Source organism: Zonotrichia leucophrys, chromosome 9, assembly GCF_028769735.1.
Source record: "Zonotrichia leucophrys gambelii isolate GWCS_2022_RI chromosome 9, RI_Zleu_2.0, whole genome shotgun sequence".
Taxonomy (NCBI): domain Eukaryota; kingdom Metazoa; phylum Chordata; class Aves; order Passeriformes; family Passerellidae; genus Zonotrichia; species Zonotrichia leucophrys.
The window spans coordinates 12,048,007-12,120,095 of NC_088179.1; the positions used below are offsets into that span (position 1 = coordinate 12,048,007).

General features: G+C 40.7%; 2 protein-coding genes across 11 annotated transcripts; both read right to left on the reverse strand.

Annotated features, from left to right (window-relative positions):
* Positions 1-2,377: 2,377 nt before the first annotated feature.
* LOC135451729 (phospholipid scramblase 1-like) lies at positions 2,378-13,808 on the reverse strand. The gene is made up of 10 exons (XM_064721184.1): positions 13,657-13,808; positions 11,799-11,917; positions 11,106-11,134; positions 10,238-10,306; positions 8,580-8,737; positions 7,526-7,568; positions 6,244-6,464; positions 5,298-5,459; positions 4,122-4,283; positions 2,378-2,913 (listed from the first exon to the last, which is right to left on the reverse strand). The coding sequence occupies exons 3-10, from the start codon at positions 11,110-11,112 to the stop codon at positions 2,881-2,883; spliced, it is 855 nt and encodes a 284-aa protein (XP_064577254.1). The 5' UTR covers positions 11,113-11,134; positions 11,799-11,917; positions 13,657-13,808; the 3' UTR covers positions 2,378-2,880.
* Positions 13,809-23,180: 9,372 nt separating this feature from the next.
* LOC135451698 (phospholipid scramblase family member 5-like) lies at positions 23,181-44,834 on the reverse strand. Of its 10 annotated transcripts, none has more exons than XR_010441410.1 (11): positions 41,757-41,813; positions 38,636-38,826; positions 37,727-37,931; positions 35,001-35,152; positions 30,946-30,991; positions 29,879-30,099; positions 28,717-28,878; positions 27,915-28,076; positions 26,946-27,024; positions 26,792-26,867; positions 23,181-25,653 (listed from the first exon to the last, which is right to left on the reverse strand). XR_010441410.1 is itself a non-coding variant. In XM_064721131.1 (11 exons), exons 4-10 carry the CDS (start codon positions 37,737-37,739, stop codon positions 26,986-26,988), a joined length of 795 nt encoding a protein of 264 aa, XP_064577201.1. In that variant the 5' UTR covers positions 37,740-37,931; positions 38,636-38,826; positions 40,300-40,439; positions 41,757-41,808; the 3' UTR covers positions 23,181-26,867; positions 26,946-26,985. The 10 variants fall into 10 exon arrangements, 7 of the variants coding, with proteins under 7 accessions (XP_064577201.1, XP_064577203.1, XP_064577205.1 ...); XR_010441409.1 differs by having other exon boundaries at positions 23,181-25,273; positions 26,115-26,867; XM_064721131.1 differs by adding an exon at positions 40,300-40,439 and having other exon boundaries at positions 23,181-26,867; positions 41,757-41,808.
* Positions 44,835-72,089: the final 27,255 nt, after the last annotated feature.

Genomic DNA, 72,089 nt, shown 5'->3' on the forward strand with positions numbered 1-72,089 from the left:
GGTTATGTCCTATGTCCTATTAGGCCAACCTCCTAACACCTCACTTAAATTTGCATACCCTCCCCAGCTTATTGTCAGCAGATGAATTTATAACACAAGATCCTTTTCACCAAAGGCAAAGGTATCCCTGCTTTGTCTACTTGCAAAATATTATTCCATCCATTCCTCAAACAGCCATGGACCTCACTCTAATGCAAATTGTAAATTTAAATTCTATGCAGCACCTGCCATGGAAGTAAATAGGTATTTTCAAATACTCCACACAATATTGATGAAAAGATTTGAATAACTGCTGAAGTGCAGGGGTCAAATATGCTTGAACCTGGGACTTCAGAGCTACAGACAGAAATGAAGCTGTGTGCCACCCCTTGCAGAACAAGTAATAATGATGGACTCAGCCAAGTGAATCCCTAGAGGACAGGTCTGGTTTCTAATACATGTACCTTCTACTCCCAACTCTAGTAACCAGAAACTTTTAGCAGATTTTAGCAAGATTGGATTTCCTCATCAACAGATGGTCAATAAAGCACAAAATATTTTTTCATTTATAACAATTAAGTTATAATATTAATTTAATTCCCTAAGAATAGTGCTGATGAATCAAAAATGCACCTCCAGCAACTCCATATACAAGGAAATTTAGCAGCAGAAGCTAATTTAAGAATGAATAATATACAACTTAAAGACTTTCAGAACAGTCTGGACTGTTGTCCCAAATTTGCACAATAATTCCAACACCGAAGAGAATCCAGGTACACAGTAACAATGGCATTTCCATTTTCTTTTGCTTTTTTACTGGCCAGAAGCAACCAATAAATTGAAAATACTGAACAGAAGGACTCTTCAGCAGGACTAGAATGCAACTGAAAATACTGGCAAGGACTTCTCCCCATAGCTGGATGCCCAGAACCATTTTGTACATGTGCTTGTGTGCAGGGGTAAGAAATTGCAACTTATCCATTGCTTAGGCTTTAAAAAAAATAAAAGTAAATGATTTAAATAAAGCTAAAAATGCTAAGAAGTTGACCTGCCACTCCATGTGACTGCTTTTGAAATGAAACTGCTCTGTTTATACAAAACACTTGTTCTGTTTACTCTGTGCCCTCAAAACAACAGACAGACTCACAATCTGTGAGAACCTTGGACTAAGTGAGGAGCAAAGAGGACTGGAGAAACTGAGAAGGAACTAACAGGTTTTTTCCTTGCCTTAGGCAACACTCCTGCACACGGCAATTATTAAAGGATTATGAAACAGAAGCAGGCACAGGCAGTTTTACTTCCTGTCACCCCTACACTTCTGTAATGAACATGCAAAGCTTAAGTTTCATAACAGCCCAAATAAGAAAACCAGGTCATGCTCAGGAGGAGTCATATTTGAGAACATATCCATCACTCAAGGTGATGGGTAGACCTTGGCTGGGTGCCAGGTGCCCACCAGGCCACTCCATGCCTTCCCAGAGGGACAGGGGAGATAAAATATGACACAAAACAAATTGTAGGTTAAGATGAAGCAGCTTACTAGAAGAAAAGTTTGTGTGTGCATAAACAAAGTAAAAAAAAATTGAAATTTTATTCTGTAGTTCCCATTGGAATGCCCAGCCACTTCCTGGGAAGAAGGGCCTCAGCATGGAAGTGATTGCTTGGGAGGGCAAACACTGTAAAACTGAATGCAACACTTTCCTCCTCCTTTTCTTATCTTTGATACCTGAGCTGATGTCATTGGTGTGGAATGTCCCTTTGGCCAATTTGTGCCAGCTGCCCTGGCTGTGTCCCCTGCCAGCACCTTGCCCATCCCCAGCCTACTCAAGGCAGGTGGGGTCACTGACATAGTTTATGAAAAATCCCTTTGCCAGGATCTTTTCTCCTGAGAAGCTGGGAAGCTTCAGCTTCTCCATGTTTTGCTACTTTGGAATGTGATTTGGAGAATTGCTTACCCAGCATGTGAATTGTTTTTACTTGGTGACCAATCACAGGTCCAGTTGTTTTGGGATTCTGATCAGTCACAGGTTTTTATTATTCATTCCTTTCTAGATTTCTGATGTCTCCTTTCTCTTTCTTTAGTATAGTTTTAATATATCATTTTCTTTTAATAAATATATATTGTAAAACAATAAATCAGCCTTCCGAAACATGGAGTCAAGATTCTCATCTCTTCCCTCATCCTGGGGACCCTCAAACACCATCACAAGGGGGAATGCTGGAGAGACAGAGCTGGGCCAGCCCTGCTCAGCTGCACCCAAGCACTGCTGGGCTCTCAGCAGAGCAAAGCACAGCCCCGTGAGGGCTGCTGGGGAAATGAGCTCCAGTTCACACACACCCAGGGCATCACAGTAATTACTTTTTACACTCATTTCAGATAGTTCTGTTCAAATGCATTACTTTGTTCAAATGTATATATTTAATAGATAGAAACAACAGAATGTGAACACCAAGGCAAAGCGACCAAAGAAGAATACCCAGGAAAATATCAGTGTCTCCTTATTAGGCTTAGGTTATTATTAATATTGAATATAAAAGTAGTCCTCTCTTTTAGGAATCAAAGTATTATTATAGTAGTTTTAAATAACTACTATAATTAGTTACTTTAAAATTACAGAGTTCTTGGGAAAAAAAAAAGTTGAAATATATTTCTCTAAATGATATTATTGATCTGTGCAGATAAAGAGCCCTTATTTGAATACTAAAAATTATTTCACCATATTAAAAAAATAATAGATAAGACCATAAAGCTTTTAGCTTACAGAAATATAACTGTAACATGTACATTTCTCATATTCTGACTGGAGATCAGCAATTCATTGGAAAGTTGGGAAATCCATGTTCTTCTTCCTTCCATAGAGAACATCTAGATTTCATTACCAAACTCCTGCTTTCTGAGGCTTAATGACCACTACGCTCAAAAAACATGAAGTCCTAAGGGGACAAAAAAAAAAAAAGGCAAACAAAACAAATAATTAGAATTCCTAAATGTGGTTCTTAGTTCTGAGATCCCCTGGCTATACTGCACCTGATGTACACCTTCCTCTAAGAAAGCTGAAAGGGTGAGAAGAAGGGGAGGCACATTTGCCATGCCCTCACCACTTGGGTCTTTCAGAATGGGACATCCAGAGAGACAGTGAGAGACCAACAAGGGAGCTTTTAATCTATCACTGGCCACAGCTGTGCTTCCTTTGCTAGGGATTTCTGCCCTTTGTTCAGCCTGACTTATTCCCTCTCATTTTCCCTCAGACTGGAGTCCATCACAATAATGGCTGTCTTTAGTTTACTGGTGGGGGCCCCCTTTCTGTGCCTGAAAGCCCAGGGTGCTCCCACTCCCCACTGCTGCCCTTGATGCACTTGGAAGCACAGGAACACACACAGCTAAACAAAACCCTGCTCATGCTCAGGGCTGTCAGAGGCTGGAGAGACCTTTCCAAACTCAAGGTGCCTCACATGCTCCTTTCCTGCCTCTTCACATGCCCATTTCCCAGCCAGCACAGAAGCAGTGCATGTTCTGAATGGTACCTGGATGCAGAATCTGTACTGTTAGGTGGAAACAGGGTCGTGTTCCACACTGTTTTCAGAAAGGACAGTGAGCTGCTCTGCACTATTGACCATTGCTGGGAAGTGTTCTGACAAGTTCAGTGAGCTGAGCCTCCACAGCAGTCCCTCCATTTGGAAATTGCTGCTCTGAGAGCATCAATCCTGCTCAGTTCAGTGCTTCACATGCTTCCAAAGAGAGCTGGGAGGCAGTGGGTGCAGCATTCACCTGTCCACCAGCCCAGTGGGCTGCTTGGGCTTTGGATGGGTCTTTTGGCTACTGCTAACCAGTATTTTTCTGGTTTCACCATCCATAAATTTGCTTTCCTCTGCTAATGAGTCTGGAAGAAGTCTTCCCTTTTCCTTTTTTCAGTCCCACCAAATGTGAAACTCTTCTTAAATACAATTAGCTCTGCATGTAGTCTAGAATAAACTTATTGTCTAAAATAATTCTGTGCTGCCTTTTGTGGTCAGTTTTACACACAGAAGTTCACAAGCTGTCACCCACTTGAAGGAGCTCAAATTTAATTCCTTTACCATCACAATTTAAACATGGAGATTAAAAAAGTTAGTTTATGTTCAAGTATTAGTGAATAACTTACGATCAGGAAGCAAGCACCAAGCATGACAGCTTTCATTTTCACATCGAGGTCCATTGGGAATGAGATTCCAAAATTATCTGTGTCTGTAAACATTTCCCGCACAATACCAGTCCACTGCTTGGAAATCCTCCCAACAGGACAAGTCTCATCCAGAGACATCACCTAGAGTGTAATATAAAATTTTAAAAAGAATCATCAAACCTGTCTGTCATAATATTCCCAACCCCATTTCAGAATAGATCCATTTAAAAGCTTCAGACTGTTATTTTAATGAATACAGTTACTGAGTGCAAGGGTTTGTACCAAAGGCAATCAGACTATCAGAAAGTTGGTCTAAAGTATCAGAGGCATGAACTTGATTCTGAATTTGACTGGGAAGTTCAGTTCCTTGATGGTGCTGGGATACACACTCTGCTGGAAGTGGTGTCTTTTAGCCAAGACAGTGAATTAGTTTCTCTTGCCATGCATCAGGAACTGCTCAAATGAAAATTAAACAAATTACATTCTTCTGCTCAAAAGCAGAGGTTAGCCCTCTGGCAACATTACATTTTCTAAAGTTAGAACCAGTCTTCTGGGTCATGTGAAAGATTAGCTTCTAAAATAAAATTACATAAATTTGCTATAGTTGCAACATCATTTTAAACATTAAATTGTAGCCTTGTATATCTTTTATTTAATGTCTACAAAAACAATGTTGTATTAACCAATATTATTTTAAAAGGAAAGATGTAAGTCCTCACTTATTCAGCTCTGTATTTCAAGTCTAAATTAACTTACTAGTTCATTGAATGATTATTAGATGATTAAATAAGGGGTTGAAGGAAGTCATTTTAATAAATACCTGATACAGCTTACTATATTTTCCTTAGAGCCTGACATAACAGATTCAAATGATTTTGCTGCTAAATATATCAATTAAGGGATTTGTGTGCAGCCACGGGAATTCTCAGTGATCACTGATGAGTGGCTTTAACATGTAATTTCTGGAAGTTTGTCTGGTTTTTCTAGAGTAATTTAGGTATATAGAGAAGTCATTTGATTATACCAGCATTAAAAGATGATGTAGAAATTATTTAATATATACAATTCAATTGATAGGTAGTAAGTTGAGCAACAAACCAATACCAAACTACTATCTGAAAACAGACACATGGAAACAATTTTTACATTGCATACCTCAAAATGAACGTCCTCACAACACCGGCACATAACACAGGGGCCATTAATTTTCAGAATATCCTTTCTTTTCTCATCCTGAATGGTAAACTTTGGCAGGCAGATGTGCCAGTTCTGGACAACATAACCAACTGTTGTTCCTGGAGGTGCCTGGACTTCCAGCTTCACAGGGAAGAGAAAACCTCCAAGTGAATGATCATGCTTTCATACGCTAGTGAGACAAAACCCACACCAACACACAGATGTAAAACAACCTATTTTTCCAAAACAATCTGGCCTTACAAAGCATTTTGCTGTGAGTGTTTTCAGAAGACCACTCAGATTGCTGACCTCTTATTCAGCTTTTGCCTTCAAGAAAAAAGTAAGAGACTCCTCAGGCTCCGGAGCACACAAACTATGCATCTACAATATAAAGACCAAAGTCCAGTGAAAGGAAGGCAGTGAATATCCCAAAAGCATTCAGTGAAGGCATTATAGGGTGCAGCTACTACAAATGCCTCAGCAGGAGCTCTGAGTAGGCTTAGATTTTGAGTTTCAGAAGTTGTATAATTCCAAAATTATGTTAATATTTAAAAAACCTCATGATCTCCTATGTTGAATGCCACTAGAGCTTTCAGAGATGTAAAATGAAAACCCTAGCTGTTAGTCTATGAAAGCTGTTGCCTTACTGTTCCATTCCAAGTGCAGATTTCAGCACCAGCCACAAGTTCCCCAACATGTTGCTTAGTCAGATTTTTCATTACCCCAATCAGAATTGCCCAGTGAGCCCAAGTGCCACAGCTCACTTCCCTCTTCCCAGACCAAGAACCCCGCGCACAAATCCTACACATCTCTCTTCCCTCACCTTACTGGTAAAACCCTGACTCATTTCATCTCACCTCCTGATTCAAGACAAGGTGGTGCCTGTCTGAGGAGGAGGAGGAGGGCAGGGAGAGGCAGGACTCACCTCCTGCAGGCAGCAGGGGCAGCAGCAGGAGTCGCAGCGGAGGGGTCTGTGCAGCCTTATCACCTCCCGGCCCAGGTTATCAATAATCTTCATGGTGAAGGGCCTGGCGGGCCCACAGCAGTTCCTGGTCATGCAGTCAGTGTCCTCTGCTGCAAAGTAAATCCTCTGCCCCAGGGCGTTCTTCAGCTCGTATTTGTTGTTTTCTTCAAAGTCAGTCACGACTGAAAAATGAGGAAAAACCTGCTAAATTCCTAGGAGGGTCTGGTCAGACAATCCCTGCTCTTTGGGAAGGCAAGACTCTCTCAGAGTCTGTCAGAGGGAAATGATGGAAAGGACCCTCAAGCAGTAAAGCCTGATGAAGAAGTTTAAGGGAAGGATGCACCATGAGCAAGGACATGTGGGAAAAAAACTGAGATTCCCATCTGTCCCCAGTGTCCCCCCTGGCCACAGGCACCCGAATAAGCACCACCATTACCAATAACACAGCAGGGAAGGTTCTCAGTGGAGAATTGCATGGATAAGAGTTAAAGAGAGATGTGCATCTGGGGGTGGGGTGAAGCCTGAAAAGGGTACAAATAAGTTCAGAATAAGAAAGCCACAAAAAACCCTCCCAGTCAAGAATTACAGCAGCACACATCAAAAACGACAAGAGCCAGGACAGAAATTTTAATTAATTTCTATAACAAATGAGAGCACTCTTATAAGTTTTAGAAAGAACCAGAAGGAAAAATGCAGCAGCAACATTAGGGGGTATCTGGGATGTATGGTTAATCTTATTCCTTCTATTTGACAGATATTGATAATACACCTTGGATATTCTTAAACCACAGAATGAGGGGAGCAGAGGGAAAGTCATTCAGTTTGCTAAAACAGCAGGATTGACTGTAAAAGGGATCAAAGCCACATGCCAGTCAATGGAATTAGATGGGAGATGACAAGACAGAATGCAAAATCTTTAACTAAGGAAGAGAATAGAAATCATCGTTAACAAGTAACATTGGAAATGTGTGGCTTCATCTATAATTAGCTATATATCAACTATAGCATTTATAACCCAGATTATTCAGTTGCATTGCTGTGTATCTTTTGAGATATGGAACCTGCTGAAAATCTTCTTCCCTCCTGTTTTTCCTTCTTCTCCTCCACTTCTTCAGGACTTCTGCAGGAATTGAGGCAGGTAATACAAGACAGACAAAGGTGGTAATCACCTTAAAAATAGTGCCAAAGAAAGCCTAAACTTCACTGTTCTTGGGATTATTAGATTTAAATACTTTGTACTTACGCTCAAGAACTTCAAGTAGCTGATGAATTAATATCTGGTCAATCTGGTCATGGTTGAAAAATTAAACAGAAGAAACAGTTAACAAGTTATAACTAAAAAAACTGTAGTTTCAAGAACTGCTGTTTCATTTTAGAATAAAAATGTATGGATCAATAGACTGTGCAGAGGCAGATTATCTCCGAGTTAAGCTCTGGAATAGCTCACTCCCCTCCTTGGCCTGTCCCCTGCCAGGTTAGCAGTGCTCCAGGGCACTGGAGCTGATGGGGGCAGCTGAACCCAAACTGGTTTGGTGACAGCACACAGGGCTGACACATCTGTGCTCCTGTCAGGGCTCAGAGCCTCAGAGAGCTCTCACATCATGTCCCACAGACTCCACACAGACAAAAGCAGGAAATGGGGGTATTGAGTAGAAGCCCAGCTACTGCTCAGCTCTAAGGAAAATTCAGGGGAAAATCAGCCTCTCCTCACCAGTGCTTTTTTTTTCCCCTTTTTTTTTTTAACACTTTGCAGAACTGGCTACAATACATCAGTATTAATCTTTTCAGTGCTGAGATGAACTGTATTTTACACTACAAAGATATATTCAGTAATGTGGAAACAATTCTTATTTTGCTATTAGCATTCTCTATGCTGTGAAGTCTGACTGGCAGCTCTACTAACAATATTAAGAGGTGTGAAGAAAGCATCACATAGAAAATTAAGTGCTTCTAATGTGCTAGAGTTTCCCATATAATAGGCATTTATTCTATGCACCTTTCCAAAAGACATTACATCTCCCAAAGAGTAACTTCAGAAATGGGAGGGATGTATGACAGCCCTCTGTCTCTCATCCTTTAGCACCCTACTTTCCAGAAAGATACTCCATGAATAAGTACTGCATCTCTAACAGGTATCTCTGCATTTAGACAATAGAAAAGGCTCCACTTAGCAGCCCACAGGCACCAGCCTATTCAGTTCCAACATAGCCAGATGCTTTATTTGCTATTTCATGGATGCAGGCTGCTTCCCAGAGCAGAATGCCTCATCTCTGGGCAAGGGGGAAGGGTGCAGGTACCTGTGTGAGGTACTCCAGTCCAGGAGGGCAGTTGGGAATAGAAGGAGGGATCGGCATCCAGATTGTCCCATCCATGGTGGGCTGGCTCTGGACAGGTGGGGGGACAAATCCTCCTGGGAACGCCATGGGCTGTGCCTGGAATCCATAGTTCCCTGCACCTGTGACATTTGGCATGGTAGGAGAGATATGGTCATGAAAGTTAAATGTTGGAAAATAATTGCCCTGTCCATCTTCAAAAGAGTAATTTATTCACTCTTTGGAACTATGGAGATCCTTATATCTTATTTATTTATGTTATGAATACAATAACTCTCATGAAGGGAGTTACACTGCCGTAGGAGGTTCTGATGCCTCACACAAAACCAAACCAAATAAATTTTAAAAAATGCATAGTTCTTGAATACAGAGAAATTTCATTCACACAGAGACAGTCAATTAAAAAAACAGAAATAAATAAATGAAGGTTATTTCTAATTAGAGAAGAAAGAATACTTTAAATTACATTAAAAGCATTGGCATTTATGCACTGTCAGTTGAGCAAATGAGGAATTTTAAAACAGAGTTTTCCTGGAACTATACCTTCTACTTTTGTGAAAGGAAATGTCCTTTTAGCAAAGTTCATCTACAGTTTTCAAGCAAATTGGCTTTTAGACTTTCAGCCCACACCTGCTCAGCACTAAATTCCACAATACATTACAACACACGGACCAGTGCACGTGAAAGTTCAGGCAGTGGCCATGGTGCCTCAGGTGATGTAAGGTGGCCACATCACCCACCCCAGGGAAGAATCCCTTGGGCATTCACAGTCACTTTTATGACTGAGCACAGGCTTTTCAAACCAACTACCTGCAGCTGTTGTGGGCAAGTGTGTGCACATAGAATTACTCAAAACAACAATGCCTCTGTGACATCCAGGCACAAGCAGTGAGTGCTTGCTCCCTGCTACAGCCAGCTGTACTTACAGACCCCAGAGTGCCTTGTCCCAGGATGCATAAGCTTTAACTTATGAACAGCACAGTAACTTTGGCCAAACATTTTGCTTTTTACCTCTGACTTATGCTCTGAGCCTGATTGTTAGATATTTACTGTGATTTGGTTCTTCAGAAAGAAATCACTGCCAGAATGAGAGAAGCTGTTCAGGAGAGCTGCATTTTGAAGCGGAGCAGAAAACGAGACAGAAGAGGAGAGAGCGAGTGAGGGAAAGCGTAAGGTGTAACCACCTGCAAAGTACAGCAACAGAGTAAGAAACAGGAACTGAATACATGCAGAACTGCAAGAGAAAAACAATTCTTCACTTCTCTATTTCCAGAGGAAAATAAAGTGAAATACTGAAGTAATATGGTAATTAAAAAGTCTGATTACCAGTAAGAACCTGCTGCACATGAATTGCAATCAGTAACATCCAGCAAACCTGCCTAGCAAACTCCCCACAGTGACCACTGAGGAATACCTGACATTTTTAACTCCTACCACTGCTTAGCACATACTAAAATGTAGAACCACAAAGGAAAGAAATGGCCTTTCAGCAAAACAGAAGTTAAAAGAAACTATAGAATTAATAGCAGAAAAATTAATTTGAGGTGATCACCCTTTTTCAACCCCATATTCCCCATGCTTATTTCCTAATGGTCTCACAGATCTGTAACCAAGCCACCCACCTTGGTAAGGCCCAGGGACCTGCTGAGGGGAGCCATAGGGCACTCCAGGTGCTGTGGCAGGTGGAGGTCCTGGAAGAATGAAATACACCCTGAGTATGGATCATATCCTCCTGCCCTGGGTGAAAGATCCCCAGCACTGACTCCTTTTCCAGAGTACACATTGAACAAAATCTAGGCAGCTGTTTTCTGTACAGCAAAAATACACATCAAGATCATATTTATGAGCAATACATGCATAAAAAAAAATTAATGGAGTTCTGGTCCTTAAAGCACAGAAAAAAGACAGGTACTGCACAGGATGTCAGGAAGACGTCACAGAATCAGAATTGTTCAGCTGGGAAGGGACCTCCTGAGATCATCTAATCCAAGCAGGGTCAGTTCACTCTGCCTGGAGCAAAGATGCTTTTGTTCATTGCTATTTAGAAAGAGGCTCGAATTCAAAGCATTGCCAGGAACTGACAGCCTGCCTTCCAGTACAGAACATGGCAGAGAGCCATTCCCCTCTGTGGAAAACCTTTTCTCCCAACTTCTTCAAGTTCAGATTACAGTAATGCCTCCATTACTGTAGATGAGGAGTGTTATGGATTTAAAAACATTTACCATCTTCAGTTTTTAATAATAAATAACTTGAATTTCAAGATTGTTAAATTATTTATTGTTTTTGCTTGACTTCAGAAATCAAGATCTAAAAATATATAAGCTCTACATTTTGTAAAATATTTCACTTTAAAATGTAAATAATTTCAGGTTAAAACATTAATACATATTTCATATAATTAGAAAGTAAGCTAATAGCTAAGCTAATATTGCTTGAAAGTGCTGTCTTTGATGTTAGCAAAAGCTGACATTTTGTTTATATTTTACTCACCTTGCATTGTTGTAGATCTGCTTGTAGCTCTGCAAAAGAACGTTTTTGTCTCATGATTTTTAAATATACTTTCACATAAGAGCTATTCAGAGTTCTCTATTATTGATAAAAGATATGTGTCTCTCTAAACTGTATGGGAAAATGAAATTACAAATACAAGTAAAAATAAACTTAATCTCAGCTTCCTTCTAGGCTATGTCCCAACTACGACTGAAGTCTGAGTTTTCTACGCCTACAGCCATGCTTTGAGTATCCTGAAATCATCCTCAACTCAGAAGAGCATTGGGATGTGCAAGACTGCACTGTGCAGCCATTCAGAAATATCCTGTAATTCATATGAACAATTTACTGCAGTAATTTAAGGGCAGCTGGCTCATTGTATTGACATTGCCCACACAACCTGCTCAGGTAAACCCTGGAGCAGCCATGCTGCCACCTATTCAGTTCTTCAAGCCATGCCCTTTCTCTAGTGGTAATACTAAATAACACATATCCAGTATTTGCCTTCACAGGATCACAAACTTTGGTTACCAAGAGAAATAAATTAAAAGAAACAAAAAACAACCAAACAACATAGCTCACAGCAAAAAAAAACAATCAAACAAACAAACAAAAAAAACCCCAAAAAACCCACTAAACAATCTAACCCAAACCTAACCAAAATAAAACTACACACAAAAAACCGCCACTTACTGATACCAGCTTAAACCTTGAGAGTTATCTCTTTCTCAGGGGTAATGAGTAAAGCAAGGCAACAGCAGCAACTGGTATTACAGACAGATCCAAGACAGTCAGGAGATCCAAGCATGGAACTGTAAAAAAGAATGGTACGGGCACTAATTGTTAATAGGATTGAAAGCTTTAAAATAAAAAATAAATCTAGTTGTTCTCTAAAAATAATCCATTTCAAGTTAAACCATGAATAAAATGTGTCTGTTAAAGATTCTTCTAACTACTTCATTTCAATGAGGATGGTTGGTCAAAGCCGGGAAGTGAAACTGAAAGCAATTCCTGTTTTTCATTCCCTGAGTAAAAGCAGCTCTCACGGGGCGATGTCTGATGCTTCTGGAATGTTATGCAGATTCAGTTGCTCTTAAACCATTCCTTTTTAATATACTTTTTCTTCTACTTTACTAACTCTACTAGCAAAACCACTGTCCTATTATGCATACTTTAATTGGGTTCTACTCATAGGGTAGATTGGATTGTAGTCACTGTATGAATGGAGGAATATCACAAAGTATAGAAGAATAAAACTAGCAAAAGATCAGTTTATGCAGTGAAATGTTCCAGCAACCTGAACTTCAATGAAATACTGAGAATTACAACTAAACCCCTTGGTAAAGGGAGAGTAGAGACAGAATCATGTGATTTATTTAAAAGAAAGGCTTTGTCCAGAAGACAGAATCTTTCATTGTCCCTACAACCACACACACCAGCCACTGTGCAATCTAGGATTTAGAAAAGGTTGATATGCTCTGTAGTAGGAAGCAATAAAGATTTTACAAAGCTCAGCCCTCTGAGCTTTATCTGATCACTTTCTCATTTTCAGAACTACATAACACAGCTACATGTCCCTAGCCTGAGGCATGTCACTAAATATGCTGCAAGTAATTCAGACGTGCCATAATTATGTTAATTATAGGCCTTCTACCCTTTATCAGAAAACCAGAATACTAGCACGACAAGTAGATTCATTTCTTTTCCAGCTCACTAAAATGTTGCAAAGAGCACGTTAATGTAATGTAAGCTCCCAAGCACAAACATGCTTAGTTATACAACAAGCCAAGCCCTTTCCAAGATTTCCAAGAAGTTGTAATATTCAAAAACCAGGAAACTGAATAGCAAGGAGGCATGCAATAGTTTTCCTTTTGAGGCTATTTTTTTTTACATTGCATTCTATTAGACTGTTCAGCCCCCGGATTTGAACCCTGCCGCTGGAGAAACAGTATGCTTAAAAAATCGTCTCGATGATTTAATTAAATTAGTTGGTTTTAATGTTAAGAAAATATTATTCAGAGAAGGAATTACTCTTTTTTTTTTTTGCTCGGCTGGAGTAGGATACCCTCTCCCTTACAGTGACTTTTGGAGCTGGGAGCGTCAGTTCCCGGCAGCACAGCCCGCTCCCGCGCGGGGCTCAGGCTCGCCGGGAAGAGTGATGTGCCCCATCCCCGGGCACAGAGACCAGCCGGGACCAGCGATGTACCCCATCCCCGGCACAGGGACCAGCGGTGTGCCCATCCCCGGGCACAGAGACCAGCCATGTGCCCCATCCCTGGGCACAGGGACCAGCGATGTGCCCCGACCCCGGCACAGGGACCAGCCCGGACCAGCCGCTGCTGCCTGGCCCGAGGGGCTCTCCGGGACAGCCCTGGCAGCAGCAGCCCCTCCCCGAGCGCAGTCCCTGCCAGCCCGATCCCTGCTCTACAGGGATCAGTTCTAACCCACCCGCGCTGCCCAGCCGGACACACGCGGGGCTCCCTCTCGGCGGGGCTTTCCTGCCCCAGCCCCGCGGATCGCTGCCCATCCCGTGAGGAAAGCCCCGGGATACCTGACGGGAGTGCCGGCAAGGAGCCCCGCTCGCTAAGGACGCTCCGGTGTGCCCGTGTTCCGCTGTGTCCCGCTGTGTCCCGCTGTCCCCGTGTCCGTCCCGCGCCGCTCGGGGGCTCGCAGCGCTGCGGGGCGGGGAGCGAGGGCAGGGCTGGCAGCAGTTTCCTGCCCGGGGCCCAGCCCTGCCGAGAAACTCTGGTATTTCAACAGCTTCGCTATTCGTGACAGTTACTCTTTCCATGTCCATGGGCAACAACGCTGATTCAGTCCTTTTACAATTAATTAATTAACTCAATTTCTGCCGTTTAGTCAGCAACATCACGTTGCATACACGAGGTAACGCCAAGTTCTATATCCACCCTGAAAAGAGAACAATTTTATCTTGCTTATAAGGCAGGATCTCAGGAGGAAAAACATACTTATGTGGACTTCATGGTTACAGGAAGAAGAATGTACAACAATGAATTGTTTGGGAAACAAAGGACTTGGGGAAAGTTGGCTCACGCCCTGATTAACAGCTCTGATGAACAGATCTTCTGCATCCTCTTTTGTACATTCATGTACATCAGATTGGAGCTGCTGGTGTCCACGTATCCCAAAGGAAAGTTTCTTCAAAGAAAACTGTATTTAATGTAAACCACATAAATCTGATCACAGTAATTGGTGCATGCATAAAACCCAAGACTGGGGATTCAATAAGTGAAGGTCACCTTGTACATACTCTGTAGTCTTTGTCTTCAACCTCCCACAATAAGGTTTCCATTTCAATATTGAACTTTCCATAAACAATATTAAATTTAAAAAATAAAAACCACCCCAAACTATTGTTCTAGCCTTGCACTGGATTTCACCTAAACTCCAGATTTGACAAGGATTTGAGGATTTTATTTTGCTTGTTTCCTCAGGTACAGAAGAATCTAATCTAAAGCTGACTAGCATTTTCCCACACATCTGCACTGAGTCCACTAAGAGGATTAATAGCAGATACCAAGAAATTGGTTTTACACATCTCTTAAGAAGTAGGTATAGAATTATTTTGACAGGGTTGGAAAATTATAAATACATGGAAGCTTTTGATACTACCCTTCTTTCTTACAGGAACATAGCATAGTTATATGCTTGGTTCAGACTTATACACTGAAATTCAAATTGTATTGCCCAAGCAAACATGAGTTTTTGACACAGAGATGAACAACATTTCTTTGATGAGAATATCATCGTCCTACCAGAGAGAACAAAGGTAGCAGCATATCTCTTCCTTTCACATGTCTATAAGTAGGGAAAAAACTTATTCACCTGTAGTGGCAGAAAAACGATGCCATGATTCACAAAATACAAAGTAATTTATCAGTCTTTCCCAGATCAAATAATGTCTTTTCTTATCTAGCTAGGGTCATTGATGTAACTGACAGTCAGTGCTTTTCTCTTAGATCAGGGGGTAGAAATGTTCAGTACCTTTCATTTTTGTCCAGTGTGCAGATTTAATCAGCAGGAAAATGCCTAAAACATTAAGAAAGAAAGTTGGAATTGTTTCAGGAGAAATAAGAAAATGACCATGCTCCTAGTAATTTAGTCTTTTAGGTTTAAGCATGTTCACCTGAAAAGAAACATTCTTTGTAGATTCTTGACCCTGATTTCTAGGATTTCTATGTTGCTTATGGTCCGGATATTTCTACTGCTTTAAGTTCTGATGCTCCTGATGTTGGCTCCTCATCTGGTCCTGTGGTGCCCAGCACCAGAAGTGGGACCAGTTCCCGCACCAGCTTCTCATGCAGAGGTCTCCAGTAACCTGGAGTTGGGGTGATGGACGCAGCTCTCATCTCTCTTGCTCACATTCCCTCACCAGCTTCTTTTCTCTCAGTGCTCAGGCAGGACATCTCTGTGAGGGGACACAGGAGGAAGTTCATTTCACTCAGGGCCGTACATGACAGCAAACAGCCTTTGAGCAGCTCAAACGCTGTCTCACCTCATTTAACCTCAGGCATGGCATTGTTTGCACTGCTGAAGGAAATAAAAGTGGTTACCAGGGAGTTTGCCTTCCGTGCCTGTGGACACAACCCCAACAAAGGGCTCCCTTCTCCAGTGTTTATAATCTGGAAAGCAAACCTGGAACAGCAACAGGCATGGGAGATGAAGAGAAAGATAAGCTGAGAGTAGTTGTTGTCTTTATAGAAAAGACATAGGATGTGAGGTTTGAGGCACAAACTTGAGGGGGCTACCAGGAAATAAATTAAAAGAAAGAACAAAAGGAAAAGAAGGAATAGAGGAGAAAGAAAGAGGGAACAAAGGAAAAGAAGATTCCTCTCAGTGGCAGGCCAGGAAAAGCTCCTGAGCTGCACTGGCTGGAGCTCCAGCCATGGGGTGCAAATTTCTTTTTTCTGCTGTTTGCCATCCTTCACTTGTGCACATTTTGGGAAAAACTTTAACTGTAAAAATGATAATTCCTTTATCTTTAGCTTACAGTACTTAGGCTGCACTCACATGTGCAAGTGGTTATCTTATCCTTAGAAACTGGGCCTCAGCAATGCTGCTGGAAGGTGATTTAAACATGCAGAAGAACTGGCAGGAACGTTTAGCACGTCTGTATGAATTTGGGGAGATGAAATGAGTCTGAATCGTTTACACAGGTTTAAACTCTGTTTTCTAGCTATGGTGTGGGGGTTAGGCAGAGAGATCCCCCTCATGCCCCGTGCTGAAAATAAAAGTGATTCCACTTTCTGATGCTGAAATTACAGTGTTAGTTTTATTCCCAAATTTGATGACAAAGTGATAATGACCTGATACAATTTTCACAATATTTAGAACTTGCTTGGAAAATTTACATTTTAAAAGACTGCCTCCAAATAACTATTCACATTTAAGGAATCTTCTCCAGAACCAGTAAGTTATTTTCCTTTTTTCCATTTATACTATATTTAACATCCAAAGTAGTAGTGGTTCTGAAAGCAGGTAGGCAAATAATGCAATGTTCTAATAGGCAAAATCTACATTTTAACACTGCATGATGAATCTAGCATGAGCACACCACCAGTGTGACAGACAGGGTGTACAGGCAGTAAAAGGCAGTTTAAATCCAAGCATTTAAAAAAAGTACATAAATTGCTATTCTTGGCATTAGTGTCACTATTACTTTTAGTATTTCTTTGATGTGGAACTGGGGAAATGGATTCCACCCTGCTAACACTTGATAGGCATCTGACATCCCCTGAATCTCAGTGTAGCTCTCCTTTTGTCTTGGTAGTTAATAAAATATGCATTCATGAAGCCAGAAGAAGCAACTAACACATCATCTCTGTATTAAAGATTTGCAATTGAGAAATTGCAAACAGGCCTATTCACTTACTTGACTTCATTTAACAATGTCAAGTCAGTCATCAAGCCTGCAGTCTAACAAATGAGGGCTAGGTTTTCCTTTGAGAGTGAAACTGGGTGAAAATGGGTTTAGTATTGTAATGTTTTAGTTAATTCAGCATCCAGATAACATCAGTGGACAGTTATGACTTCCAAACCACATAAAGTAGCATCCCTTATATTTTTATATATCCTGGGGAGCAGCATCTCCCCCTGTGCTGTTTCCAACAATTGTAATGATCCCTCACAGAGGAAAAGCAATTCCCGCAGAGCTCTGTCAGCTTCACCATCAGTCCTTCCTCAAGATACTCCAACACGAGGGGAAAACAACAACTGAACAACAATGGAAGCAATACCACACACTTGGTTTTGCTACTGAATGTTTTTGCACCACAGCAATCTCCTTCTCAGCCTGAGAAGGGAGCTAAATAAAGTTTTACTGCTGCCAGTCATGCAAGGTTTTGAATGTCAGCGCTGCAGATGAACCACCATAAGCTGCTTTGCAGTTGGAAAATGGGATATTGAGAGGAAAAGAGCAACTCAACATAAAGAAATAGGCCATTACAGTTTATAGCATTTAGGATTAACTGTGGTACCAACAGTTTAAAATGCAGCTTGTGTAAATCCTGTTTTCTGCTAAAGGGATATTGCTACTGCAAACAGGTACTTACAGGGAACATTTTCCTAGGCATGAATTTGTTCCTAAAAAGTATAAATAATACCAGCCTAATTAATAAAATACTCCAAAAAATCAAGTCAGGACAATCCCATCCTGGGCAAACATCCAGCTCTCTATGTCAAGGCTGGCACTCTGAACTCCCAGGCTGCTCAGTTATCTTTGTGGTTTTGGGGCAGAAGTGCAGCCAAATTCTTTCATTTAAGCACTGATGCAGGCGAAACCGAATCACACAGCAGCAGTGAGACGTCAGTGGTCCTTGAACTCTCCCTCCCTCCAATGCCTTTTCTCACAAGCACATACCATGTCTGTGTGGGATTCACTGGCCAAAGTGCTCCAGGGCCAACATTCCTGCACAACTGTTACTGGAATCATAGAAAGCAGCTATGGCAGGACACCATAGCCTTGAGCTGACACTCCCCTTTGAAAATGAACATAAAACAAGGAAGCCTGTAAGCAGCAGCCCCCTGCCATGGTGCACAGGGTACCAGGAGTCCCCCTGCTCCCTTTGCCCATCCTGCTCACCAGTCACACCTCTCTGAGCACAGGAAAGAATGCAATGCAGCACTCAGCCCAAACACTTTTATCAACAAGAGGACAAATAGAGAGAGCAATGCTGATACACAGAACCAGGCTGAGGGGAGGATGTTTTTAAAACCAGTGAAGTCCAAGTTAATGTGTTTCATAACAGACTCATCTGATAGAAACATACTGGGACCTTGAGGCTTCTGTTAATTAAGAAGATAATTAAAAAGTTGTAAATGTAGGACCACTAGATCTGTAAGAGTTTATGAGGTGAATTTACAGCTCAATTAAGAATGAAAATTGAGGAAGCCCAGCACTAGGCACTGCTTCTTACAGAGACAGCTGGGGGATTTCAGAGAGAGGAGAAAAGATAGGAAAAGGAAAATGGAAAATATTTACATCAGATATAAATCCTGTTCAATATTAAGACTTAGTCACCCATGTCAGGTACTGTAAATTCTTTCCTCACACTGATTCCCTGGGATGTGGAATAATCACACATGAAGAAATTGCTCATCAAGGCAGTGAGCCCCATGCTCAGGCCAGAGCTACTTCCCAGAAATCCTGAGCAAAACTTTCAGGAGGTTCACATTTAGTCCTATTATTTCCTAAATCAAGTTTGCCAGATTTGTTACTCCCAGCCCAGAAGGTTTTTCTCCCTGGTTGCTGTATGATGCAGTATTATAAATTGTATTTGCCATCCAATCTCTGATTCAATTCTTTAGTGTAATTGAGCTGCTGGTTGTTAGTGATCAGGCTGTTACAGACGCCCTCTCCTCACTTCTCCTCTCCCTTTAACCATGTCCCTGCTGGCAGGGCAGCAGCAGCACATCCACACTGCCTGTGCTGATGGAGGGAGCTCCTGGCCAGGCTGGTGCCTCCCTTCCAGCTGTGCCAGCTGTGCTGTGTGCTGCCAGAGGGGACACACCTGCAGCCAGCCCTGCCCAGCTGCTCCTGCACTGCTGCAGGACCCAGAGTGCCCCTGGTTCTGAGAGGTCCCACACCCTGCACTTGCAGCTCCTGCCAGCTGGATGGGATAAGGGGGCCTACAAAGCCTGTGCAGGCAGGCTCTGTGAGTTTCTGGAGCCAGTATGTTCCTGAAGCAGGTTTTCAAAATTGAAGTAAAAGTCTTTTTCACACTGGTACTTACAATTATTCCACATGGTTCTCTTTCAGTGATCTTTCCCAGAATTTCAGAGCATGTGATTTCTGCCCAATTAGATCTATATTAGCATTAATCAGCGTTCTCTACGGCTTTACAAGAAATGTTTTACAGCATTTCTAGTTATTCTTTCTGAACTATTAATATAAAATACTTGCTGTTAGAGCTGTCTACAGTTGCATGGGACTCATCTGACAGAAGGCCTTATGACCTGATCCAAACCCTAACATTTATTTTATCAGGCTTTCATCAAAACCCTGTGGTTTTAATGCTTCACTGAGGTGCTGGAACTCTAAACCCTACAACATCAACCATGACTGCAGTTAAGATGATATATTTGCTTTATAAATCAGACACTGAACAAAGCTATTTAAAAAATTTACTTTCTGGGACATCATGGGAAAAGAGAGGAATCTGAAACTTTTTTTTTTTACTACCTCTGCAATTATTTAGCTGCTTCAGGAGTGGCTTTTATTTCAGTTTATTATAATGGTTTTAGACTAAAAAGTTCACCAAGAAAGCTACTACATATTTGTAGTAATAAATACATATAGTGCTCAGCACATCAATGCTCCATGAGGCATTTTGCAATTCTGCAGATTTTCTTAAGCATTTTTTCTGTTAATCATCTCTTATCAGTTACATTCCTGAAGTACAAGATAAAAGAACATTATAGGTTGAACAGATCAGCAATGCAGTAAAGAATTATGACTACACCAAGCAGGATCACCAAGCTTACTTTTAGCAAAAATCCATAACTCTTTTCCACTGAGAATGTATTTGTAAAGACCGTATTAGATTTCGCTTCTGATTGAAAACATTCATTTACTCTTAGAAATATCTTATTCTCCTTGTGTCCTCCCCCAGTCCCTGCTAATTTTTGTTCCTATACTCTTTCCTTAGCTCATGTTACCCTGATTTTGCAGGGATTTGTTTCCATCAGACTTCTCCTCCTCCCAAGCTCCACAACCATTTACCCTTCCCATCTGACAGGGCCGAGGGTCTTACCCAGGGTGGTGACAGCTCAGCTAAAACCTCATGTTCAATGGAACCACTCAAACACAGTCCTGGCAGGAGAGAACTGAAAAAGACCACAAGAGTCAAGATAAACCATTTTATGGAGCTGTTTCAAATAAGTGTATTAGTTGGGCCATGCATCTATCATTGTTATGCCCCGGCCATAAAACCACACCTCTTTATGACAACAGCAGGTTGTATGGAAGTCCAAAGCATAAACTTACTGGAGGAGGGAAGTTCATCTGTTGATAAAATACAAGTCTTGAACAGAACACCTGGTCCCACTGGCTCCAATCACTGCAGCTAAAAGCAAACAGTTTCACCTTACAGAAGTTTTTGTGGATCACATGCACGTACTTCATTTAGGTGCCACGCCTGCTGGCACAGATGATCTTGGCATATCAATTGCTGCTTCTGTGCCCTTACAGAACAAAGTATTTGCCAATGACACACCTGCCTGTTTGCACAAGGGCTTCTCTCCACTGCCCTGCCTAGATTTAATGTCTCTTGTCCTTATTTGATTGCTCTGAAACTTCCACATCATCTCCTCCCTCACTGTTTGCCATTATTGAGCAGAACAGGAGAAAATGTACCCATTAACCTTTTTCCTCAGCAGCAAGGACAGGGCCACCACACACCTCGTGCTTGTAACAGTGCAAGAATAGGCTTTGTATAACAATGATGAATACTGAATGAGCATCCACAGCAGACAAAAGACATATCATGACCAATCTTGCAAATCAGCAAAAGGAAAAAAAAACTTCTTTGATCTTCTCTTAGGCTCAATTAGGAAAGGGAAGTGATCAAACTGTGGGTCTGCAGACTTTGCAAGAGCAATATCCACCATGTCAAGGAGGGTGAAATACACTGTACACCCTAATTCTTGGTGGTATTTCACTCTTCTGAGTTTTTATTTCATTTTGTATCAGGCCCTTGAGAGTCTGAAAGCAATAAAACCAGAGATAAAACTCTTCCTAATAGGGAACCATTTAATTAATTTATTTATCAAATTGTTCATTTAAGTAATGACCCACTTGTCCTGGCTTCTGCTAAACTTGTTTTTATCTCAACTGTTGCATTTTCAGAGCATTGAAGTGATGCTGCTCTCATATGGTAGGCTTACTTAAGTGAAAACATTTCAGAATCAAAGATTTAAAACTGTCTAAACTCTAAGGAGTTTCTTGGTTTAAATACTAATATTTTTTAAAGTTCTTTGAATTTCAAACCACAACATTTTTTAATTAGTCTTATTTTAAAGGGTTCCAAACACAGTGTTTGGCAACCCAGACCTGGGCAATGCCAAAGGCTAAAGAATGCACCCCTTGTGGGTCTTTAGCCAGCTGTTCTGAGCCTTAATCTACAATTATTTGGAACTAGAGATAGAAGATTAAATAAACAAATTCTACAATGATTTGGTTTGCAATGGACTTAAAGCTCATCTTGTTCCAATCCCCTGCCATGGGCAAGGTCACCTTCCACTATCCCAGGTTGCTCAGAGCCCCATTGAGCCTGGCATTGGACACTTCCACAGATGGGGCAGCCAGAGCTTCTCTGGGCTACCTGTGACAGGGCTTTACCACCTCACAATAAAGAATTTCTTCCTTGTAGCTAACGCAAACCTGCTCTTTTTCCATTTAAAACCATCCCCCCTTGTCTTGTCACTACACACCATTGTCAAAAGTCCCTCTCCAACTTTCATATAGCAACTTTAGGTACTGAAAGGTGCTGTAAGGTCTCACTGGGCCCTTCTTTTCTGCAGATTGAACAGCCCCAGCTCTCTCAGCTTGTCATGGAAATTCCTCTGGATTATTAATTATTAAAAAAATTATTTAAAAAAATCTTTTCTTACTCTTATCCTATACACTCAACATGCTATCCTATACATAATAGCCAAAATATCTCCCCTGGATTTGCAAAGTAAATAGGACTTTTTAAAATAAAACAGTATTTTGACACTTTGGGTTCTTCAGGGAGCCCAGAAGAAATATTAAAAAAAAATGCTCAAAACTTTCTCTTGAATTCTAGAAAAGTGTGAAATATACAAGGTATTTATAGTAGTGATCCTTGTTCTGATCCCAGGCTGCATTTCTTTTCTCAGTTCTTGCTGGTATAAATGGACATTATTGTGACAGCTGCTTAAAAGACACATGGATAGAAAACTAATACAGTCATTATGTCCAACATTTACCCAAGGTCTGCAAACAATCCAGAGATGACTAAGAAAAGACTTTTGATGCAATACTGGACCTTGACACATGCACTGTGATATTTCCTTTAGGACCCTGGGCAACGTGGTACAGTGAAAAGTGTCCCTGCCCATGGCAGGGAGGTGGAACTCAGTGACCTTTCAGGTTTCTTCCATTCCAAACCATTCTGTGATTCTATGATCTGGAGGGGGCAGAAAGAGAAAATGCCCATGGTCATTTCTAGACAGAAACAGGTGTTCCTCACAAAGCACTGTCTGTAACAGAAGGTTGCAGGATGTTTCGTGGTTTGGTTGTTTCTATGTATGGGTTTTTAATACAAAACACCAGAAGTGTAAATAGAGCACTTACCTAATGTGACTGGAACAGAGGAAAACAAGTCCTTCAAATGAGTATCTTAAAGTGGAAAAGCACATCAAGTAAATAAGTCCTGATGAAATGACTTGCAGGTAATTTTTCCTTCAATACTCACCTTGAGTTGAATTAAACTAGGATTCATCACTCTAACACAGAACATACCATTCTAATTTAAAATAAACCAATACCACAACTGAGGGTCAGAAGGAGGAAATTTCTTTTATTTTTTTTTTTCCCCAAAACAGCTTCATTTAGACAACTCTATTAGAAAATGTGCATTTTGGATAATTTCCAGGTTTGTCTAATCCAACAAATAAACAAATTGACTCAAAAATATTTTTTTAATACAGACAGCAATGCCTATGAAGAGAAGTACTTTTGCATGCACCAAATTAGCAGACAACCAAAGAATCTCAGAACTTACAGTGACTCTGTGTCTTCACTCTCTGACAGGAAGTGCCTGGTCTTCCCATGGGCAAACCAACTTCTCCCCACGTGCTGGTGCCACCTGGGTTTGTGGCACTACAGGGATTTCCCCCACTCTGCCCCAGCACACAGGGACACGACTTTTTCCCCATAGAAACCTTTTCTAGGTACAGCACCACACAGCACTCTCCTTTACACATGGCACCTTCTGTTTCTGCAGATGGGAAGCGTCCTGGGGCTGGGGCTTCTCCCCTGCCCACCTGCAGAAGCTGGAGAGATGCTCCAGGTGCAAAAAACTAGGCTGGGTACTGACCAGAGGAGCTCACTTTGTGGTAGACTGTATTCTGCCCATGCCCTGATCAGATCTCATAAAATAACAATCAGTTCAGCTGTAAATGCAGGCAGTAAAGATAATCCAGTATTGTGTGGCAAAGGTTTAATAGCAGACAGAGAAAATAAAATCCTTCAGTTAAGAGTAGAATCTAATTGGAGGTTAAAGGTATGTTGAACTTCCATCAGCATCCTGGGTGAAAAAAGGATGATGTGTGAAAAGTTAAACACTGTCATAATGAGCTGTTGCTGCCATCTACTGAACACAAGGAGTGTGAACTACACAGATTTACAGTTTGGCTACTGATCAGAAATATTTGCTTTGCTGGATGAAGTAAAATTTCCGTTTCTTTAGAGCAATCACGTTTTTTTCTAGATGATATCCAGGACATGAGTTTGCTTTAGAAAAACTTTGTGACCCTTTGGGAGATTCTGGATTCTCCTTTGGGACCCACTCCTAGCCTATGGGGGAACTGTGAAAAGTGAGCATATAGCTCCAATAACATGAAACATACTGCTATTAATAAGAAAAAGTTATTATTTAGAGATACAGGTTGTTAAGATCTTAGAACACATTAGCTCTTCTTTAGCAACATCATGCAGAATCCATGCTGAGGATGGATCCCTGCCCTGTGTGACAGCTGTGGTCCAGATGAGTGATCTCCCAGCTGGAAAAGCACTGGCAATGGCACTGAATTTCCACCAGCATGCTGAAGGGTGGCACAGAGGGCAAGCAGCCTGCTGAGGGAGTTCTAAGCACCAAGAGCTGTCCCAGCCCCACTGCTTGTTTTATCCAGGGGATGAGCCTGTTCTTGCATGCCCCAAAAGCTGCCCCTGAGTGTAAACAGAGGCATTCAAACATATTCATATACATACACATTAACAGCAAAAATCCTTTGTATTAACACAAAAAACAGCAACAAAGTCACTGTGAGAAATCCCATGTTATCATCTGGTTGGAATTAATTGAAAATTATATGCACATATTGCTTACCTACAAAGTATATACATGGATGCTCACAGCCAAATTCAGCCCTGTGGGTAAGTAAAACCTTATTTTGTGCTGGCTTCAATGAGGCTGGACACATTTGCTTAGAGACATCTTTGGCTTGTAAAGGGCCACAAGAGGACTGGAAATTTCAGGGGAAAAGTGGAAGATGGGTGGGGATTCTGCTCAGCTTAAGGCAGTGAATTCAGTCGAGTGCTCAGCCACACACAGCTCAGTAACAGTGCACCACAGCCAAGATTATGGGCTACAACAGCAGTGACTTCTGTCTAAAATGGCAAAGGGATTTAAAGAGAAAAAACATAATCTGGTTCTTTTTCTCAGTCTACAGTCAGGCATGTGGGAGCTGCATTTGACAGAACAACATCAGTGTGAGAACAGCAAAAAGCATCCTGCATTCCTCTGCAAATCCTGTATTCCTCTGCAAATCCTGCATTCCTCTGCAAATCCCGGGATTTCCACACGAGGGAGCTTCTGGCCCACGAAGCTCGCAGGGCGCTTCCTCCCGGGAAAGGTGGCAGCAGAGATTCCCCGTGAGCTCCCAATTCCTGCAGCCTGATTGCACTGCCACGAGCCACAGCGAGAGCCAGCAGTGAAATGGTTAACAGATAATGATGATTGTCAGAGCTTGTTAACCACAATTATTTTCAAGACATATGTAAATCTGTATAAATACCTAAGTGTGGTATATAATCTAAAACATACTGTTTAAATCTATAAGCATTCCTGAGTTAATTTCACTATGGGAACGTTAGTTGCAACTTCCTGACTTCACTGTGTTTGAATTCATATCCATGAACATTAATTTAAAATTAGTCTAAATATTTGTTGAGAAGTAATCACCTGATAAATTTAGCTCTTTTTCATTTTTATGAATTATTCATTATCTCCTCTCTTTCCGTTGATGTGTTGCTTGTTTTCAAGAATTGAATTACTGGTTGCCACTAAAAAAAAAATTTAAAAAATTCCAGCATTTCTAGTGATTTGTAAAATGTTCCCCTTAGAAACTTGACTGGTGACTATGAGAGCAATTGTGTTTGCCACCAATATTTTATGGTACTGGTTTTCTTCTTGAAGGGAGTTTTTCAGAGGCATAAGCAAGTTCATACAGCAAATAATTTGCAACAACAGCAAAAAAATCTGTTTATGTCTTGCATATATACCATTCCTACAAAGGAAGCTTTTATTAAACAAAAGTTGGTGGAACTGTTTGGGAACACTGAGGTGTGGCTGCAGGAATGAACAACCATGTGAAACTGCTGAACTGTGAAAAGCTCCTTCTGCCCAGTCATCATAGAAAATACCTGAGCTTGCCAAAGGAAAAGAATAATTCTATTCCAGGATGGCCTCAGGCAAGTCCGAATGAGAAATTACCAGCCACCAGATATTACAAAGAGGAACAAACCTTTTCAGGAAAGCCTTGAGCAGATGGCAGGAAGGATCCTTAACCCTGGCTGGTACAAAGGGAAGGGATTTGTGAGCCTCTAGCACACAGAGGACCATCACCCAAACTTCATCTATGGCCTGCCTTCAGTGCAAATAGTGGAAGACCAGATTTTCAGAATAGAGCTTATATTCCCAAGTCTAGGGCTGGAAGTCCAATTTCTGGCTGCCACTCATTAAAACAATCTATGTCACAAAATTAATTTACTAGCAAACAAAACTTCCATTATTCCAACTCGCTGAAACAGATAACATCTTCAACTTCCCATCGGGAATGTCTTTATATTTGCTACTTTCAAATCAGTTTGCTACTATTAATTAAATAACAAATCAGAAAATTACTTCTAAAATTATAAAAAAGCAAAACCCCCAGAACACACCCTCATGTGGTTAGAAACTGGTACCAGCACTTGCAAAACATCAAAGGCTTCTCTAAACTTAGGCTTTCATCAGTGATGCTGCAAGCCTTCATCTAATCTTTCATGATTCCCCATGCAGGAACATCAAAAGAGAAAGAAGAGAATAGCACTGTTCCAAAGCAACAGTGCTCTGTGTGAAAAGTATGTGTTTAGCTATTACACATAAAAAATATAAGTGGGAAATTATTATTTACATGAGACATATTTTAATAAACATCACCATTAGCTCCCTGTCTTTTCCTATAAGGAACAAGGATTTTTGCAGTTCAAAATCATGTCCAAAGCTCAAGCGATTTCTGGAAGAAAATGAAAAAGAATTAGAAATGTATAAGCCTTCAAAGCAAGAAGATCAATTTATGTTCATTTTTACCTACTGAAACAGATTCTGCATATTTCATTGTTTCTGTCATCTTGTTATAATCGGTCCAAAGAGTTTTCAAAGAACATTAAGTCCTACAAATAAACAAACTATGCATTAGATATGGAAGGCACAAAAATGCAAAAATTACTATCAAAAGTCTTACTTGCAGGTTTTTGTTACATAAAGTATTTATATTAGTCAATCACTTTTTATCACTGCCACTGAGAAACAGTTTTGGAGGGGGGAATCTGAAAATCTTAACTGTCATTTCTATCCTGCTAAAAGCAAAATTTCTGAATTGTTGTTGGAATTTTAAAGCAAACACTTTTCAGTGAATAATTTAAGCAGTATTATAATTTTGGTTTGTAGTCTCTGATGTAAGTATCAGAGATTATTTTGAAACCATTTCATTTTAATACAAATATGTTGGCAAAAGAGCTACACAGCAAATATCAATTTCTAATTCTAGAAAACATGTATCTTAACTTCATATTTACCCCTAGCGCTGAGTATTCTCCTTCTCATATAGTTCTTATGGTTATCTTCACAAAAGAATTTTGTAGGAATTTTCCTATGACCTGAAGGTCTTACATACAACACTCAACAGAATTGTTGAATTGCTTTGAAATTACCATTAGAAACAACATAATCTTTTTTTTTTGGTGCATACACTTGTTCAAACACAATAAGGGGTTTGGGAGAGTTTGATAGGTTTGAAACGTATGCTGAGATTTGATTCTGCCATACAAAATATTGAACTGCATGTGTAATACTATTAAAAAAGTTTAATTAACAAAAATTTAGGAACATTAAAAAAAAAAGCCAACATAAAAATTAAAATGTTTTAGTTAATTTATGTTTTAGGCACTGGATTTGGTTTTCCAATGCATTTGCATTTTTGTAGTTCTCAGCTGACAGCAAGGGTCCCTCTGTGCCCGGTCTGCACATCTCTATAGCTCTGCCTGTCCACCTGCACACTTACAATGAGGAAACAAGCACCAATCATGACTGCCTTGATCCTCACGTCGAGATCCACAGGGACCTGGATCCCAAAGTTGGCGGTGTTGGTGAAGACGTTGTTGACAAATCCAGACCAATACTTGGAAATTTTGCCGATCGTTGTCATCTCATTGAGAGTTTTTACCTGCACAAAGGAAAAACAGGAACAGACATAAATGTAAACAAATCAAGTGCACACTGATGACATCTCCACAGAATTAATGACTGTGTCCTGACATGCTGAGTATGCTATAGTTGTCAGCTTCTCCTTTTATTGTTATTGCTACGATGTTCTATTAGTGTCAAATTTCTCTTTACGAGTGGCACGCAAGGAAGGGTCTCAAGTTTGGAAACATCAGCATCTTTAGAGAGGACAAAAAGTGGGAGAAAGCAGTCTTGAAAGTTTATGCCAGTTTTGCCTTTCTTTCACAGAGTTGTGGCGTTTTTTCCTCTCTCCTGTTTTCTACATTCTCCTAGGCCCACTGCTGTGGACCACTGTCCTCTCAGGGTCAGGCATGTTGTCAATTATGCAACCATTTGCATGTTTCTTACAGTATACTGAAATTTCAAACAATACTCACTGGAGTCTTCTAATTTAGCTAATGAGTTAGTAAGTTGATAAACCCAAAAATTCCTTTATGATTCTTAACTAAAGCAAAGCACTTTGTTCACATCAGAAAACTCTATTCAGGGTTTCTTCAAGTCTCTCCCATTCTCCCTCTCACCTGAGAAATTTATTCAAAGTAGTAAAACTTTTAAATTGTTGACACTTGTACAAAACATACCTCGAAATCAACATCTTCAAAACAGCCACAGGTTGCACATGGGCCAATTATTTTTAGCACATCTTCTTTGCTTTCATTCTGTATAGTGAACTTTGGCAGAAAAGGATCCCAGTTCTGTACAACGTACCCAGCTACTGTACCTGGTGGGGACTGAACTTCTAACTAGCAAACAAAGAAAACAACAAAAAATGGTTTTAGCTGATTTTATATTAATGTATTTTTCTGTGATAGTGTATTGTTTATAAAATGACAAGATAAATATCTACTCAATATAATAACCATTTAATATAATAACCATACTCAATATAATAATCATTTTACCAAACATGGAACTGGATATTGCAGAACTGTCTAAGGGTGTTATTAAATACTGTGGACAATATAAAACTCAAAAGCTGCAACAGAATCCAACACCTTACATACAATAAAAGGCTTTATAAAAGCTATAAACGGGGAAAAATTTATTGTATTCAGGCAGTATCCTACAAGCTTATTTTAAGTAGCTGTGCTACCAAAGGACCTTTTCTTTAAAAATCCTGACAAGGATAAGTGCTAAGAAGGTAAGTGGATGAGCTAACCTGTAAAACATTTTCATAACACAAGCAAGATGTCTGAATAAAGGAGAGCCAAAAAATACAAAGGAAAGACCTGATGCTCTACGGGATTCACATTTTTTACTCCAAGCAGCTTACTTCCATGTTCTGCCATTTCCCAGAGATATATGGCCCTGAAGAAACAGATCTTCAAGGGCTCAGCCTCCTCAGAGATCTGCTTCCAAGTCCCACCCCCGACGCCAGTGGGCTTCACAGAGTTTCCATCCTCCAACCTCCTGAGTTCAGTGGGTGATCTCTGCCTGTGTCAGTGCAAGAAGCGTCCTGGGGCGTCAGCTCACTGGAGAGACATCACCAGACACCAAAGCTTTGTGTGGGGTGTCAGCAAAGCCAGGTCCCACGGAAGGGAGGAGGCACAGCCAGGTCCCATGGAAGGGAGAAGGCACAGCCAGGTCCCACAGAAGGGAGGATGGAGGGAGGGAGGGAACAGAACTCGTTCATCAAGAGTTGTGTCCTCCCAAAGGGGGCTGTGAATTCCTGAGCTGCTCCCGGCCACCCTGGAGGAGCTGCCAGCGAGATGCTGGCACAGAGGGCGTTGGGGATGCCCTCACCTCCTGCAGGAAGCAGGGGAAGCAGCAGCTGGTGCACCGGAGGGGCCGGATGACGCGGATCACCTCGCGGCCCGCGTTGTCCGCAATGCTGATGGTGAAGGCCCGGAGGGGCGAGCACAGCTTGCGGTCAAAGCAGCCGTTCTCTTCCACTGCAAAGTAAACCCTCTGGCCCAGGCGGTTCTTTATCTCGTATTTGCTGGAGGTCTCTGTGCCAAGGATGGCTAATAAAGCAAAACAAGTAGAAGGTTAACATAATAAAATCTTTGTTATTACTTCAGTATAATGTTAGTGTGTATATATCTGAGCATTTATTCTAGTAGTCTATGACAAAGGTTTTTTTCAAAATTGTTTTGAAGTAGCAACACAAAGGAAATATGCAGGGAAATAATAGTGCCAGGTCTGTATTTTGAAGGAATTAATTCAGACTTTGATTTGCTGTACACTAAAGTACGTACCGCAACAGAGAATTCAGATCTTGAGTGTTTGGTCTGGGCTTTTTCTGGCATTATCATCTGCGAAAGGTAACATCCTGAGACCCCACCTCAGTGACAAAGCTTTCACCCAGCAGGTTGTTTGAGAGTCAGGCTAAAACCATTCTGAATGGGAGAAATACATTCTACAGTATTTTACTGGCAGTAAAATTTTACAGTATTTAATACTTGCTCATTACTTTGAAATTCTGAGAAACTAAATAATTATAAAATCTTTTGCTAAATTTTATGTTTTCTGACCTTTGTTTCTCTCTTTGCTTTGTTTCTCATGGTATGTTAATGATTGTGAGATAAATTTTTCCATTGAATGATGGTTAAGCTTTAATAACACTGAGAGGGAGGTGTCTGAGGGAGTGATTTTAGGACTGTTGTATAGACTACTCACCCCTCAGTGGTTTGCTGCAGAACAGGCAAACAACAAAGTGAGCCTTCCCCACCCTATCATCGCATAACAGCCTGACACAGGGCAGCAGGAGGGTTCACAGGGACTTCAGTGAGCTGGGGGCAAGCCTTGGATGGCTTTTGGGGACACCCCTGTACCAGCACTGTTAAAGGGTGACAAGGATTGCACCATACCTTCCAGAAGGTCCACTTGCTGATGAATAATTATCTGGTCCAGCTGCTTAAAAAAAATAAACAAGATGGTGGGTCTTGGATAGGTCTGGGGCTGCCAGTGGTCACATGTCTATTTTTATTATTCATCTACCTGTAATTAAAATCTCTTTCCTTACAGAGGTGTACAGGTTGGGTGCCTGAACGATATCTCAAGTCACACTTTAGACTTCACTCAAATTATGGCTGAGGAATGTGAGATTAGGTGCTGTGGCCATGTAATTCATCCACACACTCGAAGAAAACTAATCTTCACTGGGGGAATAAGGCAGACAACAGCAACAGGAAGCAGAATCCACTCTTGCTCCTGTTTCTCTCTGTGTCAGAGGGGAAGCTCCTCACCCCAAACCCAAATATATGGGCACCATGGCAGTGCAGGAGTAAATGAGCCTGGGCTCAAGCTCAGCATATGCAGTGGCCACATCCCAAAGGACGTTGCTGGAGCAGCCCAGCAGGGCAGGCAGGGGATGCCAACATGGGCGCAAACCAGCTTTAATGCTCTGATCTCAGGAACACGAGCCCTGCACCCTGAATCTGGCAAATGGTCATGCCAGAATACCAGAATGAGCAAAACAACAATGAAACACTCAGCTGGCTAAAAATGTCTTTTACAAATACCTTTGTAACCACGAGCTGTTTACAAATGCAGGAGAAAAACTGCTTGCCATCATACCTAGCTTTGCTGTGCTTATCATCCCTCCAACATTATTCTTTCTTGGAGAACAGTTGCTAGCACTATAAAACCAGCAAGACTTAATTCCAGTCTACCTTTCAGTTTTATGTGACTTTTTATGCCTGTTTTATGTGACAGTTTTAGGCTTTACCAATCTCTTTTCAGTATTTTTTCTGCAAATTCCTGATGAAGGAATGCTCTGCACAGGGTTTTGCTGTTACTCACAGCTGCAGACACAAAGCACACAGTGACCTTCTGAGACCAGCGTGGCACAGCTCTCCAGAGCCTGGATATTTTAAATTTGATAAATCTTGCCTGGTACATATTCAAACTGTTGCAGAGATTTGTCACTTCTAGTCAGCTCCTGCAGCTAGTTCAGGCTGCAAAGAGAAGCTGGTAAAAGGAGGAACCTCTTTATCCCTTTCATTAATCTTGGAAATGTGCATGCCAGTAATTAAAATAATAAAAAATATTTAGACATAAAAATATTCTCCCAAGAATCTTTGCTGTTTGTTGTTTGGGTCTCATGAGAGAGCTCTTGGAGCTCATGGGAAGGGCTCTGCTGATGGAAAGAGAATAAAAAAGTTAAAGATTGTAGAGATATTTTAATATTTTAGTATTTATTTTAACATGGATTTCTTTTTCCCATGTAGACTTTCACAGGGGAAAGAAAATTAATGACCCTGAATTGTTAAAAGCTTTGAGTGATTTTGGTCGATTGGTTTACTGTGCACAACGTATAAACAATGTTGAGACAACACAGCAGTACCACTTGTTATCCTTGTTTTGCCTTTCACTGGTTTCTGCAGGGCAGTTATTCTGATGCATTTTTATTGGGGCACTTGTGGATTGAGGGAATTCTGCACTTGCATTTGAAAGCACTCAGAGCCCTTTGGCTTAACAAGGGTCTGGTCCCCTTGAGCTCAGGTATGTTAAAATTCCTTATACACAGCTAATTTTCAGTATTCAGTTCTGTGGACATCAAATTTACATCTGATCAGTCTAACCAAGTCTAAACAAAGAAGCTTTCTACAAAAGTAGTTAAACCTGAGTGGTGGCACAACATGCAGTTGAAATACTCAGAAAATTCTTCTCCAAGGCTTCACCTGTCTATTCCTGCTGTCAGAAAAAGTTCATTTGATTTTTGTCATGGTGACTGAACTACTCTCTGAGCTATGGCTGTAATCTGGAAGACAGTAATGAAGTTTACGTAACTTTTTTATGTAGGAAGTTATTAAATAGTGATAGACTTAGAAAGCTGATGTGTTTGCTGAGGCAGAAGCAGTTTTTTGCCCTTCTCTGGTGCACCTCAAACAACTGATCAGAATGATTCCTACACCTGAACTCACTGCAGGGTGTGGATCTGCAGAGTGAAATGCTGCTGGCTGGCCTTTACCTACAGGACGCACATTTTCCTTTCCTCTCATCCAATCCTTGGGTTGCTATTTAGAACAAGACTGTAGGGATCTCTCTGAGACTGACTAAATTTGAATCCTTGTATCAGACATATCATGGTCTTATTGAGAAATACATTCAGCTTTCTCAAATCTATCCAGTTATCCTGCCCAATCCTGCTGAAGAATGTAATTCCTATTTGTTATTCTGTATTTATGCACAACCACACTCTATATAATCTTTCTTCTAGTAACGAAATTCTATAAATTAAATATGTCTCTTTCCCACAGTTTGTTTACTCTCCTAGGCACTCAGTATGGTTCCCTCTCCAGAACTGTTGTTTTTATTCTACAGATAAAATAGATGGAGTCTTGTTTTAAAGGAGGTTCTCTGTTCCCCGTGCACTTCCAGTAGCACCTCTCTGTGCCTGTTTCCAAGAGTTTGGACTCTCTTTTCCCCAGTGCTCACAGCACCAGAATGAAACACAGTCTTCTAGAAATTTTCCCATTAGCATAAATAATTTCCAAGTTCTGCTAGAAACATCTTCATTCAAGCATTTAATTCTGTGAAAATCTCTTAGTCCATAAGGATAAATCCAAAGGGATTATTACCCCTGCAGCTGTGAATCCCACTCGCATTCTGCAGGCAGCCCTCTCCCTGCAGGTGGGACCTCCTTTATGCTGCATCCATCCTGGAGCCCCTTTCACTACCTAATGAAATGGGCCAGGATGGCTCCAGCATCACACACCAAAAGGTTCTGCAGCACATGGAACTCGAGCTGGGGGAACATGCCAGCCAGCAGCACTGCACACACGCTTCCCACATTTCAGACTGCAGAGAAAACAGAGTCCTTAGCAAGGGCTGCAGCACAGGCCAAGAACAGGCATGAATGAGGTCTTCAGCTCCAGCTGCAGCTCTGAGAGTGACCTGCTCTTTTGTTTTAACGTCAGATGCAAAGCTTTTACAAAATGGAGTGATGGTATTTGCTTGCCTGCACTGTCTGGGTAAATCTGAGGTGTAATTTGTGTTCATACAGGAGCCTGAATATGTAACCTGCCAAGCACTGACTAGCACAATCACTTTTAGACTAAAAAATGTACCTTCCACGGTCTGTGAGCAAATGCTTGTGTAATTGACAACACACATCATTTTGTGCTCAGGCATCTTGAAATGAAACTCATCACTCCACATGAAAGACTGCTTCTGAAGAGTTTCCCCATTTCATTAGCTATCTAGGTAACTTAGCTCCAAATACAAAATACATTCAATTTCTGCTTCTATACAAAACTAGTAGAAATGTGTGCCTAAAATACACATCTTGAGTGAAGTAAACATTCCTCAGCATCACCAAAATGCAAACACAGCAGAGGTGTATCAGAATCATGATCTGACTGTGCTGGGGGCCTGATTCTGTCCCTGCACATGCCAGGCAGGCATGTGACACCTTACTCAACCTGACTCTGTCCCTGCCCATGCCAGGCAGGCATGTGACACCTTACTCAGCATGTAAGAGTGGAGCAGAGCCGCAGACCATCAGTGCTCTGAGCTCCAGGAGCTGTGAGATTTCCCAGAGCTAAAGGGACAGCCACATGTTTAGCAGTAGGAGGGAGAAGACTTAAGCATTAATTTTTCTTCCCCACCTATGATCTACTTCTCTGCCTCTATTTTCAAGCATTTTCCTCTCTCAGGCATTAGCATTATCTTCCTCACACAGAGTTAATGCAAGTTTGTAGCCACTCAGACTTATGCTCATCTATTTTCTACAAAATTAATGGCAAGCTTCTTCCTCCTATGTTCTTTATCTCACAGTAAAATCAAACAACAAAAAAGCCTCTCCATCTCAACCTACCCTGCCCCCAAGAGGAAAAACCCAAACAACCTCAACCTCCAGGGTATCAAAGCAACATAAAAGCAAAACATAACAATTCTAACAGTCAGAAAGATTCAGGACCTGGTTCAGGTACTCCAGACCAGGTGGCAAATTATGAGTGTGTGATGCTTGCTTCCAGAGACTTGTTGGTTCAACAGGCGTATTCTGCTGAGGAGTGTCAGAAGAACCAGGGAGGTAATCCTTAAAGATTAGTTTGCTTTGCCCCTGAGATTCTGCAGGGGAAAAAAAAAATAAGATAAAAAACCCAGAAATATCAGGACCAAGGAGCAGCTAGGAGCTTCTTGGATCAAAGCTGGAACAATAACATCATTCTGCATGTGATTGTATCAGTACTTCAGGCCAGGAGTAAGGACCCAAAAGGAATCTCCTGATCGTCCCACACATCAAGCACAGATTATAAAGCTGCCTTGGGACATGCAAAGGGGAATCACTGCAAACAGGAATCACTGCAGATGAAGTTAAATCAGATGTGGTTTTGGAGGGCATCAGATCTGCTCTGGCGGCTGGTGAGCACAGAGCCTGTGTGGCAAGGCTGGAGCTGGCCTGGACTCACACTCAGGGTGGCCAGAACCCCTCAGTACAGCCCTGCTCCCTGTGAGCTGCCCTGTGGGCCCTGAGCTGCCGAGGGCTGGCTTCCAGCAAGATGCTTTCCAGCATCCTGAGGGCACCCATAATTTCTCTTAATTAGAGATAACCTTCCCAGGGATCTCAGATTCCCCAAGCTGGATAGTACAGCCCTGATATCAAAGTCTACACAGCCCCTTATAGTGTATTATTCATTATTATCTTAATGAATGGATCAGATATCATTATGCTGTGTTTCTGGTTTGCTACCACAAGAAGTCCTTTAGGGCACAGTGATGGTGACCTTGGCCAGGAATGTGACGGTAATGAGAGCATTTACTGCCACAGGCATCTGTAACTCCACTCTGCTCCACAGGCACCATCTCCCACAGCACAGGGACCACCTTAACCACTGGATTGCCAAAAAATTCCTGCTAGTTTTTCCAGGTACATTGTTCCTTGGCCTGAGGCAACACTGGCTCTGCAGGAACCAGGAGGAGCAAACTGAAGCTCTCCCCATTCAAATGGCAAAATCCTTGTTATTGAGCTAAGCCCCTGTGATCTGGCAGGAAAGCAGTCCCCAAACTGATAATTTTTATCACATACTTAGACACAATGGGGTTTGAGGTCCAGGAGGAATTTTGGCTCTAAGTCTGAATCTCTTTTTTGCTACTGTGGGTTTAAATGAGATCCTTTAGTATTATTTGAACTCACTGTGAAAGATTCATCATTCAATCATATTTTGATCTTAATTTGTCTTTGCAGCCACTGCTTTCTTTCAAAGTCTGAGACCACAGGAAGAAGTAACCCCTTTGAATTTGTTGCTGGCTTTTAAAAATGTATAACTGGGTAATAAATATTTTATATCCTCTTCTGCATCACTTTACCTCACAGGGTTCAGTTACTGCCGTAACTCTTGTTGTTACATGAAATGCCACGAAGTAGCCCAGTGTTAGTGTTATTCTTGAATAATAAAGAGGGAAAAAAGACAACAAATTGCAGTTCTACCTGTCAAATTTTAAGCTATACAAAAAACAAACAGTAAATACATTAAATATTAATGACAATTTGAGCTAGTCTGACACTTTGTCTATTCTTGTGTATGATTCCCATTTCATTACTAGCATGGAGAACCTTAAAAGTTACCATATGATACAGTGAGTATTCTGTACAAACATAATTTGTAGAGTTGTATACTCCTGAAAGAGGTGAATTGTCAGTTTCTTCATACTAAAAACCATATTCCACAGCATTACTATTTAACCATTTCTCCTAACTGATATACAGGAAAAATATGCAAAACCCCATTTCTCTTATATGGCTAAAGCTAAACAAAATTTAAAACAAAATACTCTATATTGCAAGAGTAAAACAATGCTGCAAAACCTGCCTGCTCCTGTGTACTTTTCAGTGTTCTAATGCAGAATGGCTTGAGTGTTTTGAGGGCAAGAGAGAGGGATAAACATGTGGCAAACATAGTGAGACATTGCTAAAACTCCCTGGGCCAGCACATGCCTCTGCACATGCCTACAGAATGACCCCCCTGGAGCTGCAATCAAGAGAAAAAGAGATTTGTATCCTTCTGCTTAGTTGAAGCATTTGAAAACTTGGAGAAAATGAATTGTGAAGGCTGCTTAGATCAAATGCTGCACGTTTGCCCGTTGCTCTGAGTAATCAATGGCTACTACTGAAGTCAGTACATGACAGACACACCCAGAGAGGAGTAATCTGATTAAATTCAGTTATTCTTGAGTTATTATTCTTCATATGGCGGGTTATCAGATCTCTGGCCAGTTTTGAATGTGAAAAGCCTTTGCTGATGTGGTATTTTCAAAGTGAAATAGGGAAGAAGTGTGCAAAAATAGTGGCACCCTTGGTTCAGTACCCACCCTTGCCAGGCATTCTGTAGTGACAGGTTTAAACACCAAAATTGACAGATTTAAGCACCAAGATACCCACACTCAATTTTCTGACTGAATGCAGAGGCTAACATTTTATAATATATTTTATTCAAATAACATCCTACTATAGATTTTAGTCTCCTTAGGAGCCCCTTGAATGCTGGATGCTGAAAAATTAAAGGAAGACAAAACAATTGTGAGTTGACTGATGTGGTTTTATCCTGAAACGCTCATTTCATCAGACTGCTGATTGCTGGAAAGGCACAAGCCTGTAGTTCTCTGCAAACACGATCTAAAAATACAGACTACAGATGCACTTACCTTGAGAGGCCATGAAGCTTCCTGAGTTACTTCTTCAAAGGAAGCCGGGTTAAAAGAAAAGGCTTTTCTTGCTGCAGCAAATAAAGCAGGGCTCACAGCATGCCCGGGACTTCAGAGGGTGTCTGTGTCCCGGCTATCGGCGGCGGGAGCGGCACCGAGCGCAGCGCGGCCGCGGGGGGAGCGCCGGACCCTGCGCCCATCCCAGCTGCGGAGAGAGGGAAAGGAGCTCACAGCTGCACGGTGCCCACTGCCTCAATGAGCACCTTGGAACTAGAATCCTGCTTTAGAACGTCTGTGGTTATTCTGGGAATATAGTGATGCTGGTTTCAGGTCACTATTTGCGTCTCCACTTCTTCGGGCTATTCGGTAAAGACACAGAAGCCAAAATTAAATTGTGGACAGCTCATCCCTAGAAGTGTTTAAAGCCAGGCTGGAGGGAGCTCTGAGCCCCCTGGTCCAGGGAAAGCTGTGCTTGTCCAAGTCAGGGGGTTTGGAATTAGTTCGTCTTAAAGGTCCCTTCCAACCCAGGTCACTCTATAATTCCATGATTTCCCTACAGCTGACCCTAGTGAACATTTTCCATGCACAGAGCAGGAAAAGCCGTCTTGAATTTCTCACTGAATTCCATCCATGTAACATTAGCCAGAGGATGTCCTCCAAGGGATGTCATGCCTACACCCAGAGCCAGAAAATCACCCTATACATTCATTCCCTCACCACCAAGCCCCCCCAGCACATCCACAGAGGGCTCTGCTGATCTCTGTGAGGTGTTTGAACTGGATTTGGAGAACTGAAACAGTCTGACACTGTTTGTCCTGGACAAGCACGGTCCAAAATTGTGACATACATAATTACCCCCACTGCACTGGAAGGAAAAGATGAGGAGAAGGGAGAGTAATGTTCACTTACCAGCTCATATTCCTGCCCTGGGTGCCCAAGCTGCTGTGGAAATCATCAGGCAGATGTGATCTGCAGGCAGCTGGGATGCACGGCTGCAGGAATGGCAGAGCCTATGCACAGAGCCCAGCAGAGCACAGGGAGGTGCTGGGGACCATTTCCTGTCCTCTCTGCTACTGCAAGTTGCACTGGTTTGAATCTGTCTGAAGAATGGTTAAGCAGATTAAATTCCAGTGTTTTCAGCTCAGGAAGATGCTGATGAGGATTCTCTAAACGAAAAATATAGAAAACCCATCCCAAAAAAACCCCAAATTATACAGAAGCTGATTTTTATAGACTATAGTAGCAAATGCAAGAGCCTCAGAGCTACTCATGGGTTTGGCTGCATCAAGTTTCCCAGGAGTTTATCATTGCCTGCTTGGGAACTCCCTGGGTGCAGTGGCAAGCACAGCTCAGCCCAGGAAACAGAGACTGCTGTGCTCAACCTGGAAACAACCAGAGAAGTGACAGAGACAAACGTTTTGGTGATTGAAAAATGGGTTCTGAAAAAATCCTTCTGCATTAGGAGGAAGTTTGACATAGCTGGAAATAAAAATTAAGAATGGCCAAAAGTTTTTGCTTCCTTTCTCCCTGTCAAGGATGGGCTTTTTTGGAGCAGAGGCTCTAACCCAGAGAGCAGATGCAAAGCCTAACAAAACCAAAAAAAGGTACAGGGAAAGCTCTGGACAAATATAGTAAACCTATATTTTAAAATTATATAAGAGAATTCAAACAAGATGGCACTCAATTATCTCTAAAAATTAATAAAGACTTATTTTACCTCCCAGAAAATTACAGGGCAAAAAAAGCCCCAGTTATTCTGTCACTGCATAAAACAATCATAATACATAAAGAAAAGTTCCTCAAACAGACAAAACACATTTTAAAAATATATGCTGAAAAGAGAAGTTTAAAAAGCATTTTTTGAGAAGTCCAAGTGATTCATTTGCTGACCCAGGCTCTGCCCAAGAGCTGCCCTGGCAGCACAGGCAGCCTCCCCTCCCTGCAGGAGCCAGGTTTCATTTTCCTGCTGCTCATCAAATAAACATTTCCCTGAAATAGTTCTGTCCCAAAGAACCAATTTTTAATGACATTATTTGCAAAATTGCAATAAATAGGTAACAGAAAGAAACACAACTTGCTCTACATATATTTTGTAGGTTTTTTCTTTTTTTTTTCACAAATTTTTACATCTTTTATATGTCCCCTTTTACCCCACTCCTATTGGTTTATTCCAAAGCAACAACTGTAGTGGAATATATCATCAGATTTCTGAAGGATTTGCAAGCAACAGTCTTTACTTTACTTTAAAGTAAAACCACATATTTAATAATGTAATCTGAATTTTTGGTGAGTTTTTTTTTAAATAAATACTCATATATTGGTGCAAATATGCTGCTGCCATGATTAAAAGCATTCTCACTAAGACACCAGGTACATAAGACTTAATAATATTTATTCAAGCACAAAGACAGCAATTCTTTGGTGCCCTTTAGATATGCACAGGTGGAACTCAAGAAATGAGAACAAACATTTAAAGAATTGTGTACTACTACTTGTAACCATATTTTAGGGCCTTCAGGAAGCAGAGCAGCAGCACTCAAAGGAGAATTTCATCAAGACAATGAACTGGTTACCTCTGTGACTTGAAGAAGGCCCAGGGGAACAAAATCACTGTCTACACTGACTGACTCTACCAGTCAGAGTCTCAGCAGTGAAACAGAGTACACTGCCCTCCTCTGCATGATTATGCTGGGCATCTGAAACACATTCACAGCTATTTGGAAAAAAAAAAAAAAAAAAAAGAAGAAATTGAGTCATACATTCCTGCTAGCTCTAAAACATTCTTGCTCCATCCCATGCTGTAAAGCTGATAAAAATTGATGGGCAAATCCTTAGAAAGGCACGAGTTAGCATGGATCCATCAAAATCAATCAACCTATCCAGATCAGAGTAAGCAGTGCTTGGCTGGAGGAGTTTATACATCTAAGACCTTCCCTTGTTCCTTAAAGAAAAATTGCATCTTTTCTATAACTACCAGTTCCCCAGAGGCCCAGAGATCCATCCCTGCTGAGCTGAGGTACAGGCACCACTGCAGTTCATGGTTATTACACAAATTACTGCAGCCTGCAGGAACCACATCCATGGACTGAGACATCCTTGTCCTCAGCACAGAAACAGAACACAGATTTTCCTCCAGAAAGGATGCAGTAACAGCCAACCAGGTGGATCAAGAGAGCAAAAATGTCATATAGCTCAGCATAGGTGCCATTTCTCTGGAGACTAATCACTCTTCCATTTTCTACAGGCACCACAGGAGGAGTATGGCAATGGTTTCACAAAAAACACCCTCACAAGAGGAAAACAGGAGACAGTACCAAATTTCAAAGTATTAGGAAAAGCTGTTTGATTTCTCGTCCTGCTCCCTGCTGTTCAGAAAACTGCTCTGTGAGCCTGGTGTGAGGTGTTTGTCCCTGCACTCAGCAGGAGAAGATGGCACTCCCCTTTCCCCACTGTACCACTACAGACTCCTCCAGGTAAGACGAAATTTCCTCTCAACCTCCATAAGTTCAGGCAAGAGAGCACAGCCCCTGCTCACCTGCCCTTCCTGAGCCCCAGGGATGCCCTGTGCCATGCAGAACAGGCTGGGAGCAGCACACACAGCACCAAGACAGGCTGGGAGCAGCACAGAGACACCAGGACAGGCTGGGAGCAGCACACACGGCACCAGGCCATGCCCTGAGCATCACCAGGCACAGCCTGAGCTCCCCTGCTGCTGAGAGGGATCATCACCAATCGCTGTTTGCATTCTAAATTTCCCTCCCTTGAAATATCAATTGTGACCAGCATTAAAATGCATTGTTATTGCCATTTGTTTAAATAATAAATATTATAGCCTTCTTTCTTCCCTTTTCTTGCCTTCCCTTTAGCAGAAGGAGAAATGAGAGCAATCATAACCATCAGACTGTGACCCTGTGCAATTACAAGCCCCAAGTTAGACTATTTCACCAAATATTGCTTTCTGCACTGGAGAGAAAAAAAAAAAAAACCCAAACAATTTCTTAAATCAGCCAGCACCTTAAAGGGCTCTCACCTTGAACTTTAGTTTGTGAGGTGTCTTGCTCCAGCGGGTGCCTGCAGGAGCTCCTCCCCTGCAAGGACGTCTGCAGAGGCACTGGAATTCCGCAGGCAGCGCCTGGAGCCGCTGAGGAGCTGCATCCTGAGTAGCACTGCCAGGAGCTGCTACACAAGGTGCCTGTCGTGCACCAATTAACAGCAAAACGCAATCTTTAAAATAACAGCTCTCCAGCAACTGGAGCTTTACTTTGCATTCAACTCCGCTGGGAGAAATGGGATCAAAATAGCAATCTCAGAGTGATTGTGGAAGGGAAGAAACCTTCGGAGTGTTCGTGGTTAGAGATGGCACATGGTACTGAATACATATCAGAGGTTTTAATGCTACCCCAGCAAGTATTGGTGTGGATCAGAAACTAAATACAGATGTCAGCAAAATACGACAATCCACCAGAAATTCATAAAGCAGCTTTCATACCAAATCTTGATACAGGAAAAAAAGGCGGCTTTGGCATGGGGTTTGTCTGTTTGGGGGTTTCAGGGGAAACAGGTGTGTTTGGGTTTTGGTTTTCTCAAGGTTTTTTTTTTGGAAGTATATTTCTGTTGCACTGAATTTTAAGGTTTTTTTCATAATCTCTAAAATCTTGTTCTTATGAAAATACAGCCTTTGAGGGGCTGTGGGCACTGCCACTAACCTAAACTGTCCTGGTTTCCAGTTCTGAAACAGCTGTACAAAGCAATTAGTCCAAAAAACTGATTTCATCCCCAAACCCAAGTGTTTCAATTTTAGTCACATTAAGCAGGTTTTAGAATAAAAAGCAGAGGAAGTATGGCCATCAAGACTTATGTAAGCAGAATATTATTGAATCAAAAAATAAGGCCAGGAAGATGCAGCATAGAAGACCTGAACGCCTTGCACCAAAATCTGTACCAAAACTCACCACTGCTCATGAAGAAATTTCCAAACTGGTCTTTCACTTCTAAGTGATTTTGTTCTAAATAATGAACACATCTATCCTGAAGGTGAATCTATTCTGAAGATCTATTCTGCTCCAGATAAATATCCTTTAATATTTATTGGGTTTGAGTGTGAGAAAGAATAACTTTTTCTGTGGCAAGAGCACATTGGAGGCCCACTGTTTACTTGATTTGACTGTAAACTGGAAACAAAGATATTTTAGGATACTTTTCTGCTTACTTTAATATACTGTCATTAATTTATTTTGAGAAGATGAAATTAATTCCATCTGTTATTATTTTTACTTTTGCCTGAAACCAGCTGCCACATTCAACTGAAATTCACAAAACATCCCAAATTCTGTCTGCTGAACACAAACTGAACAGTAACAGAACAGCCTCCTGCCTTGTCCTTAATGCAGCCAATGCCTCTGAACACTTTACAGGTTGAAAGCAAACAGCAGACATTCTTCCTGGGAAGTCAGAAGCTTTCACAGGACTAACCAAACTGCAACTGCTCAGCAGTCCCTAACCAATTAGATTTTGTGCTTGTCTCAAATTTTACATATTTAGGCCTATGATAAAATGGGATAAAGTGCTCTGCATACACTGGTATATTAGTAAGATTATTTCTGTCATCTAGTACATTGAATGACAGAAGTCTTGGATACAAATTGCAATTACCGTTCTTGGTGATGATGGAGAACCTTTTTGCTGGCCTTGAAAATTCATCAAGCAAAATTAAAACAATTGTGCTTTGCTGTAGAAGAAAAACTAGTACTTCTCTCACACTTACTTCTTTTCCCTCTCTCTTCTATGGAACATCTAAATTGGAAGCAAGAGTAGTGAAATGCCAGAGTATCAGAAAACACTGAGGATATGTCAGGTGCTTTTCCTTCTGTAAAAAATGTAAAAAAGTAAAAAGCTTTGAAATTGAGGTTGATACCCACTCTCAAGTCAGCAGCGTGACCTTCTGCCAAGGCAGGTCCAGGTAAGGTCTGGCCATCCCAAGCTGCACCAAGAGCACAGATTATTCATTGATCTTCTCCACATTTTCAAAAAACGACCATTCAATATTCTGATTCTAAATTCAAACTAAATAAAACCATTCTTTTTACTTTTTGAGGGAAGGAAGAAAAGAGAAGTAGATAAGACATCCTTAAGATTTAATGGCATAATGGCAACTCTATTAGGACAGCAAAATTAATTTCAGTTTCCCTGAGGTATCTTATTTTAATTAACAAATCCATGATCCTGCTCTATTAATTAGCATACTGAAAGAATAATAAGTTTTAGATGAGCTTAGTTCTGATAAAGCTTTTCATCCCCTAAAAAATAACAAAAGGAACTAAGAACCTCAATCCAATTTGTTTTCTACATTTAGTACCAATGCTTTGAAGGTCTGCCCAATATTACAGCATAACTATGAGTGTTTTCTTTTAATCTGAAAATGTTTTGGTTTTGCATTTTAGACATTCTACCTACTGAAGGAATGGTAATGACCCACTAAGTAATCCTTGCAGGATTCCAGGTAATTTTATTTTTCATATTATTTCCTATTGATAACCAATAGGGAAAACACGTAGAATTTATTACAATCCTTATCTACTGTGGATTTTCCAGAAAAATAATGCAATAACAATTATCCAAATGTTAGCATCCCAACTGGGTCAAACAAAACCCAAGGAACTTATCTGGCACACCAAGCTACACAGTAAGAGCTTTGTGCCTCAGTTTGCCAGGACCATTCAGTGGGCACCAAGCAGCCATTTTACTACGGGTCCAATCACCCATTTTTATAGACATGTTCATGCATTAGTCTGCTTAAAGCAGATCTGGAAACCTGATTCTTTTTCCCCAGGTTGATTTTATATTCCTCTCTTCTTGTATCACAGGTCAATTACTGGCAAAATTAAAAAAAAAAAAAAAAAACAAACCAAAACCACAACAAGTTTTTCCATTTGTTCTTGATCCCAAAAACAACAAATATGTACTTTTGATTCCCACAAATCACTTTGCCGATTGCTTGTCATACAATTTAAAAGAGAAGAGGAAAATGTTAGCAAATCACCAGTGTGATTAGGTAAGCAAAAAAACCTAAGGAGAACACTTGTGCATACATGAAAACGTAGAGATGCTCAGAACTTCAGAACTGCTTGTCCTGCAAGGACAGGTTGCTTCTTTGACCCAGCACCATCTGTAAAACAAATGAGAACAAAGTGAACATTAGGAGGTTGCATGTGCACAATTTTTCTAATTAGTATGTCTTGACAGCATTTTGCTTTCAAACTCCCAGGTTGAATCTTTTCAATGATTTACAGAAGTACTGAACCCAAAACAGTTACAGTGTAACAGAAAGACAATTACCAATAATAGAGTTTGTAGAAATAGGTGAATAACTTAAAAGTGTGCTGTAATGGAAAAGCCATGCGACCTTCCCTAGCACATCTGCCATGGCTGCACAGTTCCTCTCTCCTCCAGCATTCACAGAGAGGGGAATGGCTCTATTCCCATAACAAGATGCTCTGGCAGAAGCTGGTCCTGCTGTCTCCCCATCTCAGCTCCCTCAGGATTGATCAGTTCTGTTGCACATCCCACGAGATGCCAAAGTGACACCCTGGTGCTTCCCTGCCTCTGATGTATGCAGGAAAATGACAGATACTGTCTCAGATATTGTCTCTAAGGACTTTACAACCATGGACAGTTCATTGTCATAGACAACAACTGCTTGCAAGGCTGTCTAAATACTTCAGCTTTGTTTGCTTTATTTTTATTTTCATCTCCTTTTCATCACCATGTGGTCCATCGAGGAAGCCTAATTAGCATGTCCCTCTCATATCTTTGTTTTTTCTTCAGGCACCTAATAGCAATTATTGTCTGTGCTTATTTCCTACTGTTTATGTCCCAGGCATGTTAAAGAAGGATGATTGTCAGCAGAATTATTAACATGCCTTATCATCACTTTATTATGCATCTATTTGAAAGGCTTTGTAATCTGTTTGGCAGTTTACTCAGAAAAACACAGAAGTTTGGAGAAACTTTCCCCTCCACACAAGAAAACAGGGCAGTGCTTTCAGAGATTCATTGCTTTAAAATTTTATCTTCTCAGAAGAATCTGAATCGGGGACAGTTGAGACCACAGAAGCAGGGAACATCCTTATTTCATATTTTATGTTTTTTAATTAGCGTTTCAACATCTCAGGATTGATATTTTTGCTGTAGTGGGGGGACTGGCACAGATAGATTTTTTTAAGAAATTTTTCATTAATAGGAGTACTAAATTAGTGCTTAATAATAGACTAAATAACATCTTAATTAGCCTGTGCTTGCCAGCTCTCATACTTCTTGAGTATCAGGTAATACAGAACCAGATACAGAACTCCAAGTTCCAGATTTGTTCAAAATAATCCCCCTCCTGCTAAACACATACACACCATTTTTATGTAGTAATTATACTATTTTACTCTGATACTTACAGATTGAATGCAGTAGAAAGCCAGGGAGAGACTTGGCATGTCAAAACCAGAAAATGTATTAATTATAGCGCCAAGAAATGAGAATAATGAAATAGTGGAAGAAATTCTATTCTTGTTTATTGCAGCACAATAGTTTGTTCTGGTGACTAGTATATGAGTGTGCCATATATATATACATATATATATATATACACACACACAGAACTATACATTACATTTTATGGACTCCAACATTTGGTTAATGGTTACTAAATCTGGCATTTACAGAGCCATTAGGAAAGATGGTATTTATTTGCAATTTTATTTCCCTCAGAGTGAAACATGGAATCTATACAGCTGTACAATGAAGATGATTAGAATTGCCAGAAATGAAGGCCTCCTGGGAAAAAAAAAATATCAGCAGCATAGTTTAACTACATGAACCATAATTGCATTATTAGCTCTGCTGTGCTCTACCACAGGAAAGCTAATGACATGATTCTGAAGAAGCTTTATAGATTATGGAAAACTATATAACCTCTTGCTCTCCCATTGACAACACAACTCATTTGAGATCCCTGTCATTAAGGGAAGGAAAGCTGTCTCATTTTTCACAAACCCTCTGAATATGTCTTTTCATGGATTTTAAACTTTAACTGTATATATGCCCATGGATCAGTAGCTGAAATAACAAATAACCACTTGTACAACCTTAGCCATGGCAATTTTAGCAGTGAAATGTATTTTCAGTCCCAGTCCAACACATAAATGACTGTTGCAGGAGTGAGGAAGAGGTATTCCCTGCTCCAGGTATGGACTTGCCATCACCTGGAAGGTAGCAAGAGGATTATTATCAAAATAATTACTATATTATCTAATTATGTATTATTATTATCATCATATTATCATAAACTGACAGCAAAAAGAATTGTCTATGGCTTTTCAGAGTTCTAATTGTACTTACTGTTTAATCAGTCTGCCTTCAGTTTACTAGCAGGTGTCCAAAAATAATTTTCATGATGTTCTGACAACATACAACAGCTATTGCCAGTGAGTGACTCCCACTTTGTCCTTCCCAGCTCCCAGGTTGCAAAACACATAAATACATTATAACCATGACTTTTTTAGTAATAACTGAAATAGAAATGTGTAATCAAGGTTATTAAGTCTTGAAACACAAAAAGATCCAAGACACAAACACTGGGGTGGGAGACATCTCCTCCATCACACGACACAAAACCAACTTGCTGGAATGTTTCACTTGAACACATTTGCTCCAGGACTCCTTGGAGACCTGCAACAACCCTCAGGGATTCTTTCTCACTTTATGTGTGCACTCATAGGCGCCTGTGGGTCTCCCCCGAGTTCCCCACCATACAAGGATCAGCCGTTCCTTTTTTTCTCTGGGTAGGCTTAAAAGTGAATTTGTGAGCTCTGTGGGAACTGAAAGAGAACCAGCCTTGGGGTTTTTCCCAATCCACAGCTCAAAGGTGGGCATAATTCATTTAGTCCAGTTTAGGCCTTGGATCACTGCACCCTCCAGGGCAGGGCAGCCCAGCTGGGCACTGAGAACTGGATGGATGTGACAATAGCCCTCACCCCACAGGGCTTGGATGGGCAGGTTTGCTCCTCTGCTGGCTCTGGGGCAGCAGGAATTTATCAGCAGTGTCCTGTCATTATTTCCACATCATCTCCTGCAGAAGTGACTGCTGGGGTGATCCCCAGGCCGCAAACCTGCTGTGCCCGAGAGGGTGAAGGAAACCCTGCAGCAAGGGAATTCCCGAGGGGACATTGCATCCGCATCCACAGCCCGCGGCGGAGGATGCCCCGGTGCCCAGGGCTGTCCCCGGTGCCCGGTGCCCGTGCGTGCCCCCGGCGCTGTCCCGGTGCCCAGGGCTCTGTCCCGCTCCATGCGCGGGACGATGTTGCCATCCAGCGGCCGCTACCTCCGTTACAGAGCGCCCGCCGCTCCCCGGGGCCATTCCCCACCCAGGGCAGGACTCAGCTGCCTCCACATCACTTCTCATCCCAAGTGCTTTCAGTCTCCAAAAAGGAGGAGGAGACTTAAAGCATCTAAATTAATTATCTGACCTATTTATTGATAAAATCCAACCAGGTGGATTTTTCCTCTCTCGCTGAGGAGCATAACATGTAATTCTGATTCTGCTAAGAGAAGGTATGTAGGAAAGCATTGCCCTTAAAGCTGTTGTACATACTGCCTTACAAACCATAGGGGGCATTATGTTACCGTGGTTTGTTCTTCTCATTTATCAATTTTAAATTATGTTCTGCTATTGTCATATTCATCCAGCTCTCAAAATCCCTGTCTTAACACCAATGCAAGAAATAAATGCAGAAAAATATGTTCTACTTAGTCTGCTGTTTCAAAAGTCCTTTTTAGGACATTCAAAGCATGGGATATGTGTGGTTTTATCTGCAACTTCATTTAGATCCATTTACATGCTCTGAAATGTGCAGGTTAATCTGTAAAGTGTCATAAATCTGTTACTGAGTGAATGTACAAAGAAAGCAAGGGACTAACCTTCAGGAAGAGACGATAAAGGTCATTTAACACTCCTGGGCTCTGCACAGCATGGAAGTATTCCCTCATTGTTTACTTGAGAGGAAATGCAACAGCAGGTTGCACAAACTCACAGATCTCTAAACAGTGCCTTCCACAAACCTTTCCCAGCCTGTGCCCAGTTCAGCTCCCACAGCCAGGGCCAGGTGTCCATGGAGGGAGAGTGAAGCGCTCATGGCTTCAGGTGCTCCCAAAGCACAGTTTATACCCTTTGCATGCTTGCTGCAGTAAGAAGGTTTGAGCATCCTGTAAACAGCAGAAATAAAGGTAATTTCAAAACTGGCTCATAACTTTTGCTTACAGGAATTATCTTTCAGGCAGCAAGAAGGAAGCCTTTAAAGCATAGAAGTCACTGTGATTTAGCCCAAATTTAGGTTAAAAAAAACAGGTGTTAATTAGCAGGCTTTGTATTGAATCTAAACTTATTTCAAACTTTAGTCTGACAGGAAAAGGTTAATTGAAGAAGAGATCCTCATCTTGTTTCCTTTACTAAGAAATATAGGAAAAAAGGGCAGATTTTGTAGATTGTTTTAACAAACAGTATTTAGACCACTTCAGAATAAATACCAATCTCTCAGGATGAGATTTGATACTCTCTATGGTATCAAGAGATCTGCCCAGTTCCTTGTTCAAATAAAGGCTTGCCAAAACAAAAACCAGAAGAAATGGACAAAACTTAAAGTATTAGACTACAAAATGGCATTGGGGCTTGGGTTTTGCAAGGGAAAAAAAAATGAAATATCAGCCACTATTATTAAGAATCTTTAGGAAATGTCAAGTTTTTACCATTCATAAATTCACTGCTTATTATAGACTGCAATCCTGAGAAGAAAGATAACAGGATGAGAAAGGCAGGAACATTTTGTGGTAAAATGTATTTTTCTGAACCACTAACAATTTGATACTAAGGTGGTTCTCCAGAACTGCACTCTGTGTTTAATTGTGAAAGAGCTGGCATCTTGCCTTGCATCATGCCATCCAGTTTCTCTCCCATTCCTTTCAGCACAGAGATCCCTCAGATGCAGAAAGGATGCACTGATGCTTCTTGGTCTCACATCTCAGCCCCTTAATGCTGCCAGAAAACTTCTGCTGCAGAGAACACAGCCAGCTGCACCTGGCTAACAGCACACAGGGTCTGAAGTCTCAAAGAGAAGGAAGGTTGGGTGTGTACAGGAGTCACCATGGGCTGGATACTCACAGCACAGAACAGTGATGCAGCACCGGACAGTGAGGCAGCAGAAGACAAACTCTAGTGCAGGAAGGTGCCAGCTCCAGGAGCGTTGGGAAAGTGCTGCACAAAGACACCAGTGACTGAACAAGGGTGGAGTTCAGTGCTCCTGACACCTACAGAAACACCAGCCAGAGAGAGAAAGGGAGATGGGGCCATCTGATTTTATCATTTTAGTAGAATACTTGCCTAATTACAGAGAGCCTGTGGCAGCTGCAGGTGGAGATTTATCCACAGGTTTCCCATTCCTCTGAATGGAAAGCAGCAGGGGCTGGCTCTGGGCATCCCATGTAATGGCAACCACCATGCCCTAGGATCCCATTTTAATTTTGGGGAAAGGATATGGACTCACCTAGTGCCAACTTTAGGGCTGTATTCCTTATTTTCAGAGCTGTCACAGGACAAAGAGGAGATGAGCAAGGAACTCAAAGTCCTTAGGACTGTTGGCTATACAGACCTGGTTTCTGGACTTTTCCCTTAAGATGTGTTCCCTATTGAGTGTTTTTTACATGAGATGGTAAAAGAGAGCTGTGCCATTTAAAATTCAGGACTCTAAAATACCAGCAAGCGCAAAGACAACTGTTGGTAGTTTGAAATAATAATACATGTCTACAAAAGCCTTCTTTGTTATTTTATTTATGCCTCAATTATATCCCTTCTGAAAACACAGTTTGGAAAGAAGGGCACAGCTCAGTGCATATCCTTTCACCTCCTTCATGCATATGAGTACACAAAATTCACCTCAGGGTCAGAAATCAAATGGTTATTATGGCTTCAGAAGGAACATCACACATGCCGTGCTCTGTGGTATCTCACAATACAGTCTCTTCATCTCCTCAGTTACCATCCACTCTTTATTAATAAGCAGTGAGCTCAAACAGAACAAAGCTTTAATCCTATACTTCTTTTGAGCAGGATGGTGTGCTATCCTCACTTGTTACAGCCTTCTCTTAGTGGTATCCACACACCAATCACTTACAGTGATATTTACTTTCTTTTCATTTCCATTTAAGAGTATATTTTTCCACATCTTCCCCAGTGTATTTTAATCACTTGTTGAGCAATGCTACCACAGTCTGACTGCCTTGGTCTTACCATGCTTGGTGAGCTGCCAGAGCTTCCGGCAATAACAAAAGCCAGTTGCAGCCATTCCCATTATTCTGGCTGCCACTAGGAAAAGCTGGCCGACTCACGTCATCACTTTTGCAGCTGGGTGGTATTTATGAGGTGTGTTTCATGTTTTCACAGCACTAGCTAGCATCACAGGAAAGTACAAAACTTCAATTTTAATTGGAATGATCACAGGTATCATTCTTGCCACTGTATATTAGGTTAAGTTAATGAACTCAGGGAGATCCACTTGAACACCTTACTGCCACCAGCCCAATTCATTACAAACCTTATGCCTCATTTACATGCGTGCCTGGGTTATTTTCTGGGGATGGGGAATATGCATCCTCTGTTAGTAGCTCAACTTTCTTTCTCCCACTCACAAATTTTTACTTCTGACAGTCTGAGGTAGCAGGGGAACCAAAGAAGCATAAAAAGAATATACAGTACCCCAAATCAGTGCTGTATGTTCAGGATTGGATGCTAAATATGAAGGAGGCATACAATAAGGTTTTGCAAAACTGTTTTTTTTGGTTTTTTGGTTTTTTTTTTTTGGTTTTTTTGTTTTTTTTTTTTTTTTTGTGGTGTGGGATGGGAAGGTTTGCCTGGTTTTGGGTTTTTTAATCCTTTTAACTTGTTTATTTGTCATGGGAGAGTGAGGCAGCTTTTCCTACCATTCAGCAGGACTCTGCAATTGTGCTTTCCAGCAGACTCCATGCACAGGAGGGAGGGATCCTACCTTGCAGCTTTTGGTTCTTGTTTCCCTGCCCCCCCTGTCCTTAAAGCTCATCTTGATTTAAAAAGAAAATAATCACAGCTGGTTTAGAGTTAAAATTAGCTTGAAGGAAAATGGAGTATCTCAAGAAGGAAAAAGGAAAAACCGCAGAAAAGTCATGCTCCCTGCAGCTTTGTCTGAACAATCCCTTCTGTGAGTTGACTTAGGAACTCTCCCATCTCATTTTACTGTTGTGCCATAAATAGGAAGCTACTTCTGAATCAGAACACACCTGTGTATTTTTATTTACTGTAGCTGAGACTGTCACTGCTTTAGAGCTTGGTGTAAGGCCATTCCAGGGACAGGGGCAATGCTCCTTCTCTACCTCCTGCTTTTCCTTGGAGTTATCAACCAGTCCACCTAGAAACTCTTTGCTCTTGCATAACTCATTTCTTTACTTCATGCATTTATCTTTTTTTATGAAGCCAGAAAACAGCTAAGATTTTTTAGCTCTCATAATTTTTGCACATGCTTGTTAAAAGTGAGTATTTAAAAAATACAACTGTGGAGAAACTCAAAGCTCCAAGGGCAATATTTTTGAAAGAGCAGTTCCAGGGAAGCATGCACAAAGTATAAAAACCTCGAATTTCAAGGTCTCTTTCATCAGAAAGCCTGACTCAAGGCCATGGTGTGACAGAATTAGCAGGTAGCCCATGCACTAGTCCTTAGTAAGTCTGGGAAGACGATGAGTGGAAAACACAGATCCTGATGAACAGCATGCATCCAGTAAATAGCTCATGTTAACTAGAGCTGGCAACTGCAAATCAGCCAAAGAATATTTTGTTCCCAAAACCAAGGATTTTCCTTCTAGTTTAGTCAACTCAGCCACTGTCTTCTGATTTGCTCACAGCCATGTGATACCACTTTCTCCTCATTAGCCATTAATACATTAAAAATGGACAATTGTAATTAAGATCATCAAAATTCCCATTACAGTACGGATCACATCTCTCAGTTCTGAGGATGAACAAACTGCAAAACCCAGAAGCATTAAAAGACCTCAAGCTCTTAGCACAACTCCCAAGCTATATGAAAGCTGAAAAATTTGTCGTGGGAGAAAAACATATTCTCTGGTGGAAAGCAGTGCAGCCTGTAACACAGCAGGGTTGAGAGCACAGATCTGTGCCCATGCAGGAGGTGAGTGCTGCACAGAACCCTGAGATATGTGAATGAACACCAGAGACACTGTGCCAATACCCAAATCTCAGCTGATGTCAAGTGCTCTGTCGTCCTGAAGGGGACTCAAGCAATATTGAAGGATAGAGATTTCAGCAGATTTTCACTTCTGCTAATCTTACCAGTGAGGCAACACCAACGTTTAACTCTCAAAAATTTCTTATCTGCCCACTCTTGCCCCCTTTGCAAGTTTTCTACAATGAGAAGATGAGAATATTACTTGGCTGTGAGACAGTGGGTGGATAAGAGAAAAAGAAAAATATTAAAATGGATGATGTGAATAATTAAAACCACTTTTCTATCTACTGAAGGAACAGAAAGCAGCAAGATGAAAGTGAAGTCGCTTGTTTTATGAGTGGCCTGGCCAATCAATACCATCCGTCAGCAGCAACTGTATAAACACATCCCCTGAGCAGAGCCTTTGTAGAGCCACCTGCACCCTGATCCACACTGAACCTCAGTGACATTTCAAACATTCTCACGAGAAGTTTTCTGCAGCCAGAGAGCACAACATACTGCGGGGTGAGCAAATTACTGGAACATATGCACTGGTAGTTTAGGATTTTCAAGCAGGGATCGGAGTTGTTGGGAGTTTTTCTAACCAGTGCTGCTTTTGAACATTTGAAACCCCATATTCACTTCCATCCATGTCCCAAACAGATTTGACAAAACTTCTGCACACTTTGCAGCTTGACTCACAACTGCCAAAATCCAAAATTCCCCAACCACTGTAAATCAGTTTAGCAGCAGTGAACTCAATGGAGAGAGGTGAATTCAATCTAACTGAGGATTTAGCTATTGAATTTTATAGCAAAAAAAAAAAAAAAAAAAAAAGGCATCTTGAGCAGTTATTTATTATTGCGCTATCAGGTTTATTTGGGTTTTGCAATGTTTGACAGAATCATAGGAGAGAATTGTCACTGCAGTAAGCAGGGGGTTATACATACAATTCTCATTAACATAGTATTTTTCTGGGGATTTTGCAATGCCAATGCCACCTAATCATTCCTAGATTTCATGCTTCTGCATGCACAAAGCAGAAGGAATAGGACTTAAGGAAGGTGAAGTGAAATTACTATGCCAAAAAAGAAATCCCATCCTGATTTCATTACTGAACTTCACAATCCTCTAGCAATGTGAACCATGATACTTAACAACATTTTACATTGAATTCAAGGCAGTCATTATCTTAACCAGTCTGCTCTCAGTCTCCAGGTTTACTTTATGGGATGTTTCCTTAATATTGACTTTAATATAAATGGTCTATTTTGAAATTCTATTTAAAAGTCCATCTTTACATTAAACTTATGGCAAAAGAAAATTTGTTAATTAAAGATACTATTTACTCTTCTGTTTAGGCCTGAAATCAGCAGGTGGTTTTTCATTTCGTCAATGATCAAAAAAACAAAAACCCACAACTGCTTTAGAGAATGTAAATAAAAGGGAAACATCACATTGATTCAGTCTCCTCCTCATATTTTTTCCAGGGTGCTATTTAATTTTGTTGCTCCATTCTCAAATGATGTAGTGGTTGTCTAGAACCAGGGTAATTCAGTGTACAAAGGCAGAACAGAAATGAGAGCTGTGGCAGGAGTGATGTATTTCCTGCTCGCATTTTTACTGTTCTCTCTGCCCAGTCATACACATGGACAGCGGTGCTGTAGATTCACCAGCATTTAACTACTTCTTCTTACACAATACTGGAAAATTCCTCACCAAAATTTTTCAATCAATTGATTCTCAGGTACTAAATAGCAGTGCCATTGATGCAGTGTCACCTCAAGGGAGGTGACATTAAATACCAACAGTGGCACTGGGACATAGAGGGGACAGAAACCCAAGCAGAGAACACAGGCACATCTACCAAGCTTTCATGTGAAACTTCCACTATTTATCTCAGCATTCATTAGTCTGTACCCTCTCTGCCATAAATACTGGGAGAAGGAAAAAAAACTAAGCACAACCAAACTGTGAAAACAGTAATTCAGAATCCATTTTGGCAAAGGAAAAGGGAAAAAATTCTTTACCTGCCCTGAAAATGAAATAAGCAACAAAGCATGGCATCAAAGTTCTTTAAATGAGATCTGTTACTATGATAGAAACTGCTGTAGTTTCACAAAGCAGACAAAATATTTGATAACACATCTTCTGCTTCCTAAAATAGTGTAGTTCCAGTGGAATTGAAATATTCCAAACAAAAGCTTGCACAAACAGATATGCAGCACATCCCATATATTTCCATGGGAAATATTCAAGGAGTAAAGGGGGTTGAAGCACAAAGAGCCTGACAGAAAATTTGTTTTTTCCAGTAAAAGCCAAAGGAATTCACTGTCAATACAGTGAGATTATGAAGCTCCACACAGACTAGTTAGGCAACCCTATGTGCCTTGCCTACACAAAACTTTTAGTGCATAACCACCTAATAATTCATTGGTAGATGTGTCAAAAAACAAACAAACAAACCCAAAACAAAATAGCCCTATAGGCAGAATATGTGAAGTCTCCTCATAAATCAGTAATTATCTTTCTCAGTGCACTTCCCAGAACAGAACAGCATTACTGGAAGCAGTGGCTAAGCAAATACCTCACATTCCAGCCTCTTTCTGACCTTACCAAAAGTATAATACAGCAAAACAGTTTGTTTGCTTTTGTTTTGTTTTTTTTTTTAAGATTTTTTGTTTGCAAAAATATTGTGAAAATGGCCTACTGTTTAGAACAGCTTATATTTTATCTTGGGAGCCTTTGAGCAGTGGCCATCTCTTTATCTGGGACTTGGTGGTCACCTGTGCCAGCACCCAGTGGCACACATGGAGAGCCTGGGTTGTTCTGCTGTAGGGTTGGATGGCAGAAACAGCACTGGCTCCAGAGCAATATTCTCCTGCAAAACCTATTCTTAAGCTTCCACTGCAGAGCTCAGGAGTGCTCAAAATCTTATGTTCTTCTAATGAAATAAAATAAGCATCAGGAAAAAGCACTGAAATATATTTTTAAACCGGAATGAATTCAAAGGTGCTGCTGTCAAGATCATACACCACAAAATACAGAAATGTGTCTTAGCTGATCACATCCCACTGTAGTATAAAATAATTTTGAAAAGGCACCTTTTTCTGTCACCTTGTCTGACAAGCTTTATGTATTTTATTTGTATGCAAGTGAATGGCAGTTTATTGTGTCCCAGGGGATGAAGTATTAATGATCATTTGCTCCCTGCTGTGTGGCCTGTCATAATTTTGAAGAAAGACTGACAGAAGTAACAACCAATCAGTCTGGTAATGCTCACCTGACAGTGGCCACTCAGTCCCTTTTAACCAAGGTCCTTTGCCAAATCCTTAGGTAATTTTCATTTTAAAAACACAATTTTTGATAGCATCTGCCGATTACTAGATAGGAGCAGACTAAACAAACTGAATATTTCTTTTGTGCAGCTGTCAGACTTCTATCTCAGCAGGTGTTTTCTGGAAAAAAAAGACTTCCAATCTGAAAGCCCATTTTGGTCAGCAAGAATCAATCTCTAAAACATTTGGCAATTTGTTATATCAATATCTTAACACGGTGAATTCCTTACAGCATATAAGAATTAAATCCAGTTCTGACAAGTAAATAGAAGGCAGAATTTTTTAAAATGATAGTACAAAGTCAAGTGTCAAAAAATCCCACAGATTTACACAATGTGTTGTCATTCATTTCTCTCTTCTCTGCAATGCTGCCTGCTTCATTTTACCTTGAGGCTTGTGGAAAAACCCAGATAAAGACAGTTGTTACCAACTCTGACATGGAAATAACCCTACATTTTATTAGTCATTTTATATCATACAGCCTCATGGTAGATGCACTCTGAGCTATTAAAAAAAGTTTCAAGGAAATCATTTCTGAGTGTTTGCAGAGAACAGGGTACAGATGATTATGGAGAAGATTAGCAGATGTTGGTATCGACAGGCAGTTGCCATGTCCCCCACAAAAAGAGCTGTGCTCCTTTCCAAGCAACTGCTTTTCATTCCTGCTCACACAGAAACAATATGGAGTCCCAATACTCCTGCAATCTGCCTGAAAGCTAAATACTGAAATAACTGATCTTGGTGAAAAATCGCTACTGGGGAGGAGAGAAATTAAATATATATATATATATATATATATATATATGTGTGTGTGTGTGTGTGTGTCTGTGGTGTGTGTCAGTGACAGGTGCACATCAGCTTGAGGCAAACCCTGCCTCCTGGGTGACAGATAGGTTGTGACAAGGTGTGACACGGCTGATGGACCCTACCTGGAGGAAGCAGCATCACCCACTCCCTTCCCAGGGTGTGCTTCTGAGACCTAATGACAGCCAGTATCACTCAGGTGTTGCAGCAATAACATTTTGATGGAAATTAAATAGATACATTGCATCAAAGGCATTTGTATAAATGGCATAAGAAAGGGAAAGAGACTTGTTTGCTGCCTGCTGTTCTTTATATGCAAATCTTAATATATTACATGGCAACATACTTGCCTTCCATAGCCACATAAATGTTTTACTGTTTTATGAGATGTTTGCAATAAATGTGATTGATGATGATTTTTTTTTTCATAATTGCCTATTAGAAATACACTATTTTGGTGACAAATCCTTAAGGGATATCTCAGTTTCAAAACTGAAGAGAATGAGAAGTACCTGTGCTAGGAATGGGGTGGTGCTGCTAACAAATGTCAAAAGGCACATTCAATCTGCTGGTTAATTTTACTCATACATTTCTTTAAGCTTGTTAGCATCCTTCCCAGGTTTACTGAGTTTTGCATTTCAATCAGATACAAAGATGTATAAAAATACTGCTACCGTACCTTAGGGCAGGCAAATAGCTTTAAGCTACACACACAAATAGTCACAAGGGTGAATAGCTATAATTATATTGGAGTGCATCCAAGAAACCAGCTATTCTGTTTATACTTCTTGCCTCTTTGAATTTATGTGCACTTCAAGCAAACATACTGTAAACTGATTTTAATACTAAAAATGTTGACCTTAGTATTACAGCTTCTTGACTATTTTTCATAAGATTGCTTTGTGCTGGAAAAGACGCAAATGTCTGGATAAAAATTTATAGCAGGAGAACTGGACCATTTGTAAAATAATCTTGGGTATCACTAATAGTCACTTTAAATGCAGCAGTGTTAAAGATCTTTGCCCTACAGATTTAAAGCCAAATCCTGTCCTGAGCAATTCTGAAACTGATTGAGGTGCACAAACAGAAAGAAACCAACTCTATTATGCTGAGGTAGACAGGCATTTTGAAATCCTGGCTATCTGTAGGTTTCTTCCAGCACAAGCCACATCAGAGCATGGAGACAGCTGCACGAATGCTCTAAAGGTCATACATGGATTTGCACTCATTAGTGGCCCTTGTAATTTATTTGTCAGAGGTTTGGCTTCATTGTTTACATTAGACCTCTCACATGTACTGAGGAAGTGGCAGGAAAGCAGGACTAGAGCTGTTGGCATGAAAAATATGAATTATCTTCCCAGAGTATATGCAACTATATCCCTGTTATCCATATCCCAGCCACAGAAAATCAAAGCAGCAGCACAGGCAAGCTTATGTTTGTGTGCTGCTGCTGAGCCCACTCCCCGCCACAGCTTTGCTTTGGCTTCTGTGGGGACTCAGAGCTTTGGTTTTTGCAGCATTGAGTCATGAACGATGAGAACTCTTTTTGTACCACTACGTTCTAGCAAAATTGCCAGAGAAACACTACTGCTGATGAAAATGCATCATCTGCTCATTAGCAGTGCCCACAAAATATCAGTAACATATCAAGGAAATCAACTGGCACATATAATACTCAATAAGTATGCAAATAATCACTTAGGACAGAAGAATCTTCTGCAACATTAACTGACAAAAAATTAATTTGTTATCATTTATCAAGCTTTTCAAATACATACATGGTACAATGGACTTTTTTGAGTTAAATTATAGGAAACAAAAATAGCAATTGTAAGCTAATAAATGAATGGAACCAAAACCCAGGACTTTCACATCTGTGAATTATTAGTCCCAGATTTCCATAACAATACATTTTTTTCTTCTAGGTTAATTGAATTAAGAGGAAATTTGTCCAATTTTTTGCCAAATAAATTAGATTTAATATATTAACTTGGGAAGACATCAGAGGAAATTTACTGGGTTCATTAGGCTTAGGAAATTAAGTTACAGAAAATTGTGCTTCCTTGTAATGGACTTAAGCAGTAATATTTAGCAGTCTGCCAAAGATACACATTTCTCATACAAAATAGATATAATCTGAAAGAGCCACTACTTCACAGCACCTGCAGTCATGACTTGTAATGGAAAGATTATTCCTACTTCCGAAACATCTAGAGAACAGAATGGCAAACAATGTTAATTACAACCACAAAAATGAACCGTTTGCCCATTAGGGGTGATGGCAAGGGAAGGTTACTCTAAATAACGAAAAAACCTGGGTAACCTGCTGAGGAGGTCCCAGGCAGACACTCAGACTGGGCAGGGGCTGCATTATCCCCTGCTCAGCACCACCCAGGCAGGGCAGGGAGCTCCCAGAGCAGTGTCCAGCCCAGCCTCTGTGTGCCTTCTCCAAATTCACAAGAGGATTATCCACAGCCCAGACAAAATTCCCACGATAACAGCATGTACTGAGGTACAGAGGTGCAAATTTGTGGCTTGGGAGGCTTAGGATATATTCTGGTGGAATGCACGTTGCTCAGGAAATGTAGGATAATGCACGCAACACTCCATGGAAGTGCTCCTACCACACTACCGTGAAGCATTACGCAGTGACAAGTTAAGCAAGCTGTTCACTCCATAATTCCACACAGAGAGAAGCAGCCCAGGCAGAACTATTTTGTAGAAACTCCTCTGTGAATACTTTATCTCCTATTAAAAAAAAACCAGGTCAAAGAAACGAGAACAGGTAGGAAATAATCTTTGTGCCCTGTAAGGAGGGAAGGACCAAACCCTTTTCCAAATGAGCCAAAGGAGGAGCCCTTCCCTTCCTGTGGTTGTATCCAATAGCCCAGAGATATTCCTAAACAGAATCAGGCCAAGGATCTCAGTGTCCTATGTGGTCACAGCCATTTCTGACAGCTCAGAGGGTACAACAGGAGAGACATTAAAACCTCTCAATCTAATCCTCAACCTGAATAGGAAGAGAAGAATTCAAGATGCTGACTTCTCCTCCTGAGCAGGATGACACAACCACCTGGGTTGTGACCTTTTAGGAGAGCACTGTCAAGTCTCATTAAATTCCATCCTAGAGGTACAAAGATTTTCCAAAAAGTATTGGCACAACTGCACCACGTTCCTACGACTGCTTGATGTTTGAAAAGTTACCTATGGCACAAAATTTTAAAAAGGATTTAAAAATTCTGAAATAGAACTGCCTTCCACATGAAACAGAAACTAAAAAGGTTTGTCATGATCACCCTTAATTCTAACAGGGAGGATATTATTCCATATGAAGTCCTCCCTACCAAAGCAATTTATTTTGTCCACATGAAGATTGATCTGAGAGAATAAAGTGGCAGCCTCCTCATGATATCACATGTGCAGTTAAAACTCACCTGAAATGTAGTCTAGTTTGTAGCTAAATTTGGCCAAAATACCACAAATTAAAAATTTCAACTGGCAAAAAAGCACTAAGGGCTACAACAGTAGTTTCCTAATCTAAACACTTCAATAAATTGGGGTCACACAGTCACTAAAAACCTATCTAGGAAGAGCACTGCAGGCTCCACAGAAAACCCTCACTTGCTACTGCCTAAATTCACCCACCCAACTTCAGTAACCAGTGCTGGTTCCAAAACAGGGAAAGACAAAAATTTTTCAGACAGAAAAACAAAGCCAACTCCCAGTAACTGAGGAGCCTTACAGCAGACCTTCTCAATGGCCCCTGAATAGCTGATAGCAAGGCTGCTCTGGAGCTCTATTGCAGAGACTCACAGCAAAAAAGGATGGAGCAAGACAGACCTGTGCCACTGCACCTGCGTCAGTGTTGGTGGGAAAACATCCCTTTCTTCCTGGGATATATCAAGTAACTGGAGTTGTTACTTCTTCCCTGCCCATGCTTTCCTTTCTTCACACAAATTTTCTTTTTCATCGAATTGCTCTCCCAGATAATTTGATTTGCAGAAGAACACACAGAGGACTCCTTGAGTGGCTTATTCCAAACTACTGGCACTAACAAAATAACACTTCCATGGGCAACCTCAGCTCCCAGAAGGGCTTGTGTGATCTTGCAAGGATCAAGCAAATAGCACTTCATCAGGGGTACATACAATGGCATTTAAAGTAGTGAATTGAGCCATGAGTTTAAAATTCTTTATTTGGTAATAACCAATAACAATATTTTGATGATTGAGATATTCTGTTATGTGATACTGGTGTAACTGCTGAACAATAGAGCAGCAGAAATGTGGTTTGGGAAGGACTCCTTTTTTCTTGTCTCCCTCAGTAGTATTTCTAAATATTATGTTTGTATTTTTATCCAATTTTCATCATTGCCTTTAGGCATAGGCTGCTGGATGTAACCTTTGAAATATTTGATGATATCTAGAAGTGTCTGTTTTAGAAGATGAACAAAAATGGGTGAGAATTTCTGGCTTTCTTTCAAATTCTGGCATTGAGAACTAATGTTTGAGAAGAAGAAAATGAGAGGCAACAAAGGTAGTAGATTATCCCTTGTGGCTGTAGGCTCAACTCAGTCATATTCCACAGATCTGCTTTTTAATTTTACATTTTAATAGATTGATTGTAAAGCTAGAATGCACAGGGCTGGCAATATTTTTCTATTTAAAACTACTTCACCCAGCAAATAAAAAAATATTTTACATCTATAAGGATGCAAAAGCACAGGTAACAACAGAATGGGATTTTTTAGGAAGACAACCAGCTAAGTAGAAGGGAAGGCCAAATTCTGGTGTGAAGCTCTGCAATCCTCTTCTTCTGTTACATTTCTCTAAAAAGGTTTGAAAGGGTCAAGGTAACACAAGCTGCTTAGCAACCAGGACTATCCTACCAGGATATCTTGGATATTTGACCATCCTAGGGTTAGGATGCTGCTGCTGATTTCCTCCACATCTCCTGTGTCTAATTATTCCCTTCCCCACTTCAAAAGGACAAGGGTCTAAAACAAGTATCTGGACCATGAATAAGCACCAGGAGGCTTTGTGTGATTCCTTAGTGTCTTGTGCTCAGATAACAAATACCTGGCAAAGAACAGCCCAAAAAAGGAAGAGAAGGGAAGCCAACATGGGGCGGCATTTTATAATGGGGCTGTATTTTGGAACCAGGCAGGTACAAACTCTTAAACTGGAAGACTGCTCAAGTAAATTAGGATGTGCATTGAACTGGCTCTTTGAAGAGTATTTCCTGTCTCTCCCACCACAGACAGAACAGGTCCCTTCCTGCTTCTCTGGTCCCAGCTGAGAGACAAAGTTTTGTACCTTGCTTAAGACACCCAGTAAAGAACTCTTATTTTTTCAGCTAAAAACTCAAAAGAAGGTGCATGCTTACAAGTGCCAGTTGCACTGCTGAACTGTGTGAAAGTCTTGCTTGAAACTACTTAAAACACCAACTTCAGCCCATATAAAATATCAGCTCTTCAGCATTTACTCCTAAAGCTTATACAGCTGGGACTTTGACCTTAGAGGAGCAGATGGTGTACATGGCTTAGCATATATTTCCAGGATCCACAAAAATGAAAAGCACACTACCATATGAACTTTTTTATTATTACTCCTTGTGGCATCAGTGGTTGGTCAGGGAGAAAAACAAAACCTAAAGATTCAAATTTTCTAGACATTTTAGGGGTGTCCTAGAATATATACTGCAGACTATAAAACCACTCTTCACATTTGATGAATACACTTAGAAGTGATCATCTGGAAATTATCAAAATTCACAGGAACTAGAAAATATATACACAGTGTGGTTCCATTATTCCCCACACTCCCACATTAACTCCATCTTTAGAAAGACAGGACCACTCATTTATTTATTTTAAAAATTCTTGAGCAGATTAAACTCTTAGAGAGGATGACTAGAAGAAAAATATAATGAACCAAAGTGGACAATAGGGCTTTTCTACTCTTGGCCATCTCCTCCCCCTTCCTGTACCATGTCCCTGTTACACAAATGCCACTGTCCCCATGTCCTGGACACAGGCTGTACCCAAATGCCACTGCCCCCATGCCCTGGACACAGGCTGTCCCCAAATGCCACTGTTCCCATGTCCTGGACACAGGCTGTCCCCAAATGCCACTGTCCCCATGCCCTGGACACAGGCTGTACCCAAATGCCACTGTCCCCATGCTCTGGGTGCAGGCTGTCCCCAAATGCCACTGTCTCCATGCCCTGGACACAGGCTGTCCCCAAATGTCACTGTCCCCATGCCCTGGGTGCAGGCTCTCTCACCAGACACATCATCCCAGTGAGCTCAGTCTGACACTTCGCTGATGAAACTCCAGCAATCTGTGGCCTAATGAAGGCTCTGCTTTTTCTCCCTCTAATTATCACATCTTTATTGACATGCAATGGGAGGCATGACTCAACCTCCCCACTCCAGCGCTCTCCTAAGCCTTTTTTCTTTCTTTTGAGGTTTACAAAATGCCTGGCACTATTGCAAAACATCAGCTAAGCCAGTGAAAAGTATAATTTCAGTTTGGGGCTGTCTTCTACTGAAATGAAAAAAAAAAGACCAACAGTTTTCACACAATTACCTTAGGCCTGTGGGGATTGATTCATTAAAAAATAAGTTTGTGGCTTCCATGGTTTGATGCCAGTAGAATCATTAAAATAATGTGCCTTACATTTCTTAATATGAGAATTCTCATTAACATGATACATCTACTATTACCATATTCATCTCAAATTCAGTGCCAACAATTTCCAGAGTGACTTCCCATATAAAAAGGGTGATTGGAGAACTAATAATTGAAACAGACATTAACGAAGACAGTTTGATTATTAATAACCAACTTGGGCACCTTCCTATGGTAGTTTAAGCATGAATTGATTTTCTACCTGTAACATGTATTTTTCTACGAAACTTTGAAAATAAATCAAGAAAAGCCAAAACAGCTACTGTAGGTCAAAGTGTATGAAAAAAGTTTTTTCCTACTTTCATTTTACTCTTTAACGGAAGACTGAGTATTTCAGGTAGCGTACACAGAGTAGCTTTGCTTAAGACTCTGTCTCAAGGTTCTGTAAATTTTTAACAGTGCCCTTTATAAATGTTTCAGGGCTATAGAAATGAGACAGGCCTATAAGAAGTTTAATGGGTCCCTGTTTAGCCATTTGTAATGGGGATTTAACTGCTTTGTTTGTGAGCTTCAGCCAAGAAAACAGATTACCTTCATCAAGTACTAATACTCTAGAGTCAATCTAAACTCTGCTCAGCTATGGAAAGGTATCATGGGATGTCAATAAGTATTATAAACACTAATCCAGCAAACCTGTCAGCTGCTTTATAAAAAATATTATATCTAAATTCAAGCTCCAAGTTCAATACTGCTCTTCCATGTCCAAAGCCTTTAAAACATCGTGATGGATCATCAGAGACACATTTCAAAACATTCCAGTCATAATTTAAACCCTTGCAGGGAAAGTGATGTTCTCTCAGCAGTAGCAAGATAAAGGCATGCATTAAAGATTAACTAAAATAACAATTTTAAGGCCTCAGAAATGACATCATATCCACCATTTCCATGAAAACAACTTCCTCCCATATTTGTTGTGTCCAGCCCACAGGAATGAAGCTGCTGCCAGCAGCGTGCAGAACCACTGCTCAGCCCAGCCTGAGCATCCATGGGCAGGTCCATCCAGGATTTACAGACACCACTCCCTGTGAGTCCCCTGGATGCTGCTACAATCAAATCTTAGACACAGTACGTGGGAGTCAAGAACAAAAGTCTGCCCCAGCCTCCCCTCCAGATCTACTTGCACCAGGACAGAGACTGTGCTTTGCTCCTGCACACCCTGGCAGAGCCAGGAAAGGAAAGCTGGTGCAGGATGCACTCAGATCCTGTGCTCCAGAGGGCAGAGTGGGACAGAACCCTGGAGCAGCACAAGCCAAGCCAGTTTTACCCACAGGACCCTTCCAGCAGCAATCACCTCACCCCTGCTTTTGCTTTGTGCACTACAAATTCCCACTTCTCTTTTTTTTATGTTTTTCCATAACCCAAGCAGAGGAATGGTTCCTAGCCAGCAATCTTATCTTTTCCTAGCACAGCTAATCCATGTGGGGTGAGAGAGGAGCTCGGGGCTGGGCACAAAGCTGCTGCAGCCCCTCTGCCAGCCAGGAGTGCCCCTGGCAGAGGCTCCATGGGCAGCCCTTGCTGAGGAGCTGCTGGGGCACAGCATCAGCCTCTGGAGGAGCTGAACAACCTGGCCCAGCAAAAAGCACTTGAGGGTCTGCTCAGCTCACCCTGCTTTCTCATTGACTTCAGACAGACAGCAAATGTGCCTTAGCAGTCTTTTAGACCAGGGACAACATCACTGTGCTTTGGCAGATGGAGCCCAGCCAAAGAAATTCTGCAGTGCTGCTGCCTGACACATAAGCAGAAATATCTTTTCTTCAGAGCTTTCAATCTAGTACCTTTTATGACCATTAAAGAAAAATTAAAAAAAAATTTGGGAAGTAACATCTCACAGGCTTTATCCTTCCGTTCCACCTCTTTGCCAAAAATAATTACTTACTAAATATTTGTAATGGCATTACCATTTTCCTAAAACAAGCTCTGTTCTCAAAAAGTTTGGGAAGCTATAGCAGGCTGCTGTAATATAATTGTCGTACTTACCACACATTGTGTGCTTGGTAGTAAATATTCCTATGAAGAGGAATGTTTAGTGAAGAAAAAATCATAAGAGTTATATATGATTGGCATATGGAAAATATAAACAGAACACCATTTGCATAAGAGTACATTAGGAGAATTTCTTTTATGTTTATTCAACAAATGTTTCCTAAAAGGTTTTCCTCCAAACCAAGCAATTTAATTTTCTTTTTAATGTTATTCTCAGTGGTTATAAACTTAATTAGCTTCTTAAGCTTCACATTTATTTGCATTTGAGATAAATGTAATCTCTTCTTGGTATAACTTTTTGAAATCAAAATATGGACTAAAAAGGTGCAAGTTTGATTAGTGGAACAGATACTGTAGCAAGTAATCATAGCAATGAGATGTTAATTGGTGTCTGGGTGGTTCTATTCATAGCAACAATAGGCCATAATAACACCCGGTGTCCTCTACTGTTCAACACTATTTTGCCTTCTCATTTATCATACTGACAATTATATTGTTCTCAAATTTCCTGCCTGTCTTAACAACAGAAAGGTATATAAAATGAGTCAGGCATCTGTGATTTTTCTGAGGCAGATGAAATCAGAAGGAATGTGCTGTAGTTTAACTCCTCTTTCTGGAACTTATCAGCCTGGAACAAGTCTAATCTTTTTTTTCCACAGATAAATTATAAAAGAATTTTTTTAAAGCTCCATTGGGGTGGGTTTTTTTTCCTCTCCTGAAAATTGTGCTCCATTATTATTGTGCTCTGTATATCCCCCTAACGGACCTAGGGATTGCAGTGGTACTTCACCCAAGAGAGAAGGGATCAGGATGTGTCCCAGGGATTGTCCTACTCCCCTTCAAAATATGCGCAGTGAAGGACATTTAGGGCATGGCACAAAATCTCCATCCACCACCCTAACTGCTACAGCTTTTACTTCTCTCTGGCTGTATTTTCCACCCCTCTCACATTTTCTTTATTTGAGCAGAAAGGTTTTCACTGTTGAGTTTCTCTGGTTAGAAACTCAACTAGAAGGACTCCTAAATTTAGTTGATTTTCAATTAGACATCAAACTATCATTCATGCCTTAAAGCTTAAGCACATAGGCAGAACCGTCATCCGTGCTTGATTTCTGCCCAGTTTTGTGGGTCCAACAGCAACATCATTCATTCCCAGTGGTCCCAGGAGCATAGGAGGAAACATTTGTCCATGGGCTCATGTGAGCAGACAGGTCAAATCATACACAGGGCTCTGAGAGGGACAGCAAGGGCAACATGAAGAAATCCAAGAGCCCAGGAAAGCAGCACCCATGATGCAGTTGTTCCTTCATTGATACTGTATATTTTAATTTTTCACTCATTATTTTAAACTGAATGTTATTCCTTTCCTTCTTTTTCTCCAATTCCATCTGCAGAGTTTCCAATTATGTCATCAAATTTTGCTCAATTACTTTAATTCCTAGTTGCCCTTGCCTGATATTTGTATTATTTATCTCAAAAAAAGCAGATTTCTTCATTTAGGCAATTTCATTTCATGAAATTTCAGACAGTTCTGTTTTTCTCTTCCTAGCAGAAATCTGGGATTCGCATTAACTTACCTTCCTTGCCATTTTCTGCTAACAGCATTTCCCTCAGTAAGCCACCCATACTCCTGGGTCAGGAGCCTTTTCCATTTCCCCTCAGATTTTTGCTATTTAATTTATCTGAACATCTGCTAATTTTGAGTGGTACTTCATAGATAGCAAGTCATGGGAGAAAACAGCAGGTTCCTGAAATTCAGAAAAATACACATTCGGGAGAGAAAAAGGACAGTCTTGCAGCTTATTTCAATTTCATGAAACAAAAGTAAACTTCACATTTAAGAAAAGAATAACCCACTTTATGCTGTTATGTGCATAGTGTTTGCTTAAGACATGCAGATCATGAAATTATACTATGGGCTGTGTAAGCAACTCAGTGATGAAACCACAAGTTCCTTTTTCTTTTTAATGGCACACATCATTTTGCTGGATTTAAATATTTCTCTTCATTCTGAAAGTTCTGCTTTCATTTTATACACAGTAAGATACACCCAAAGCATTAAATGGTCCATTAGACAATGCACCTTATTTGACTGCCAGACAGAGAAAATGAAATTGCAATGGAAAAGAAGTAGAAGAGGACAGAATTTACCTCAAAAAGTTTTGAGTAGATGAAGTCTGCTTATCAAGAGTTCCATAAGTTGCCCTTCCAGTTCACTACGTGGCCATAGTTCACAAACTCTTCCCACAAACACTCTGGAGTACTGTCCTTAATAAATAAACAACCCTATGTAGATAATTGAGAGTTCCTGCACAGAAATCCAGTGGCAAGATCAGAAAAACAACCTTCAGTGCTGCTGGGAGTATCAAGCTCAGTGACAATTCCTCTCTTTGACACTTTTATTTCTCTTCAATTAAAAAAATGGTGGGGCGTAAATAGGTTTTAGATATTTTTGTCCCACTTGTATATGCAGGATCCATATTCGCCTCATAGCTGCTCTAACTTATTCCAAACCCAGTGTCATCCAGAACATAAAAAGCCCTTAATCTCCTAAATAAAGGAGCAATTGACCTAAGGTAGTTTTCAGCACTTCTGTGAACTGTCTGGAAGCAAACAACTCCAGCATGTAAAACAGGTTCCTGATCCTCTGAAATTGATTAACTAAAACAATTACAATCAATTAACACTCTTCAAAGTGTTGCTGCAATCCAAAGAATGAAATCAGCCAGGTGACCTTTAGCATTAAGACATGCCAGAACATTTACATATTAAGTTCATATTTAAAAAAAGAACATAACCTTCTATTACTGCAAGTCCTGATCCTGAGCTGATGTGAATAAATAAACACGAATATATTGAAACAACAGGGAGTACAGAAACTTCAACCAGCTGAGAATGGAGCACTCCAAAGAGAAAAGTGCCTCAAAGGAATAAATGAGTATTTTACATAAGAAAAAATGAAAAATGAGACACTGAACTACAACTGCACTATGAAAAAATGTGGTAAAAAATGTTACGTAAATATTGTAAGAGCATGAAAAGATAGACAACAGATTCAGCTTCTATACAACAAACATTCATCATCAGAAACCCTTAAGAGCAGTCAGGGTTCCTTCATTTTAAGGCATGTGAATTGGATCTTAACTTCTTCCATATAAGCAATTTCTAAATAGTTTCACACACACACACATTCAGAGTAAAGTGATCAGTTTGATTACAGCTGCTCCCAAGAACTTAATGCTCTTCCTTGATGATCTCTGTTGATAAATGTGCTGACTAAATTCAATCTGAATTTTTATTTTTGTTTACTAAAATCAGGTTTCTTAATAGCTTAACATAAACCTTTCTCAATACCAAAAAGTTAACTTTTTAAACTTGTTTCAAAAATACCTCCTTTCTGAACAGCATAGACAATTTCTTTAGAAATTTAACACACATTGTGTTGCCTTAAATCCAACAAATACTATTTTTACTGCTTCCACAATTTGTACACATTGCACAAGAGATTAAGGAGCCAGTGAATTATTTCAAGGTTACCAAGGCTTTCATGTCCATCCCATCATTGCAGAGTACAAATTCCCACATAATTTACATTTCTGTTACTGATTATACAAGGCAACAGGATCTAAAAGTTATTCAGTTATTAACAATTTAAAAGTCTGGCTTAACTCACTGATGAGAGGCCAAAGCAGAGACACCCGTCAGTACAGAAAGTATTTTACATGCAAATTTTCAGCATTAAAGTGAAAAAAACAAAACACGGAGTTATTTTCATTCACACATGGAAAGGTATTGTTTGACTATGTCTTAATCTTGCAGAGCCACATGAGGGAATTTTACCTCAGATGTTGCGTTGCTTGTCGTTTACAGCAGCGAATACTGCAGATTTATCAGAAAGAGGGTTGAAGAAAAAATTGGTAATAATAGCATCTCACCAGTTGGATCACAATGGCCAATTTCACTTGCATGTCTGGTAAGCTCCAAGACACAAGTGTCAGAATTCATTAACTATTTATGAAAAAAGAATGTTTCTCCATGATTGTAACCATATAGAACACATTTCATCTCTTCCTTGGAGAAAAGGGCATTTGTAGTCTTGCAATGTGAATGGTAGAAAAGACTTGCATAACTCAATCTTGTTTTATTTAAGAGGGTGTTGGAATTGAAAGGTATAGGGTAACATGGGAAGATGATTCTGATTGCACACTGTCTCCAAAAATTAAGCAGCTCACTCTGTATTATTTAGTCTCACCCGATTTATGAGGGTGCCTCTGATTGTGGAGAGGCAGGGCTGAATCAACACTGTTCACTGGAGGCTTCTGCACCTGTGGGTTAGACAATGCTTGTTCACGGTATAGTGGCAAAAACACCATTATTGCTCAGAGGATGGATGTGTTAGGGCTGGCTGAAAAGATGCTCATTTCTGTTCCCTTCCTACATACAAAACCGAGAGCCTCACAAATAGTATCTGCTGCTTTCCAGTTGTTTTCTGTCTCTCTTTGGGCACATATTAAGGATGTGTGTCATATTTCCTACCTACATAAGCATATTTCCTACCTACAGGCCAGTGCAGCCTTTCACCAGTAGCACTTATCTGTGTGATCAGCAGGAACCAGAGCATCCCCCAAATGCTTCAGGTGTTCTAAAGAGATGATTGCTGCTGCCTTCCCTCACCCAGGGGCTGGCAGCTCCAGCCAGGCCCACAATGTTAGTCTGGGCCTTCTCAGGGCAGCCAGGAAGGGGGATCACTTTCCAGGAGCACCAAGGGGAGAATCTCCCTTTGTCCCTCGTGCAGGATGCAGGAGGAGGCGGAGGGCACCGGGCCTCCGCACGCAGAGTGCTCCAGGCAGGCAGCATGGGTCCCAGCCACAGAGAGGCACTCAGAGTTCAGGAGTCAGCTGAGGGTCAGTGCACAGAGTATAAAATATGTTACACTTTGTAAAACCAGTTTCTGTGCTGGAGCCAAAGAGGAGAACAAAGCTACAGCAACCAAGATCAATTTACTGAGTGGGGTATTCACAAGGGAGAAGGGATTGTAGTAATGTGCATAAGTAAGCTGCAAGTATCTTATTAAACTAAGCCTTCCCCAAATTGTCCCTTGGTAGTCAAGCCATCCAGCTCTTGAACTTAATACCAACTGAGTTGCCTTAATATGACCTTTTATTAGCTTAAAATCTCTTTCAAAGTATCACAAATATGCTACAAGAGAAATACACAGGCTGCCAAGCAGGGCTGAACAAGGCGAATGGTAGATCTGCCACTTCCCCAAAGTATGTGACACAATTAGTAACCCCAATGTTTACAGACCCAAGCTGCAAAATGCCAGGTCTCTTCTCCTCCCAAAGATTTAGGAGCATCATCTGCTGAAAGACCAATTGATCCAGTGTTTGGATGTGATCAGTGCAGTTATACTGCAAAGGCACAATGGATACATCTGCACAAAGCTCATGCAGGGAAAAGCTTATGAACCAATCTTCAAATGCTACAAAAGGTTTTGGCCATGCGAAAAAGACTCAATATGTGCAGTACAGTATTTCTCTATATCTCAGCAGAGATGTAGTAAAGACTCACCTGGAATGTTTCACACTTGCAAAGTAAGCCCTTAAAAACATTTCCTATAAGATTTAAAATGTACAGAAATTACTTATTCCAAAAATTCCTTATCCCAGAAAAAATATTTTATTCCATTGCCTGCATATTTCGTATTGTTCCAAACACTGCTAGACAATTTTATTGATTTTAGTGACATATGATCCAGTAATCCTTACTGTATAAGGAGATAAAAAGTAAATTAATAATGATCTAGAAAACCATCTTTGAAGATTCATGTCTCTCAGAGCTTTTAAAATTACTGACCAAATTTTGTACAGAAAGAGTGCAAGTCCTTATGTTTCCAATATCAGCTTAAATTTGTGATGAAACATAAAAATGTACCCAAGCTAGCCTCAGAGTTAAAATTACTTGCGCTGAAGTTCAAATTTCACTCAATTACAAGAAATATTTCAATTAGTGTAAAAAGAAATGTCAGCAAAATTCATGGCAAGCAAGTACTGAAGATTTGTTATCAGGTTATCACTTCTCACAGTGCCTGTGCCTCCACATCTCTTGTCACTGACTGCTCAGTTTGCATCTTAAACTGTCTCTGCCTTTTTCAGTAAGTTAAAGAAGACACTTGCAGGGTAAAAAAATTTCTTTCATTATCTTATTTAATAATTACTGAAGTTAATTTCACTCTATAGACACGTGCACACTTTTT

Bases quoted from the DNA above. Each gene is read 5' to 3' on its own strand.
- LOC135451729 (XM_064721184.1), bottom strand. The intron at 8,738-10,237 runs GTGGGTGGCTTG...CAAATGTCACAG, and splicing joins GGTCCCTGGGCCTTACCAAG to GTGCAGGGAACTATGGATTC. The intron at 2,914-4,121 runs GTAAGTTATTCA...TTGTCCCCTTAG, and splicing joins TTGGTGCTTGCTTCCTGATC to GACTTCATGTTTTTTGAGCG.
- LOC135451698 (XM_064721133.1), bottom strand. The intron at 28,077-28,716 runs GTATGTTTTGTA...TCCTTTGTGCAG, and splicing joins TTGAAGATGTTGATTTCGAG to GTAAAAACTCTCAATGAGAT. The intron at 27,025-27,914 runs GTAAGTGTGCAG...GTTTATTTGTAG, and splicing joins TTGGTGCTTGTTTCCTCATT to GACTTAATGTTCTTTGAAAA.